General features: G+C 43.3%; 1 pseudogene; it reads left to right on the top strand.

The window, feature by feature from the left end:
• Positions 1-29,745: 29,745 nt before the first annotated feature.
• On the top strand, positions 29,746-71,776 carry LOC148542662 (uncharacterized; annotated as a pseudogene).
• Positions 71,777-72,089: the final 313 nt, after the last annotated feature.

The following is a 72,089-nucleotide window of genomic DNA, read 5'->3' as shown; positions in this document are numbered from 1 at the left end:
AGGGCCCTGATTCAGAGCCGGACGCAAGTCGCTGCTCGTTTGCTCCGAGCGATGTTTGCCCAACTGCGCATGCGTACGGATCGTAATACGCATGCGCGAACCACTCAGTGCGGCCGAAATTCATGTGCTCGCAAAATAGCGAATGTCTGATCATTTGAGTGACAGAAAGAGGCGTATGTGGGTGGTAACAGGGGAAGGTGCTTGAAAACGGGGAGTGGAGATCCGATCGCAGGCGTGCTTAAAGGTCAAAACGGGCGTTTTATGGGTGTGCATATTTAAAACAGTAGCGTCATTGACCACGTCACTGGGTTATTTTAGAGCCAGAACTGCTCGCAAAATTGTGGTAGCAAACACCAGCCCCAAGAATAGCGAGCAGTTCATACCCTGGTCGATGTACTCGATTAATCTAATAAATAGCCGACATGACGTAGGATGCGAGCGGTCAGGGGGCGTATTTTTTCAAAAAACGAACGCAAGTTTTGTTCGCTCGTTCAGACATAGAGGTGTGAACAGACCGCAAACAGCGAACGGTTCATTTGAATAGCCACCCCTTGTTTTAGAATGAACAACCGCAAATAGCGAGTGGCTCTGAATGAGGGCCTAGACTTTTTGGTGCCCTTTGCCAGAAAGAGCATTGGCGCCGCCCCCCTCTTTTTTTTTTAAATAGGGAATTAAGAGGCACACCGAAAAAAGGGCCATGGCCTCATGGGGAAGAGCCAGGGAAGAGATAAGAGAGGCCAGGAGATGCTGGGGATAAAAAAAGAGGAAGCTACAAGTGAGAATGAAAATAAACAGAAAATGTACAGGCCCAAACAGTGCCCCCTGCCCTGCAGTGCCCTGTGCCATGGCACAGGTCACACCACCCTAGTTACGGCCCTGGTATATACTAGGGGTGTACACCGGCCACTTTCATGTTTTGTGTTTGGATCTTTCTTCGTGTTTTGGATCTGGATTGGTTTTGCCAAAACCACCTTCCGTGTTTGGGATATATATTTTTTGTGAAAAAAGCATAAAAACAGCTAAAATCACAGAATTTTTTTTTTTTTGTTCCTACGCTATTATTAACCTCAATAACATTAATTTCCACTAATTTATAGTTTATTCTGAACACCTCACACTATTGTTTTTAGGCCAAAATGTTGCACCGAGGTACAGTAGCTGGATGACTATGCTAAGCGACACAAGTGGGTGGCACAAAGACGTGGCACATCTAGGAGTGGCACTGCAGTGGCGGACAGGATGTCAGTTTGAAAAACTAGGCCCCAAACAGTACATACTGCAAAGAAAAAAAAGAGGTGTAAGATGGAGTTGTCCTTGGGCCCTCCTACCCACCCTTATGTTGAATAAACAGGACATGCACACTTTAACAAACCAATCATTTCAGCGCCAGGGTCTGCCACACGACTGTGGCTGAAATGATTGGTTCCATTTGGGCCCCCACAAAACAAGATGGCAATTAATCTGTCCCTGCACAAACTGGCTCTACAGAGGCAAGGTGTCATCCTCATCCTTTTTTGATGCACATGCGGCTAATGCGCACACAAACACAGAAAAAGAAACACTTTTTAAATGTTAACATTTTTGGGGGGCACTATGGGGGTTACACCACTCTTCAACAGACCAGCCGGCCCTTGACTTATGACACAGGCGCACGCTTGGCATTACTTTGTTGATGCACATGCGGTTACAGTGCACACAAGTCACAAACACAGAATTATTTTTTTTCAGGCACTATGGGGGTTACACCACTCTTCAACAGATGAGCCAGCCGGCCCTTTACTTATGACACAGGCGCACGCTTGGCGCAACTTTGTTGATGCACGTGCAGCTACAGCGCACACAAACAGAAAAATATTTTTTTTGCACTTGGGGGGTGCACCCCTGATGGACAGAGCACCCCCTGGACAACACTACAGCACCCCTTTAGGACTACAGCCTTTAGGGACACTGCACAACACAGCCCAGCCAGCCCCTATGGACTTTGGAGTGGACACAGCCACTATGGACAACATACTGCACAACACAGCCCAGCCAGCCCCTATGGACTTTGGAGTGGACACAGCCCCTATGGACGACAACAGCACCACAACTCCCACCCTCCTGTTTCACTGTCCACTGCTCAGTGAAAAATGGCGCTGACACGTGAACCTTTTATTGCATCCAAAATCCCTGAGAATCCGACAGCGGGATGTTGACATTTTGCCTTGATTTCAGATCCGAGTCAGGCGGGGAAACTTGAATCTGACTTGGATCCGGCCCGGATCGGGTGGGCTCCGGGGGGTTTGGATTTCTGAAATCCGAACCCGCTCATCCCTAGTATATACCAATGCATATATGTGCATACATGATAATGTACCAGATTGATAACATCAAAGGACCTTAAATAATATACCATAGTCCTGGGAATGCAGTATAATGTAATATATGTATTACAAATAAGCACATGATGGTGATCATGTCTATATGGGTTTGATATGTATTACCGCCGGCCGGGTCAATTCCCGACAGCGGCTCCTCGACAAAGGAGGAAATTCTGATCGTCCTAAAGGTAAGTATTTACTAACCTAACCTAACCCCCTAACCCTCCTTAGGGGTGCCTAACCCTAACCTCCCCTGTAAGTGCCTAAACCTAACCCCCCTTCCCCGTTGCCTAAACCTAAGTCCCCCGGGGGGTGCCTTACCCTTACCTCTCCCCAGGTGTGCCTAACCCTTACCCTCCCTCCCCCTAGCCTAACCTTAACCTCCCGGGGGGGTGCCTAACCCAAAGTCCACCCCAGGAGCCCTAAACCTAACCCTCTCCCCCTGGCTGTCCGATGCGGCGCCCCCCAGCAATCCGCTCGATTGGGAAGCCGGGCGCCGGTCTCCAGACATCGGGGAAATGACAGGCGTCTAGACTTAGACGCCTGTCATACGTCCCTAGTCGGGATGAAGCGGTCTGGAAGCCGGCGGTCGGCATTTAGACTGTCGGGTTCCAGACTACATCCCGTCTATATATACCACATTAAAGTACTGTATACCCATGTTCATCCATATTACTGCTCCACCAGGTAACTGACAATCTAATAGAATAATAATGTATGATTCTAGTGAATGATCTAGAACCTGACATTAGAAAAGTGGGTGGGGCCCTCAGGTATTTCAGCCCTCTCTGTTGATTTATTCTTCCTATGAAAATGCCACACTTCTGGGTTCAAAGAAAAAAACTTTTCTGAAATTAAGAAATAATAATAATACTACAGTAATAATAATAATAATAATAATAACAACAACATAATAGGATTGCTGCAGAGATGTTATTTAGTTACATATGATGAATCAATTGGTATTATAATGAGGGATTATTACATATCAATAATGAATGTACAAGTCACACATGGGAACCTCATTTATGGTTGGGTTCATGTAAATTTTTGTGGCATACTGTACATATATGCATTTTCGTGTCTTTGCACACCAATGTGAGAATATCTGGAGGGCCTGGTCAGGAGAAATATATTGCAGACCCTGAAATGTGGGTGGGCAATGACAGATTACACTTCTGAGGCCACGATTTTGCTTCTTTGAGAGCAGACTGGAGGCCTCATGTAAGTAAGCTCACGTGAGGTGATTACTAGATCCACTTCTAGTCTGTCCTAGTAAATCAGCTCTTAAGCTGAATACACACACAACGATTTTGTTATGGACAATTTTCTGTCAGATTATCGGTCAGATTTTTTAAGTGTAATGAACGATTTTTTTGAACTACAAACGATTTTTGCATGTTCCCTTAATGAAAATCGTTGAGTTGACAAGTCTGACTAAACTACAAACGTGAACGCGCATGAACGATAATCGTTCATCGTTCGACTCAGAAAGTGAACAGTTTTTTCAAACGATTATCGTTAAATGATATCGTTTAACGATAATCGTTAAATCATTGGGCCTCATTCAGACCCGGTCGCAAGCGCTGAACACTCGCTACTGGGTCGATGTTTGCCCACTGGATATGTGCACGTCGACTCCGACGTGCGCATGCGCGAGACCCGGCTAGCGACGGCCGCTCCGTCACTCCGGATCTTGCACCAAAGGGGGCGAGCTTTCGATGTTGATTGACAGCTCGCCTCATTTGGAAGGCGGGCCGGGGGTGTGGCCGGCCAAACGGAGGCGTTCAAGACGGAACGCTTGCCGTTTGGGGGCGGCCCCACTGACATCAGCAATGATGTCAGTGGGGAGCTTCCTACTCGATCAGAGCAGGAAGCTCCCTGGGGCTTGCGAGTGCCGAGACCCAACTTTAGGGTCTCGTCGCAAGCCCCGATGGTCGCGATGGACCATCACCGTGGTCAGTCGCAAAGCTTTGGGTGGTAACCCACAGCTTAACTAGCGACCAGGAGGCCACACTTCAAGATGCAAGCGGCCGCCCTCATTCAGAGTGACCGCTTGCATCTAACGACCGGGTCTGAATGAGACCCATTGTGTGTGTATGCAGCTTTAATTATCATTTTACAACAGATTTTCAGAGTTATCTATTTGGATATGATTGTCTTGCAAATAGACTTGTTTTTTCTCATATAATGAACTTTGCCTCTCATATTTTCAGCTTCAGTATATATAACGTTATTTTTTGTTGTGATAATTTAAAGATCAAACTTGGAGTCCTTAGTTTACTCTAAATCAGCCCTCTCCCACTAATACTGTTCCAGAAAGAATTGTGGATCTTCTCGCTTAATTTCTCTCCCTCATAGACCTCACTTGCTATATGTCTACATGGTTGGTTAGAGCTCTGTTGCTTCTTTCTCTTAAATTTCACACTTTTCTTTTTCTCTTCTGGCCCCCGGGCAAGTCCCTCCCCTACCTTCCTTCCCTCCCCTCCCTTCCTTTCCTCACACGTCCCTTTTTTATTGACATTACCATTTTTCATCTATGTGTTTGTATTCATTTTCTGTTTTTACTCTTATGCTTATGTACTACTAATTTTAAAAATACAAATATATATATTTTTTCAAATGTTTTATCATCCAAAATTTAAATAGATAATACAACTGAGACATCTAGCACCCTGACTGCAGTGTATCCTTCATCATCAGCTACAACTACACAAGCCGTCCTCAGCACCAAATTACCATCGACAGTGAACAAGGGCCCTCATTCAGAGCCGCTCGCTATTTGCGGTTGTTCGTTCTAAAACAAGGGGTGGCTATTCAAATGAACCGTTCGCTAATTGCAGGCTGTTCACGCCTCTAAGTCTGAACGAGCGAGGAAAACTTGCGGTTGTAATTTTGAAAAATACGCCCCCTTGCCGCTCGCACCATACGTCAAGTCCGCTATTTATTAGATTAATCGAGTACATCGAACAGTGTATGAACTGCTCGCTATTCTTGTGGCTGTTTTTTTCAACCGCTATTTTGCGAGCAGTTCTGAGTAAAAAAAAAACAAGTGACGTGGTCAATGACGCTGCTGTATTAATTATGCACTCCCTTAAAACACCCATGTTGACCTTTAAGCACGCCTGCGTTCGAATTCCACACCCCCGTTTTCAAGCACCTTCCACTGTTATCACCCACATACGCCTCCTTCTGTCACTCAAAATAGCAGGCATTCGCTATATAGCGAACAAACGATTTTCGGCCACACTGACTGGTTCGCGCATGCATATTAAAATCCGTACGCATGCGCAGATGTGCAAACATCGGTCAGAACGAACGAGCGGCCGCTTACGAGCGGCTCTGAATGAGGGCCAATGTGATGACATCAGGACAGCAATATACAACATCTTATACTGTTACATCATCTGGAATAAACACTACTTAGCACTTGACTGTAACATTTGGTGAGTCCATTTTCCCTTTCCCTTGAGTTGCTTCTATTCAGTATGTGCACCCTTTCCTGCCCCAACAAGGCTGCTTCCCATCATAACTACACTCTAACATCCACCCTGGACTCAGGTACTTAGGTGGTTACGCTCACTCTCTGATGGTCCACACTCCAACCCTGCCACTCTAGACTGATCTGCTTATTCCAAAAATATCCTTGCACATTGCGGCAGATCCCGCTTACTCCGACTTCCTTTATTTTACATTCATGCTCTGCATTTACTGCTCTGTTCTTTATTTTTACAAGCACTTTTATTTAAAATCTCTCATCTCATCTGAATCCCCCTACCCTACACGACCTTCACGTCATACTTACCTACATTCATGGGCAGCATTCTGGGAGCAGTAGGAGGGGACCTGCTGCTCTCCTCTTCAGGGGGCGGGGCCAGATGATAGATGGCATGAGGCACCGCCCCCTTTACAGAAAATCCCCGTGATTCATGGGTGTCATGATTGGTGTCTGCGAGTTACCTGTCTCAGGTGGTGATCGGGTTTCAACGGAGGCTGGCATGACTGGAATCACAGATAATGTAAATAGCTCTATTTACAAGAGACTTGGGTAGCAGTGAAAACTGCCTTTGATGATAAATGACAGGAACTGGAGGGACCGGACTGGGACCGGCAGGAAGACTTGTTGAATTGAACTGATGAACTAAGAACTTGACTCTGGACTGGAACAACGTGGACTGAACTGATGAGCTTGGAACTTGACTCTGGACTGGAATGTGACAATGGCTGAAGGGAAGTCAGGTAATGCTGAGACGAGGGCTAAACAGGGTAATCTGAAATTACTATGACAAAGGCTAGAACTCAGGTGCAGGCTGGACAGGATAATTGGAAATAACAGGTTTCAGGAAGGATTGGGTAGGTTTGGGAATTTGCAGGCTGGACAGGATAATTGGAAATAACAGGTTTCAGGAAGGAATGGGTAGGTTTGGGAATTTGCAGGCTGGACAGGATAATTGGAAATAACAGGTTTCAGGAAGGAATGGGTAGGTTTGGGAATTTGCAGGCTGGACAGGATAATTGGAAATAACAGGTTTCAGGAAGGAATGGGTAGGTTTGGGAGTTTTAGGTTCAGGGAGTGAATAGGTAGGTAACAGGGGCAGGAGTTGATCCACAGCAGGAAGCAAGGCAGGGTGACACGATGCAGGTTTACAGAGTGCCAGGGACCAACCAGGAGTAGGACTAACAGCAGAGCACAGGCCAGGTATGCTGTAACAGGACGTCTGGATGCCAGGTATTACTGTAGCAGGTTTTCAGGATGCACCAGGGGTTGCTGTCAGCAGGCTTACTGGATTGCCAGGTTTGGCTGTAACAGGTTTTCTGGAAGCATCAGGGGTTGCTGCCAGCAGATTTACTGGATTGCCAGGTACAGTTGAAACAGGTTTTCTGGATAGCGCCAGGGATTGCTGTAGCAGGTTACAGGGATAGACTTGAATGCATGAACCATACACCACGGGAAGACGAGATGTTCAGGCCCAGAATGCTATCAGGAGAGGATATATATATCATGGGTCTGGCAGCAATTGGTGGATACGGACAGGTGGTCTGGTAGTAGCATTCTGAGTGGTGGAAGGCACAGCATGCAGAGGGAGTATTCATCTCTGCAGCTCTGAGAATCAGAACCACACCTGCGATTCCAATCAGGGCTAGCAGTGCACACAGACAGAGATGAGGCCAGGTGCAATAATCAGAGCAAATCCTCCAGGCAAATTACACACACAGATCCATGGGGGAGCTGACAGGGGTAAGTCTCAAGGCAAAAAAGGTGACAACTAGACAGGGTCGTGACAGTACCCCCCTCTTTATGGGTGGACTCCGGACACAAACAAAAACTTCCTTCAGACATCTTCCCAATTCTCAATTTCTTGGGATACTTGAAGTGGAAAGAAGATAGTTCAAGACCTTCGCCGATTCTTCTTTTTGCTGCGAGAACGTTTTGTGCCATCCAACGGACCAGGAATCTTTGGCAACTCCTGTGGAAATATGTGGCTGGGAAGGACAGGATCAGAATTTTGGGAGGAACAGTAGCAGAAAGGGGACAAGGAGGTGTGTGCACAAGTCATGTTCTGGGTTACAGATTCAAAAGTGCTGCTCTCTTGGGATGCCTGGAATTCGGCACGCTGGCCCTTGAAAACTTGACCTTGTTCAGATTTCAGAGGAGTGGAGGACGAATTCTTGGTAGCACAAACAGAGTGCTTGGACAATATTTTGGAACTGAGAACTTCGCTACAATTTTGGTTTACAGGGTAAGGACCAAATTCTTTGACAACAGCTTCACTGAAAGTCTTTATATTTTGAAGCATTGGATCTTTGGAGTTGTAAATAGGGGCAACCCAGTCCCAAGCTTTACCTTGAAAAGATGAGATAACAAACTCTACAATATTAGTAGACTTGACTCCACATGGCAGGGAAGAATTCATCATACTGAAGAATTGTTTCAATAAAGCATAGTATTGAGTTAAGTCCCCATCAAAATAAATGCATGGTGAAGTATCTGACGAATCCTGTGTGTTCAAGGATTGTGGAGCACTTTCAGGTGCCTGGCAGGAGGAAATTTGAGGATGCTCCGATTGATGAGGAGTCGAAATAACTGAAGCTGACCGATGTTCGGAATTCGGACCAATTGATGGAACTGGAAGGAGTCCTGGGGAGCTAGAGACAGTAGCATCAACAATCAAAGCTGAGAACAGACTACAGAGATTGTCATCTTCTGGAACAATATATACAGGAGACGGTGAACAGGAACCATAATCAGATTTTGTAGCACAAGACACTTCTCCTTGATAACAGGAACTTGAGACCCCCTCCTGAGGCATGAGACTTGAGACCCCCTCCTGGGGCGCAAGACTTGAAACCCCCTGCTGGGGCGCGAGACTTGAAACCCCCTCCTGGGGTACGAGACTTGAAACCCCCTCCTGGGGTACGAGACTTGAAACCCCCTCCTGGGGTACGAGACTAGAAACCCCCTCCTGGGGTACGAGACTAGAAACCCCTTGCTGGGGTACGAGACTTGAAACCCCCTCCTGGGGTACGAGACTTGAAGCCCCTTCCTGGGGTACGAGACTTGAAACCCCCTCCTGGGGTACGAGACTTGAAACCCCTCCAGGGGCTGCTGACTGGAGTCCCCTGCTGGGACGGGCAGAATCCGGGCAGGGACCGGAACGGGCAGAATCCGGGCAGGGACCGGAACTGGCAGAATCCGGGCTGGGACCGGAACGGGCAGAATCCGGGCTGGTTCCGGAACGGGCAGAATCCGGGCTGGGACCGGAACGGGCAGAATCCGGGCAGGGACCGGAACGGGCAGAATCCGGGCAGGGACCGGAACGGGCAGAATCCGGGCTGGGACCGGAACGGGCAGAATCCGGGCTGGGACCGGAACGGCCAGAATCCGGGCTGGGACCGGAACGGCCAGAATCCGGGCTGGAGCCGAAACGGGCACTGAGACGTTGACACTTGCAACCACTGCTGGAGCTGCAAAGGAAACAGTCTTTAATGAAGTGGTCAGAACTCCCACAATAGAGACAGAGCTGTAAATCTTTGCGCCGCTGGCGTTCGGCCACAGAGAGCTTGGGGCGTGGGTAACTACGATGTCTGACAGTACTTGGTTCAGAAGAATCCTTGTTTCTTAGGGATTCCAAGCCAGAGGTTTTAGTCGAGGCAGAGGCAGCTCTAAGAAATTCAGGAATGATCTGAAAAATTTTGGTGAGTAGAGCCTGAAGCTGTTCCAGCAGTCGATGGAAGGTAGTTAGGGGTTCAGGCAAGGTTTGGGTAACATCTAGCCGGTTATTCAGGATTTTCAAAAGCTGTAGCACTTGATGCTGTACGGCCTCCTGTGAATCCAAGCGGGTGACCAGGTTACGGAAAGCATCTAGTCCCTTAATAGGTGCTTGATCCACCACCATCGTTGGGCCTGAACATTCTGTCATGATTGGTGTCTGCGAGTTACCTGTCTCAGATGGTGATCGGGTTTCAACGGAGGCCGGCATGACTGGAATCACAGATAATGTAAATAGCTCTATTTACAAGACTTGGGTAGCAGTGAAAACTGCCTTTGATGATAAATGACAGTAACTGGAGGGACCGGACTGGGACCGGCAGGAAGACTTGTTGAATTGAACTGATGAACTAAGAACTTGACTCTGGACTGGAACAACGTGGACTGAACTGATGAGCTTGGAACTTGACTCTGGACTGGAATGTGACAATGGCTGAAGGGAAGTCAGGTAATGCTGAGACGAGGGCTAAACAGGGTAATCTGAAATTACTATGACAAAGGCTAGAACTCAGGTGCAGGCTGGACAGGATAATTGGAAATAACAGGTTTCAGGAAGGATTGGGTAGGTTTGGGAATTTGCAGGCTGGACAGGATAATTGGAAATAACAGGTTTCAGGAAGGAATGGGTAGGTTTGGGAATTTGCAGGCTGGACAGGATAATTGGAAATAACAGGTTTCAGGAAGGAATGGGTAGGTTTGGGAATTTGCAGGCTGGACAGGATAATTGGAAATAACAGGTTTCAGGAAGGAATGGGTAGGTTTGGGAATTTTAGGTTCAGGGAGGGAATAGGTAGGTAACAGGGGCAGGAGTTGATCCACAGCAGGAAGCAAGGCAGGGTGACACGATGCAGGTTTACAGAGTGCCAGGGACCAACCAGGAGTAGGACTAACAGCAGAGCACAGGCCAGGTATGCTGTAATAGGACGTCTGGATGCCAGGTATTACTGTAGCAGGTTTTCGGGATGCACCAGGGGTTGCTGTCAGCAGGCTTACTGGATTGCCAGGTTTGGCTGTAACAGGTTTTCTGGAAGCACCAGGGGATGCTGCCAGCAGATTTACTGGATTGCCAGGTACAGTTGAAACAGGTTTTCTGGATAGCGCCAGGGATTGCTGTAGCAGGTTACAGGGATAGACTTGAATGCAGGAACAGCATGAACCATACACCACGGGAAGACGAGATGTTCAGGCCCAGAATGCTATCAGGAGAGCATATATATATCATGGGTCTGGCAGCAATTGGTGGATACGGACAGGTGGTCTGGTAGTAGCATTCTGAGTGGTGGAAGGCACAGCATGCAGAGGGAGTATTCATCTCTGCAGCTCTGAGAATCAGAACCACACCTGCGATTCCAATCAGGGCTAGCAGTGCACACAGACAGAGGAGAGGCCAGGTGCAATAATCAGAGCAAATCCTCCAGGCAAATTACACACACAGATCCATGGGGGAGCTGACAGGGGTAAGTCTCAAGGCAAAAAAGGTGACAACTAGACAGGGTCGTGACAATGGGTCCGTGAGGAGGAGGCAGGGCAAAATGATGTGATTTGCCCCCTTTAGTCCCGCCCCTTCCTCACCGACCCGTAAATTTCAGCTAAAATCTCCCCATCCTGCCCACTTCACTAGGAAGTGGGCGGGATGCGGGAGATATGCCTACTCTTCCGGGATCACGGGGGGTTACCCAAAAAATCAGGAGCCTCCCGCGATTCCCAGTAGAGCAACAATGTATGTTTCACATCCATACTCTGCATTCCCCTTCCCCTCAGAGCCATTTACTTTGCTATTTACTTTTTCTCCAAAATTGCTTTTTTTGGCTAGTGCCTTTCAAAATCAACCAACTTTAATTTCTCGCCAAACCACCATTTAAAAGCACTATATACCCATGTTCATTCATGTTCCTGCTCCTCCAGGTAACTGACCCTCTAATAGAATAATAATGTATGATTCGAGTGAACAATCTAGCACCTGACATTAGAAAAGGATGTGGGGCCTTCAGGCAGTGGGGCCCACTGGGATTTTCCCCTGTTTCCCTGTGGGCCAGTAACACTCTATATGTACAGTATTATAAACATTTTCTGTATCTACTTTAACCACTTAACTGGGTAATATACAGTATATATAGATATAGGAAGCAATTTGGAGAAATGCAAAGTTAATGGACATAAACAGAACAATGAAGCAGACACATGGCTGTCAGGGCTATGTGGTAACATACCTCTGCTGCTATTCTACAGTCCTTCAACAGAGAACTTCCATCCTGCTCTATTACTGGGACAGCTGTTAGGGCCGGATTCTGACTCCGTCAATATGGTGATGATGTTGGACACAGTTGAGCATTTTAATTTTTTTTTACTGTGTATGCATTCAGTTACAGAATGGCATCAGTGATGTCAGATACAGAAAAAAGCAAATAATTAAACCTGGCGCTGATCTTATTATCAATATAATACTGAAACTGCAGCTCTCTATATAGACAATCTATTCAAACCGCCCTTTCAAACACAAGAAAATATAAATAAAATAAAGAAAGCCCTGGATCAGCTAATTAATTATAATATATTTAATACATCCCTATTGGTTCAATAAAACTATAATATTAATTCCATCCATATACCAGATATAAGCCGACAATATTATATAGTCATTAATCTAAAAATATATCACAAGATAATGGGCCCACAACACATAATAAAATATTATATTTAATTAAACTTTAGCATAAAACAAACAATGTACACATAACATTTCAATTTGTTTAAATACAAACCGTAAATGTTCTTTCAACAGAAAAACCTCTACTGTTTGTATAATTACACCAAAAAACAGAGAAAGGAAACCGCGCTGAAAAAATGCTACTATAATATTAACAATGATATATCTTCAGAAATTACCTATTCAAAGGACTAAATATACAAGTTCTCAATCAGTATCTATGGGCCTGATTCAGAGCCGGACGCTCTGACCAGAGCGCTCGCTCGGAATCAGGGCCCTCCTACCTAAAAATGGAGCGGCCTCTTGGACGCTCGCATAGCTGTGGGTTACCACCCACAGCTTATGCGAGCGTCCATGATGATGGTCGCGATGGTCAAGACCATCGCGACCATTGGGCTTGCGACGAGACCCTGCGGTAGGATCTCGTGGCCACAAGTCCTGGAGTGATTTTGGCTCTATCAGAGCCAAAATCACTCCCACTGACATCACTAGTGATGTCAGTGGGGCCGGACCCAGACGGTAGGCGTTCCCATGGGAACGCCTCCGTCTGGCAGCCACGCCCCCAGCACGCCCACGAAAGGGGGCGTGCTGTCAGTCACCATCGACAGCACGCCCCCTTTGGTGCGAGACCCGGAGCGACAGCTTGGCTGTCGCTATGCGGGTCTCGCGCATGCGCACGACGGAGCTCCCTCCGTCGTGCGCATGCGCATTAGGGCACTATCGACCAGCTTGCGAGCGTCCTACACTCACGAGCGGGTCTGAATTAGGCCCTATGTACCCAATAGATGATCATAAGACCTCAGTCCAGAAGATCTATATGTTGGTTAGTCCCTGGTGCTCCCCAGAGTCAAAATACAGCATGTAAACCAAAAGAAAAAAAGGTAAAGGGCTCCTTGTGGGGGCATACAATAGGTACAGAGATGTGGCTAGAATAGCCTATTAAAAATTTACTTTTAATTAATATATTAAAAAAGAGCAATTATTAAGAAAATAGACAAACTGGTATACATACAACATGAAACACATAAATCACTGGAGACTGTTGTCTCTCAGTACACAAATCTATGAAGACATATTTATCCTGGGGATTAAAGAGCCGGGCGAGATATTTGAAATAATCAATTTAGATGTGTAATGTGCTGAACCAGCAATCTGATATATCGCCAGTTAATCACAGACTAGGCATATAGTATGATAAATATTGTTCATCTATATCTCATAAATTACTATAGTACTACTGCCTGCATACACTCTAGTAAGTAGCTATATACATATGGGTACACAACAATCCAATATTGCTGTTCATATGTCCCAAACAACAGTTTGCAAACAACCAGCCAGAAAACGAGTAAATGGTTAATATAACACATAGATTGGCATGATGTCTGATGACACAATAACTGTTTGCATATCACCTATTGCTGAACAAGAAAAAAGTGTGTGACACTCAATAGTCTCTCTGGAATATAGTCGCATATACTGCAGTCAGATGTCAAAAAAATAGCTGATAGGAATCGTGGCCGTCTGCTCTGATGCGACAGGCAGTGCAGGGGGTATGCGACACTTACCTGATCAGCGAGCAGTCCAGCAGTACAGTCTGTGGTGATATCAATGGGACGAGTGCATGCCGCTGTGTCTGGAGTAGAACCCGGCGTCACGTGTGTGCATCACGTGACCCGGAAGTAGGACGCGCGTTTTGCCATTGTCAGGCTTGTTCACAGTCTCCACCCTAGATTCTCAAAATTAATGCACCATACTAATAGTTATGGCTATTCAATCACATTGCCCCTACATTGACTGACTGATTATAGAGCCAATACCTGTAAAAGATCTGTGGTCCAATAGTATGAAGTCAGAATTCAACAGACATGTATATTAGCGAATAGGAAGGCTCAAAAAATGGCAATGTATAAAATAGATGTAAGATTCGATAACCAAATAATATACTTCTGAAAATGAATGATGCTTTAGAGAAAAGAGTGATTGAGAGTATACAAAAAAATTGTGCTTAAGCATAATTGCAGATAATAAAAAATATATCAGTGTTGTATATAACATTCAATACCTATTAGTTTAACCCTGTGAGTACCTTGTATTTATCATAATTAGAGTATCACAAAAAGAAGAAAGTGGGAGTTGTAGAAAAATTCACTGGGCAAGAGGAGTATAATCATAGTACTAAGAAAAAACAAGCAGCTCCCTATCATAATGCTACAAAGAGCAGCTACTACACATCATTATATCATGTAGTGAATGATGCGTGAGCGTACTCAAAAGAGCATATAGGGATTGGAATAAGGAAGTACGGCATCTGCTGTTGCATTGTATCAGCTGAGGGGCACCTGATGAAAAACATTGCAGGCGTCTCTCCTGAAAATCTACAATGAGAGTACCTTGAATAGAAGAATTAGAAAGATTAGTTAAAAGTAATTATTGTAATACAAGGAAGAATTGAAATGGAAAAAAGCTACATCGGTATAATAGTATCAGAAACCCATGCAACCACTAATCATTTCCTTTTGGAATTGATGGTTAGAGAGCAATGTGGACCTGTATACCAATATGAAAAAAGATAGTACATATTGCACACACGGTGACCATGTTGGACAATATACTCTTCTTCTTTTTGTCATACTCTAATTATGATTAATACAAGGTATTCACAGGGTTAAAATAATAGGTATTGAACATTATATACAACACTGATATATTTTTTATTATCTGCAATTTTGCTTAAGCACAATTTTTTTGTATACTCTCAATCACTCTTTTCTCTAAAGCATCTTTCATTTTCAGAAGTATATTATTTGGTTATCAAATCTTACATCTATTTTATACATTGCCGTTTTTTGAGCCTTCCTATTCACTAATATACATGTCTGTTGAATTCTGACTTCATATTTGGACCACAGATCTTTTACAGGTATTGGCTCTATAATCAGTCAGTCAATGTAGGGGCAATGTGATTGGATAGACATAACTATTAGTATGGTGCATTACGTTTGAGAATCTAGGGTGGAGACTGTGAACAAGGTTGACAATGGCGAAACGCGCATCCTACTTCCGAGTCACGTGATGCTCACACGTGACACCGGGTTCTACTCCAGACACAGCGGCATGCACTCGTTGCATTGATATCACCACAGATTGTACAGCTGGACTTCTCGCTGATCAGGTAAGTGGCGCACACCCCCTGCACTGCCTAGCGCATCAGGGCAGACGGCCACGATTCCTATCAGCTATTTTTTTGACATCTGACTGCAGTATATGCGACTATATTCCAGAGAGACTATTGTGTCGCACACTTTTTTCTTGTTCAGCAATAGGTGATATGCAAACAGTTATTGTGTCATCAGACATCATGCCAATCTATGTGTTATATTAACCATTTACTCATTTTCTGGCTGGTTGTTTGCAAACTGTTATTTGGGACAGCAATATTGGATTGTTATTTGGAACAGCAATATTGGATTGTTGTGTACCCATATGTATATAGCTACTTTCTAGAGTGTATGCAGGCATTAGTACTATAGTAATATATGAGATATAGATGAACAATATTTATCATACTATATGTCTAGTCTGTGATTAACTGGCGATATATTAGATTGCTGGTTCAGCACATTACACATCTAAATTGATTATTTCAATTATCTCACCCGGCTCTTTAATCCCCAGGATAAATATGTCTTCATAGATTTGCATACTGAGAGACAACAGTCTCCAGTGATTTATGTGTTTCATGTTGTATGTATACCAGTTTGTCTATTTTCTTAATAATTGCTCTCTTTTTTAATATATTAATTAAAAGTTAATTTTTAATAGGCTACACTAGCCACATCTCTGTACCTATCGTGTGTCCCCACAAGGAGTCCTTTTCCTTTTTTTCTTTTGGTTTACATGTTTGTATAATTATACAGATACACTAGTATCAATATGAACAAATCCAAATTGATACACCTCAGACTGTCAGTAGTCTCAATTCAAACACATTTGTAACAATAATATACTTAGATACATATTGATACAAGACCTTTTACTGCCAAAGTGTGTTTATGAGCAGTATGTTGTTTCAGACTGTGAGCAGTCTTATTTAAAACATAGGCCCTCATTCAGAGCCGCTCGTTAACAGCAGTACGCTCGTTGCGTTCCGAATTTGAGAAAGCGCGCATGCGTCGGTGTAACACTGCGCATGTGCGTACGGCATATTGCGAGGTTTTTTTGTCTCGTTTGTCAAATAGTGTACAGGAAGTGACATGTCAAATGTGATTGACAGAACAGGGCATTTTTGGGCGTTGACGGGGGTGGAGATGGAAAAACGCAGGCGTGGCGAGGTGTTTTTTGGGCGTACATACATTATCAGAAGCGAACGTCAAATGTGTTCGTACAAACTCATACGTCACTGGATGATCCTCTTTCCGTTCAAAATGCTCGCACAGCTTACGGTCTAGATTACTCGACCACATTGGCGATGGCCTTCTCCTCCGTCCCGGCCCTCCACGATGTTTCATCGATTAATCACGGCTTGTCAGAAAAACAATTAGTGTTGTATTGAAAACCGGCTTGTAATGTGTTTTGAAATCAGTTTTTTGGGTTAGCACAAAACCGTACGCAGGTGGAAATCATAGCTGCTAATGTCAGGATTACACAATCAATTAGCGTACATTTGTTGGTGTTTTTTTTTGGGTTGATATTTTGTTTTTGGGCTATTGTAACAATAATGTCATCATGTTTGTGTGTATTTTTCCATTTTGCTTTTGTCTGGAGAATTTGCTTCCTTATGTAAATTTTAAAGTGTTCCTTAAAGAGCCCTTTTGTTTTTTATTTCGTTTACATTTTTGGGGAGCTCGTTTTTGCCTTGTGGGCCAGGATTAAATGTAAACCATTTCTAAAATAATGTCAGAATACAATGTCGAACATTTTTCAAAAATTTATTGGAAACTAAAAACATTTTCAGGCACATTTTTGGCCAAAACATTTTTGGCAGTGTTATTCCCAAAAAAAATTTTATTTGTGCAAACATAAAAGGTATGGAAACTTAAAGCTAAAAATTAAAAACAATTCACAAGAAAAGAGAGGGATGTTTTGGCCAGAAAGGAATATGGGGCAAGCACAGAAGGAGTGTGGGAAAAGTAGCCAGTGCTGTCAACGTTTTTTCCCCCGTTTGGCTGGGGGAGGGTGGGCGCCAAACCGGGTCCGGGATGTCATCGAGCTGGCCCGTCCAGAGGCAGATGTTGTGGCCTCTGGACTCGGCACAGGGCTAGGCACATTTGGAGGATTGGCTGATGTTGTGCAAGAGGTGGAGGATCCTGATGTTCCGGCAGGAAGGGAGGTCGGCTCCACCATGTGCTTGCGAACGAGCTGCTCCAGGGCATTGGCGATGCAGATGTTGGCCCTGGTATTTTCTGCCAGGGTCTGACCAATGGTCACGTTGGCCGCAGCATTTTGCTCCAGGGCCTCAGCCACCCGTACCAGACTGGCGTCCATCCTCTGCAGAATCTCCGTATGGAAATCCTATTTAAAATTGAGTTCTGTGAGGAGGGACACTGCCTGCAAGGGGGATTGCCCTGGACTGGCTTCTGCAGGGTCCTCAGCTGGATGTACTGGTTCCTCCCCTGCAGAGCTAGCAGAAATTCTGCGGCCAAGGCTCCCCTCTGGAGCAGACTCATCCGCCTGTGTCTCTGTTGGCAAAATGATAAAAGAGTCACATTAGAATCTACATATTGGCACAATAACATTTCAGAGTTGGTGACATCACAATATTTACCTGGGACAACATGAGGAGCCGCAAAGTCTGGCATGTCCTTATCCATGTTGGACACGCCAAACACCTCCACAGCCTGCACACACCCCTGTGCCAGCTCTTCTAAATCATTCAACTCCAATGACACAGGGGTGGAACCCCCACCTGTACCACTTGCATGCCTAGCCCTGTCCGCCAGTTTTTGCTTCAGGCGATATTTGAAGTCGGCCCATCTGTGGGAGAAAATGGAACCATTATCCTTTTTTTTGGGGGGGGGTTTTGGTTTTAGGGGGGTCAAGTTTTTACTTACCGCCGTTTGACATCCCGGGCTAGACGGACATAATCACCCACCCTATTGACAGCACTGGCTACCTCCTCCCACATTCTCCACCTCTGGCTTGCACTCATATTCCTGTCTGCCTGTGGCAGGATGTCCACACACTTCTGAACCAAAACCTCCATCTCCTTTCTTGTGAATTGTGGCTGCCTTTTCTTTTTCCCTGCTTTGGCCGGAATATTGGGCCCAGCAGCCTCTTCCATGTCATCCTCCTCACCTATTTGTTTAAATGTTGAGAAATTTAAGCTTGACAACTTGCACTATATTATGTTTCAAAATAATCATTGTTTGGAAATGCCTGAAATACTTACCGGCAGACTGTTGGCCATTGTTTCCCTGGTCTGTAGCCATTTCTTATCTCCAAACAAGAAATACACCGGAACGTTTTTTTTGGCTCGTGACGTATTTATACATGCGTCCTTATTTTTCGGCCGCATCATTGATTGTGCGTTCCTATGATCCCTCCTTAATTTGTGTGGGAAAATAAACACTATTTATGACTTGCGGCATCTCGAGTCGAGGTGGCGGTTGTTGGTTGTTGGAGGTTACATTGGTCGGAGTGGATTGTTGGCGGGATTTGGATTTGGCGTTGTTGGGAGTTGTTTTTGGTTTGTCTTTTTGTTTTATTCTTTTCCGTTCGCTTTTTTTGGTGTGGTTGTTTTTTTTTACGTGTATTTTTTGGTAAGTTTTTGGCCGTCTAATTTTTGTTCACTTTGTGTCTCCTTCTTTTTGTGAATTTTGGCTCGTTAATTTTTAAAAAATTCTCCTTTGTTAGGTTTCTTTTGGCTCTGCCCCAATGACCTTTTTATCCGGTGACTTATATATCCTCTATTGGTAAGTTTTTTTTTTTTTCACTTGTTTAGTAAATGTTCATGTTTTTTATAACGCAACTTTGTTTGACCTTACACTTTTAACCTTTGGTTTTGTGAGTCCGAAATGTATGAACTAATTCGTGTTTTTATTTCTGCGGATTTTTGGACTTGTATTTGCGAACTAATTAGCGCATTTTTATCTGTTTCTATTGTGACTTGTATTTACAAAGTAATTAGCGCATTTTTATCTGTTTCTATTGTGACTTGTATTTGCGAACTAATTAGCGCATTTTTAAATTCTTATTTCGACCCGTGAAATTGGTTGTGTTTTCCCTTTAGCATTTGTTTAATACATTTGGGCCCAAATTGAGGTAGTCTGCGCACTGTTGTTTTGCTCTTTGCCAAAATGTGTGTTTTTCCCCTTTTCTGTTTTGTCTTGCACCCAATTTAGATTCCTAAATGCCCACCCTAAATTGTTGCATTGTTTATTTGTTATTATTTATAGGTTTGGCCAATCATGACAATACCCCGGCATGTAAGCATCATTGGATTGTATCATCAAGCTAAGTAAATTTTCAAATATTTATGACCAAAAAAGCCTTACATTCAAATCTTGCCATTTCAGGTTGATCTTGGTCGGATTGTTCTGGCTATGCTCCCGGAAGCCGACCAACCTCAATCTCGTCCCAGGCGTAGGCATCGTAGGCGTGCAAGGCCCCAGATATATCGAACACGTGTCACCCTTTTTGGAATGCCCGATGATGAGGTGTTAAGACGCTACCGTTTTCCACCCAAAATCATCATAGACACTCTCTCATTAATAGAGAGTGATCTTGAGCGGCAAATTGACAGTCCTACAGCAATACCATCACTTACGCAATTTATGGCGGTGTTACATTTCTGTGCCTCAGGATCGTTTCAAACAATGGTGGGAATAGTGGCGGGAATCTCGCAATCCTCCTTTTCCCGGATCCTGAGGGCAGTGATGGAGGCCCTTTTCAAGCACCTCCATCATTTTATTAAAATGCCTTTGGATATGGGTGCCCTTAGTGGCCAATTTTTACCAAATAGCTGGCTTCCCACACATCATAGGGGTTGTGGATGGTACTCACATACCACTTCAGCCTCCAGCATGGCTGGAGGCCATATTTCACAACCGGAAACACTATCACTCCCTGAATGTAATGGTGGTATGTGATGCCTCCCTCCAGATCCTGTCCCTGAATGCAAAATTACCCGGAAGTGCACATGACTCATTCGTCATCCGGCAATCAGGGATATGGCACAAATTAAACAACCTTCAAGATGGTGATGCGTGGCTTCTGGGTAAGTGGAGACCTTTAGTACATAACAATGTTAAGCTTGATACACAGTGATCCTGATGTTGTCACTTATTTTTCACAGGAGACAGTGGCTACCCTTGCACGCCCTGGCTGCTCACTCCTTATTTGGCTCCTACACCAGGGCCACAAAGTAATTTTAATGCCACACGTACAGCCACCAGGCAAGTGGTGGAGCGCTGTATCGGCCTTTTAAAAGGCCGATTCAGATGCCTCCACCGCTCTGGTGGCGAGCTCATGTATTTGCCGGATAAGGTTTCGAAAATTGTGGTCCTGTGTGGGATATTTCACAACATCGCCATAAGGAGTGGTGTCCCAATGCAGCCAGAGGATGCCTTGCCTGAGGATGGCCCCCCTGAGGTTGGTCGGAGGTCAGTATGTGGGGGGGCCATACGCGATGATGTGGTGGCCCGATATTTTAGGTAATTATTTGCAACACAAAAGTGTTTAGACACAATGTGGTAAGGATTTTTGGAGAACATCTAATTCATTTGTTTTTTGATTCCCATCTTCTGTTTGATTTCATAATCTTTGGGACTCAATCGATGACTACTTCCTGCTACCCTAAAAAATCCTTCATGGGGACACATTGGATATATATTCTGGAACCCATATTGCAACGCCACATTTGTGGAATCATGTTGGCATGCTCCTTCGTCAACCAGTTCTTGATTTTTCATTTCTTTTTTCATATGGTGTTTTATGGGTTGTATTTTTGGTTTTCACTGTGTGTATTGTTTGTGAGTGAACACTTTGTTATTTTAGTTAAGTTGTGAATAAATGTTTTGAGAGTGTAATTTTGGTCATTTTTTTGCCCATTACAAGCAAGTGTAACCAGGTTCACCCACGTTAAAATTTAATAAGGGTTAATCCTGTAATGACGCAATTTGATCTACATTTAAAGATGCTTTCTGGGTCAAAACCAACACCAAAAGGAATCCTGTACAATCAGTTGGCTTTGTAATCTCGGCCTAAGCAGGTTGCCCCCCAAATTGGAACCTGTAAAATGTAGTAATATATAAATTGTCAAACACAAAAAAAGCCCAATCAGATTGTTACTGTTAGGTGTTTCTTGTGCCTGTTTTCCTAAAAAATACAACACACAATCTTAGTGACAATAATTGCAAATACTTGCTGGCAGAGTCTACTTATGTCAGTGAAAACAATCTCAGATTTGGAGACAAGGAATGAGACAGAACTTTAAGATTAAAATTTTATTGTAGACAACTATTTTTTAAGAACCAAAATAAATTAGGGACGCAGGATGACAGACATATGGTCAAGGACCACCAGCAGCCCGATGACGTAGCCCCGCATCCTTTCTACGCATCCGGATAAGTCCGCCAAACGCCTCTGTTCCTCTGTGGGTTAGAAAAGTGTGGGGCTTAATACATAATTAATGAAACCACATTAAAAAACAAGCCAAACAAAGCTAACCAAAAATGACAATATTGTGACCAAAAGCAGATTTAGCCCAAAAAAACCAAGGCCCCAAAAATGGACACCCCAAAAATTGCTACAAAAAACATCAGATTCTGACAGGTGTGATATGTGTATGGGGAAATCAGCAGTAAAAGGTAAAGACAAACAGAAATCTACAAAAAATTCCTACAAACCCCACAAAAAAAGGCACAGAAACAGGATTACATACAAACAGTTTTTTTTAAAAAGTAAAAAAAAAAAAAAACCATACCATTCAAAATAACGCCCGGGACAGAAGCAACTCCCTCGTCCTCCTCGGAGGTGCAAACATTCCCCAACGAGGTTGGAGGGGTGATTTGGGATTCAGGGGAGGGGGTAGTTATGAGAGGGGTGGTTGGAGGAGAGGGGGAATTGGGATGGAGGGGAAGGAGCCCCGAAACATCTTCCACAGGGTCTGTGCAGTCTGGGGAGGAGGGGGAAATAAGGGAATTTTTGGGTGTGGATGTTTGGCTGGGGGTTGGGGAGAGGGGCTGAGAGCGCCGTCTTTGACGGCGATGACGCCGTAGTCTTCACTCTGCCCCTAAAAGATGGGAAACAAATTGTGGTTATTTTCAACCCAGACCTAGTTAAACACTAATTTTTGACAACACAAATATGTAAACATGGCCATGCAGATATGAGTACAAAGAATAAATAGGACATATATGAAAACATGGCCATGCAGATATGAGTACAAAGAATAAATAGGACACACATGAAAACATGGCCATGCAGATATGAGTACAAAGAATAAATAGGACATACATGAAAACATGGCCATGCAGATATGAGTACAAAGAATAAATAGGACATACATGAAAACATGGCCTGCAGATATGAGTACAAAGAATAAATAGGACATGCATGAAAACATGGCCATGCAGATATGAGTACAAAGAATAAATAGGACATACATGAAACCATGGCCATACACATATGAGTACAAAGATAAACATGAAAACCACAGTCACAAAAACTTACTTTCCGCGATCTGCATGCGAAAGCATGCCAGCAAGCGGGGCGTCCGCCGTTGCAGGTCGGATCACCTGCGCTCCAGCTGGCCTATCTGGCGGCGTGAGCCGAAGGAACGCAGGCGGCCACGTACCTCCGCATATGCGGAACGCTTTTCCCTATTGGTGATGGGGGGAAGCTGGCTGGTGATCCGCCTGTCCATGACCTCGGTTAACACCATCAGCTCGCGCCTGGTGAATGCCGAGGCTCTCATGATGGCAATGGTGTATTTTCTAAAAATAATTTTTAATAAAGACCCGAAAATAAATTTGATTGGCTAATGTATTTGGGTAATTAACAGGACCAATTCTATTGGTTAGTGTATGAGTCATGTGTTCGACAGGGCCACAAATCTATTGAGAGTTATGATAGGCTTGATGCAGTGACATGCATAAGCAAATTTAAATAAAGAAATGAACCCAGTAAAATATGCTTGGTTAAAAACAAATAAAACAAATGTTTAATTGGCTCAAACATGTATTCTGACAAATAAAAGCGAATGTTTAAGCCGTACGTATTCTGCGGGTAAACACAAACATGGACAAGAGTAAAGTTTATTGCATTGTCCAAAAAAAAAAAAAAGCAATTAAGATAATTTGATATATTGATTGGAATGATACGATTGAGGGAGGTAGGCAGAATAAAGGAGCAGGTAATCGGAATCTGACAGGCCCACTTCCGGTTTGTACTTGTGCGTGCGTTCCCTGCAAGCCACATTGGGGATGTACGCTCGCTATTTGGCACGCTCGTTAGTTATAGGAGGGGTCGGAAGAGTTTGGGGAGGATGTTTAGATGCGTTCGAAATTACGAGCGAGTGCTTGAATTAACATATGTCTGTACGTACGCCGAACGTACGAACGGCCACTTGCGTCCGGGTCTGAATGAGGGCCATAGTCCTTAGTTGCAAAAAGAAACATGTATATTGTTTCAGACCATCAGCAGTCACAATTCAGATATAGGGCCTGATTCAGACCCACTCGCGAGCGGCTGTCCGCTCGCAAGTGGGTCGATGTTATGCACTGAGCATGCGCACGACGGAGGGAGCTCCGTCGTGCACATGCGCCAGATGCGACGAGCGAAGGAAATTCCTTCGCTCGTTGTGTCCGATCAAAGGGGGCGTGCAGTCAATGTTGATTGACAGCACGCCCCCTTTGGTGGGCGTGCCGGGGGCGTGCCTCCATGACGGGGGCGTTCCCACAGGAACGCCTCCCGTCAGAAGCCGGCCCACTGACATCACTAGTGATGTCAGTGGGAGTGATTTTGGCTCTGATAGAGCCAAAATCTCTCCGGAGCTTGCGGTTGAAAACCTCAACCGCAGGCTCCGGCTCGCAATTTCGATGTCGCGATGGTCTCAACCATCGCGGCCATCAAAAAGCACGCTCGTATAGCCTGTGGGTGGTGACCCACAGCTATACGAGCGTCCAGGAGGACGCTCCATGAAAATTGAGCCCGGCCCTCATTCAGAGCGTGCGCTCTGCTCAGAGCGTACGGCTCTGAATGAGGGCCATAGTCCTGAGTTTAAAAAGAAAAAAGCAAATATATATATATATTTTAAAACAATTTGTTTGTTCCCTTAAGCAGTATTATACCCTGCTATTAAAGGTACAATTAGTTCTCAGTCTCCTTCATGAGCCTTTAGGCTATGTTTACAGTCAATAAATTCCTCTCAATTGTATTAGATTTTGTATCCAACATGGCCATGTAATGTATTTAAATCAAAAAAGAAAGGATTCTGCATGTAATAAAGGGAGAGATAAAAAATATATAATAGAATCCTTTTACTGGGATTGTATGTCCACCTTATCTGGAGATCTTTCAAGCATTAAGCTTGCTGCGGCTGCACACCTTCATTGATTGTGCTGTTATACCTGTGAAATATTCAGGTGGCCATGTCCGAGCTCCGTGGGAATCCTCCGGGCAATTAGCCCGCTGTGGCTTACCTCGGTAATAGTCACTGATCTCTGTGGGTACCCTTCAGAGTGGTATTCAGTACATATGCATCCGTACTGCTGGCGTCTCTGGAAGATAAAACGCATTTCTCCACCTAACAGTCAGCGGCTTCCTCAGTTAGTATATCTGTCAGATAGAGAGTGGCATCAGTGATGTCAGATAGAGAGTGGCATCAGTGATGTCAGATAGAGAGTGGCATCAGTGATGTCAGATAGAGAGTGGCATCAGTGATGTCAGATAGAGAGTGGCATCAGTGATGTCAGATAGAGAGTGGCATCAGTGATGCCAGATAGAGAGTGGCATCAGTGATGTCAGATGCAGAGTCGCAGTAGTGATGTCAGATGCAGAGTGGCAGTAGTGATGTCAGATAGAGCGGCAGTGGTGACGTGAGATAAAGAGTCGCAGTAGTGACGTGAGATAAAGAGTCGCAGTAGTGATGTCCGATACAGAGTTGCAGTAGTGATGTCCAATACAGAGTGGCAGTAGTGATGTCTGATACAGAGTGGCAGTAGTGATGTCCGATACAGAGTGGCAGTGGTGATGTCAGATAGAGCGGCAGTGGTGATGTCAGATGCAGAGTCACAGTAGCGATGTCAGATGCAGAGTCACAGTAGTGATGTCAGATGCAGAGTCGCAGTAGTGATGTCAGATGCAGAGTCGCAGTGGTGATGTCAGATACAGAGTCGCAGTGGTGATGTCAGTTACAGAGTGGTAGCTGTGATGTCAGATACAGAGTGGCAGTAGTGATGTCAAATACAGAGTTGCAGTAGTGATGTCAGATGCAGAGTCACAGTAGTGATGTCAGATGCAGAGTCACAGTAGTGATATCAGATGCAGAGTCACAGTAGTGATGTCAGATACAGAATCGTAGTGATTTGAGATGCACGGATGCAGAAGTATACTGAAAATGGATTGGGCATTCTTAATATTATTAATAATAATAATTTTAATAATAATTAATAAAGGGTTCCTTGTCTAAGCTCATCCAGGGCTAGTGTAACCATAGAGGGAAAAACTGTAGTGTGGGGAGGCTTACCATCATTCCACCAGCCCTAGCCAGTTGGCACCAGGGCTGATTCTTCCAAGAGAGTGGTGGCCGTTGTTATTTTTATAATAGTAATATTGTTTTTTACTGGAAAATTACTGGTCCCAGAAAAGCCTACCACAAGTGCCAGCGTGCCTGTGCATCAAGGGCCTGCTGGCACCTGTAGTCCACCTTCAAAAAAATATTAAACAAATGAAAAGACACACATACACACACAGGCTGTAGAGAAAAAAATTAGTATTGAATAAACACTCTCCCACACACCCTTATTTACCCATTATTGACCTACGCAGTGTCCTGGGCTCGCAAACTGGCCACCCTGATTAAGTTGAGGCTTACTGGCTGGCGGTCCAGTGCCATCCACCATTGCGACCATCGACCACCTCCTGCTGCATTTGCATAATATCAAGGATGTAATTGCAAAGCTGATTGCGTGCAGCATTGCAATTGCGAACCTTGCTGAATCCAAAATTCAGAAATTGTTGCAGTAAATTGTCACAGGTCCCAAGTTCATTTTTCTGGAGCATGACTGTAGTGTGTTCAACCTTCACTCAAAGATTGTTGCACACTGCACATTTGCGTCTTGGTCGAGACTAAGTAGTGAGGAGCCTATTCAGGGGCGTCTTAAGAGAGGAAGGTGCCTGTGTGCATTCCCCGTCCGGGGCTACCTCCTCTCTCTCCTGGTGGTTGGCAGCCGACTGACGCAGCTGGCTAGCCAGCCGAGCATTAGTAGACTCCGGGCACTAGAGTGTGCCCGGAGTCTACTGCACATGCGCAGAGCAGGCGGCCATTCTTTCGGGGTTCTGAGCAGCGCTAACACCCAACGTGGGACCACGGACAGGTAAGTTTAAAAAAATATGGGTGCAGTGTGTGCGGTGCAGGGGCCCCATGGACCCGGGGGCCGTATGCCCTGCACACACTGTACCCATTATAGATACACCGCTGAGCCTATTTATGTTCTAGTACAGTACTGCATTTGTTAGGCCTGCTTTACAATATAGAAGTTGATGCACACCACTTAGAGACAATGGGATCTATGTACTAAGTGTTGGAGAGAGATAAAGTTGACTGAGATGAAGTACCAACCAATCAGTACCTATTTGTCACTTTACAGGCTGTGTTTGAAAAATGACAGTTAGGAGGTAATTGGTTGGTACTTCATCTCTGTCCAGGTCTTAGGGCATGATTTGCGAGCGCTCACTCAGAATAAGGGCGGGGTGGTTTTTTTAATTCTGGCCTCGTGGCCGCTTGCTAAGCTGTGGGTGACCACCCACAGCTTTAGTGGGTGGCCTGGCGATGGTTGCGATTATCATGACCATCGGGCTTGCGAGGAGACCCTGTGGTAGGGTTTCAGGTCTCGCAAGCCCGAGTGGACTTCCTGCTCTAATAGAGCAGGAAGTCCACTACTGACATCACGAGTGATGTCAGTAGGGCCGCCCACAAATGCCTTTGTTTGTGCAGCCACCCCCCCTACCCGCCTACAAAATGGGGCAAGCTATCGATCAACATCGACAGCCACACCATCTTGTAGTGAGCCCCGGGGCGAGTGAAGTTCTCACTCGGTACAGGGCTTGCGCATGCCGCGCATGCGCACTGGGCCACCATCAACACGCTTGCGAGCGGGTCTGAATCAGGCCCTTAGTACATAGACTCCAATGTCACAGATCATTGTGGAATTAATTGCACAGGTACAGGTATTTAGCAGCTTTTCTACAGTGTATGTAAGACAATAAATATCTAAAAGTAAATAATAATAATATAAAAAGACACATCCCCCCAAAAAAAGCTTAATCATAAATTATCATACATTGTATTGTCAATTGACGCAGGCCTCCCAATCATTTCTATTGAGAGTGTCCATAGGCAGTACTCCGATCATTGCTAAAATTGTCACAGACACAGTACATTTATTTAAAAACTACAAAGAAAACAAAATATTTAATAAAAATTCCCTCAGACACCCTCAATTATGTTGATATGTCCTATTGGTATAGAACCAACAACCAAGGAGCTTAATGATAGGTATCAGTGGATAATGGAGTTTAGTCCAAACAGTGGCCCTGATTCAGAGCCGGACGCTCTGACAGAGCGCTCGCTCTGAATCGGGGCCGGGCAGAACGGCCTCCTCGCCGCTCGCATATCTGTGGGTGACCATGATGATGGTCGCGATGGTCAAGACCATCGCGACCATTGGGCTTGCGATGAGACCCTTGTGGTAGGGTCTCGTTGCTGCAAGCCCCAGAGAGCTTTCGGCTCTAACAGAGCCGAAAGCTCTCCCACTGACCCTTTGGTATGAGACCCAGAGTGATGGAGTGCCCGTCTCTATCCGGGTCTCGCGCATGCGCACGACGGAGCCGGCTCTGTCGTGTGCATGCGCACTAGCCTACCATCGACCCGGTCGCAAGTGCTTAGCGCTTGCGACCGGGTCTGAATCGGGACCACTGATCCTTAACCGGGCTTGCAGGTATATTGAGGAAAATTGGTACGGTGATAACAGCGATAACATGCAGCAGTAGTGATATCAGTGAGAGAGGTAAAATGCATTCACATCCTTACGGAGTTCAGTCCATGCAGCACTGCGACAGTAAAGATGGCGTGTCCTTGTATGCAGTAACACATCTGGCGACCATCTTGGTGAAGGTGCCTAGCCACCTTCACTGCAAGGAGATAGGAGACAGCGCAGAAGCGCACTCCTCTCCAACAGTTTATCCATTTATTATCCAGGGTCTCGCACTTTTAGGGCTCGATTCAGATCCGCACACTAGATGTGTACGCTCGTTCCGAGTGTATGCAAATTCAGAACACACCCAGCAAGGCAGGTGATCGCACGCAAGGCATAAACATGCCCACTATGTCTTGGCGTGCATTCTCTTTGTGTATGTAGATGCCCACCAGCCTGTCTTAAGACGCCCACTTGCGCACGTCATCGCCAGGAAGTGTATGCAACCATTGGTACATCGGGTACAATCAGAAGCGAATGCAGCGCTTGAGGTAGACTATACCCTACCGCAAGTGCTGCAAGCGCTTCAGTGTAAAAACCAGCTAGGTGAAGTGTACAATGACGCTGGCTGTTAATTATGCACGCCTCTGAAACGGCATTAAGACACTCAGGCACGCCTGCGTTCACAGCTCCACTCCCCCGTTTCTAGAGGCCGGCCCCTGTCACCACTCACAAACGGCCTCTCCTGTCACTCATGCTGCTGGGCTGTCTATGCTGGGTTAGCGAACACTTCCCGATCTTTCGCAGTGGTTCGCGCACACGCACTGCGATGCATAAGCATGCGCACAATGCAAACCATCGCCAGCTACGAGTGAACGCTTCTTAGCGTCCGGGTCTGAATCAGGTCCTTAGGCCAATAGTGTATCTATAATGGGTGCAGGGTGTGCAATGCACACGGGGCCACACCACACATGTTGCACCCATATATAATTATACTTACCTCTTTGCAGTCTCCAGAGTGCTCTCCTGCAGTGCTGGGTTGGTGCTGCAGAGCACCAAAAATGACAGGGAAAAATGGGGGCGGACATTTTCCCAGTGATTTGCTCATCCCCAAGATTATGGCGCAGACGCCATTTTCTTGGAGACCCTTACATGCGCAGTAGATTCTAGCCTCAAGCATTAAGAATCGTCAGAAATGTGGTTTACTTCATGTTCTGCGACTGTTTACTGTCGACTTGTCAGGGCTTGCTATACTGTAGTGCCAACTCCATGGTGCAACTTGAGCCACAGAGTATGAAAGGTAACATAGGTGACTATTAGGCTGGTGACTGATAAACCCCCAGGTTGTGAGTGTACACCAGCATATTTTGTAATCTGTGGAGTGAATACTTAAATGTTAGTATTGCTGATGTATTGAATTTGCATTCAATTGGAAGTTAGTGGAAGAAAAACAAGGAGTTATTTAAATCCACACTCTGAGAGGCCTCCATCCCCTATCAGTGATCCCTTCAGAACAGAAATTGTGATCAGTTACAGTGTCACACTTAGTTGCCTTGACCAGGGAAAATTACTGCTGTAAAGGAGGCCACTGATCAGGATCCCACCGAGAGTAATGCTACTGAACGATGCCTCATGTACAGCCTTTTTTCGGATCCTGACCATTGGGCTTGCGACTTGCTGGCTGGAAGGTAATGCTGCCTATGAGCCTGGCAAGATCCGCAGAGTAATAGGCCCGCTCCAACCTTGGTGACACAGAATAATAAAAAGAGTTTCTGGTGCAGATACTTTTTATCCAGTCCAGTGGATCATTCGGGTGTATTTTGATCTGCAGGATGGTAATGTGTCCTGGACAGAATAGGAGAGGACCTGGGCCACCTGCTGTAGTAGCATCATCATGTCTGAGTTGTTAGTTCCTTGCGGCCCTTGTGTGTTGAAAGGCTTGGCATTCCAATGGTGGGGGAAGGTACAAGGAAGTAACAACTCTCCTCCAAATAGAACCCAAGGCAGTACCTAGTAACCAACATTGCAACCAGGGCCATCTCTTCCATTGGGCTTGTTGGGCAGTTGCCCAAGGGCCCGAAGCTTGTAGGAGCCTGCCAACCCGTCCCCCTGCAGCTGCGGCCAGTTGGTAAATTTGTGATATTTTTATAAGCCGGCCGCCAGTGCACTGTATTCTGATCTAACCTCCCCCACCCCATCTTCCCCCGGTGATGAGTACTAACCTCGGTCCCAGTTTCACTTCATCCGCTGGCGTCAGACCAGTCAGGCAGAGTCTCTCTGCATGTGTGGGAGGTCTGATGGGCATGCAGGAGGGTTTAATTTTATTGACAATTTAATTTTTTTCCCGTGAATGGGTGGGTAGGGGCCCCAGTGCATTGCTTTGTCCAGGGCCCTTACTGCTGTTAAGACAACCCTGATTGCAACATCATTACATAAGTTATTACATTGCAAACACAATACCCCACAGTTATAACAAGCAGTCATTACATTCACTGGTCATGCAGCTACTTCTCCCTGTACTTTAATACTAAAAATCAGAGGAATAGGTTGTAAAAAGTACAGTACAATGTCTAGGGCCGTAGAGAGCCCTGGCAGGCCCAGGTGCAGAGGCTTGACCATGCCCCCCTGACCAAAAAAAAAAAAAAGCACTTTTGCAGTGCCGGGGAGGGGGGCGCTTAAGCCCCTTAGCCCAGCGCAAAGCCAGGGGGGGGCGCGATCAGTGTGATCGCTCTCCCCCACAGGTAAAGGAGACTGCTATGGCTGCTGCTCAGCTGGGCTGCTGTGTTGTAGAGAGAAGGGTGGGGGGGCGGTGCCCGACCTGGGCCACCGCCGGGCCCCTCAGGAAGCCCGGGCCCAGGTAATTTGTACCCGCTCCCCCGCCCCCTCTCGGCGCCCCTGACAATGTCTGGGTCACTACCCTGAGATGAGCCAAGCTGCAGGCCTAGTAACAGGTTGAGGGGCCCTCCAGTCATCACATAGAGTGTGATCTCTTTTATTTGCCATTTGTGCCTCTGTATTTAAAGATGTTAGCGAATGACAAGTTATTAATGCAGAGTGGGGAGAAAAACAACCACTAGGTAACTTAATATTTCATTCATTATAGATCAGTCCATCCCCATGAAAATTGTTACACATAACAGCCCTTATTTGAAAACTCCAATTGAGAGAAATGTTCAAAAATATAAAACTAGTAATAATCTACTGTCAATATCACAAACATATAAATTATATTTTTACTTCATTTCCATACAGGATGTTCCACAGGCTCTAAACTCTGTTGCCCAGGCCGCGATGATTTCTGTTATAGAGGATGTTTCTGTGATGAATACTGCCTTTCAAGCCATGACTGTTGTTCAGACTACATTACTACTTGCAGTGTAGGTAACTAAATTGTAAAAATATTTCTTTGCTTGGCGTATCAATGTGTCTGATTTAGAGATGGATGGTATTGCACAGCCGCAGGGAAGCGGCAGGAGGTTTCTGGAGGAAATAGTCATCTTCTGTATGTATCTGTGATGTGACCGCATGCTGCTGTGGCCAGGCTGCATAAGCTGAAACTTACACAGCCTGCCCGATGAAGCTAGACTAGAAGAACTGCCCCCATTTTGTATGGTACTTGTGTCCACCTCCCAAATGCGCTGTGGCTAAAGGGGGATTGAGCGATCACGCATGGCCTGTTCTGTACATGTGCAAACAAAACCTTGGCCCTATTTATTAAACCATAAATGTCTATTTTTACAGGATTATGGCAAATTTAAGTCTTTACTGCTATATACTGTAAAACACAGGAGAATACATTGATATCTCTGGAGTTTACTTAAGTACTGCAGCTTTTACTAAACTACCACAGTCCCCATAGTTCTGTATGGAATGGCAAGATGGGGCTATTCAATGAGCTATGAAAAGATTTTAGCTTTTTAGAGCCTGTTACCATTAGCTTTCAGTCTGTCTATAGGTGATAGAGACCCAGCTGGAGTAGGAACTTCTGATCCCTCCTACTGTAGGGAGGCCAGATGCTCCTCTCCTTTGCCTATGACTCAGTTAGTACAGTATGCCCCAGAAATAAGCTGACTTTGGGCTGAGGATTTACCGCTCATAATAATATCTTAGCACAGAGGTTCCCAAACGCGGTCCTCAAAGCTCCCCAAGAGTTCAGGTTTTGGAGATATCCATGGTTGAACACAGGTGGTTAAATCAAATTAAGGACTGCGTTTGGGAACCTCTGTCTTAGCATAATAACAAATAACAGTTTTAACTAAAAAAAACTACATGGAGACTTGTGTTTGGCAACAAATAATTGTGTCAAATTATTTTGTGTAACAAATTTGAATAAAGAGGACTAGAGATAAAGTAAGGTAGAGACAAAAATTAGAGATGAGTGGGTCTGGTTCTCCTAGAACTGGACCCACCTGAACATTGCAATTCCGAGTCGGGTCCAAGACTGGCTCGGGTTTTCCCATCTGACTCGGATCTCAAAACGAAGCAAAACGTCATCCTCCCACTGTCAGATTCTCACAGGTTTTGTATTCTATAAAGGTACCGGTGATCGGCCCCATTTTCACTCTGGGTGTGGATGGTGAACTGAACAAATGTGTTGCTGTTACTGTCTGTGTCAGTGTGTTGTCCAACTTGTCCTGTCGGGGTCTGGGACTGAAGGCTGCTGCTGTGTTGTCCATAAAGGGGCTGGGACTGCAGTATATAAAGGGGGGCTGCAGCTGCTGTGTCACTTGTCCTGTCAATCAAGGGGCTGCTGCTGTGTTATGCATAAGGGCTGCTGCTGTGTTGTTGTCCTGTCCATCAATGGGCTAGGGCTGCAGTCCATAAAGGGGTGCTGTGTTGTCCAGGGGGGGTGCTCTGTCAATTAGAGGTGATCTTCGCCAGTGCAAAGTGCTTTTTTTTCCTTTCTTTTGTGTGTGTGCATTAGCAACTTAGCTGCGCTATTAATGTTTGGTGACACTGCTGGCCAGACTGCAGTTTATCGTCTACATATTTGTGACTCTGCACTGCATGTTGCCTGTCCACACTTGGCAGAGGTGCTTTGTTGTCCATAAAGAAGGGGTGCTGTCTGTGTTGTTCATCAAGGGGCTGCTGCCTTGTTCAGGGGTGCTAATTCCCAGTGTAAAAAAAAATTAAAGTGAAATAAGATTATCAGATTAGTGTACCTGAGCGCTACACCTATCAATGTCCTATATAGTAATTAATTGTTGCTTGTGTTCCAATCCGCTATCCGGATTAGCACCAAACACCTACGACACAGCACAGCCCGGAAGTACATCACCACTTGAGAAGCAACGAGGAGGAACAGACATGCCAAAAGAGAGAACAGCCGGCTAGGGGGAAAGGAGCGGAGACACTGATGAGAGCAAGGAAGGTAAGTCTCTTGGTAAGAGAGGGTGCATGGCAATCATCTCCGGTGGGAGTCTATGCTGAAACATCCCCTCCCCAGACAGCACCTGTCACAAGGTACATTGACGGCACTCATGCCCGGTTCCAGGACATCCTGTATTTAGAGCAATCCCAGGCAGTCTTTACTTGCCGTACTCCGCTCCCCAGAAGATACATCTTGGGCACCCCTTTTTTTCTTTCATATACTTATATGTGTCTCTTCATCTGATTAATATACACATATCCCATTCTACTCATTTACTCAGTAAGGATATTATAGTAATTTGTTATTGGCACACAAGCAACAATTAAATACTATATAGGACATTCCTAGGTGTAGTGCTCAGGTACACTAATCTATACAATACTACCATTAGGAGGAATTAGGACACCTCCAGTACCAGAGCAGCTCCTGACCACAAACATATTTGAGTGCAGGATCAAAACAATATATTCCAAATAAAATGATCAATCCATAAAAAAAAACAAAAAATATATATATATTCTTGTGTGTGTGTTCGTTAGCAAGGTAGCTGCGCTATTATTGTTTGGTGGCACTGCCGGCCAGACCGCAGTTTATCGTCCACGTATTTGTGACTCTGCACTGCAGGTGGTCTGTCTGCACTCAGCAGAGGTGCTTTGTTGTCCTAAAAGAAGGGGTGCTGTCTGTGTTTTTCATCAAGGGGCTGCTGCCTCGTTCAGGAGTGCTCTTCCCCAGTGTAAAAAAAATAAAAGTTAAATAAAATTAATATTATCAATCCACAAAAAAGAAAAAAAAAAGTCTTGGTCCCATTATCCGAAGCAAGTCTTTGTACTCAGGGAGGTTGTTAGGGATAATGGGACCAAGTAAATCTCTGTTTACAGTATGTTTTAGCAGCACCTCCACAAGCAAGGCCACCTCACTTCTATTAGGTGTATACAAATGTAGAATAATCCTCCAGATCAAAGATATCTTTTAGGAACTGAGGAGCTTGATCCTAGATCTTCCCTCATAATTTAAAAAAAAAATCAAAACATTAAAATAAATAAAATCAAATTAATCCTCTGGTCCTTTCCCTGTCTTTAGTCCATAAACATATCCAACCCCATCGGGCCTCTGATCTAGTTAAGGAAAACATTCTTGGTTTTAAAACTTCCTAGGGGTCGTATAGTTTATTAAACTGCCATCCTGTCTACCACTGCAATGCCTCTCTGTGCCATGTTGGAAGCTGAACTGCCACATGTTAGTGCCACCCTCTACTGTTGCTTAGCTTAGCCAGCCAGCTAGCTGGATGCAAACTTTTGGCCTAAACTAGATGAAATCAATACTGTGAGCTGTGGTATCCGGTCTTTAGGTCTACATTGTCTAGATAGACAGTGTTTAGGTAGACAATGGAAGATAGACAGGCAATAGGTCGACAGGGACTGAAGGTCGACAGGGTCTTAAGGTCGACACACTGGTAACAAGGTCAACAGGGACTGACGGTAGACAGGCAATAGGTTGACAGGGACTGACTGGTAACAAGGTCAACAGGGACTGATGGTAGACAGGCAATAGGTTGACAGGGACTGAAGGTTGACAGGTATGAAGGTAGACAGGCAGAAGGTTGACATGGTCATTAGGTCGACACACATATAATTGACATGTAAATGGTTGACTCTCATATAATAGACATGCAAATGGTCGACACATGTAGACACATGTGCGGCATGAAAATGGCCAATACACGTAGACACGGTGTCGACATGTGAATGGACAGCACATGTCAACACATGGTTGTCATTCAAATGGTCGACACATGTCGACATGTGGTCAACATGCAAATGGTCTACACTCCTTTTGTCATCATGCAAATGTCCGACATAGGTCGACACTCATGTAGTCTACATGCAAATGTCCATCACATGTCTACACTAATATAGTCGCCATGAAAATGGTCGACAGATGTTTTTGTTTGTTTTTTTGCCCTAATCTTTATTCCTAACCCTCCTCTTAGTGCCTAACCCAAAGTGCCTAACCCTAACCGTCGGGGTAAGTACCTAACCCTAACCGTCGGGATAAGTGCCTAACCCTGACACTGACCCTAAAAAAAAAGTGTCGTCCATTTGACTATATAAGTGTTGACCTACTGCCTGTCAACCTTCATACCTGTCAACCTTGTTACTAGTCAACCCGTCGGAGTCAGTGTCTAACCCAGACACTAACCATAAAAAAAAAAAAATTTGGTCGACCATTTGACTATATGAGTGTCGACCTACTGCCTGTCGACCTTGTTACCAGTTGACCTTTAGTGTGTCGACCTTTAGTGTGTAGACCTTCTGATCCTGTTGACCTATTGCCCATCGACCTTTAGTACCTGTCGACCTTGTTACCAGTCAACCTTTAGTGTGTCAACCTTCAGACCCTGTCGACCTTCAGTCCATGTCTATCTATTGCCTGTCTATCTTCCCTTGTCTACCTAATCACTGTCTATCTATGAATTGTAGATCCATTGAACCATACTCGTGAGCTGTGAGGTGGTCAAAATTGACTGTAAATAAATGTTATTGAGGTTAATAATACTGTAGGAACAAAAACAGGCCCAAATTATGTGATTTTAGCTGTTTTATGATTTTTTTTTGAAAATATACAGATCCAAAACACAAGTAGATACAGATACAAAAAACAAAACACGGGGTTCGGCGCACATCCCTAACAAAAATAATACATCCATCTGCTGCACATTCTTGTGATGCCAGACCACCATACACATACAGCAGCCACGGTGTCACAGCATGCCGGACACCGGCTGTCACTTACCAAGTCCGGTGGCGCTGTAGTTCCGGACGGCAGGCGGTATCCCCCCAGCGCCCACTGCTAGTGTGTGCAGAGTCCATGGACGATGGCTGCAGCTCCCCCTGCTGGGCGGCTGGTAAAACTACATGTGGCTGCGGCTCCAAGGAGCGTGCGTGCTGACCTGTATGGAAATTTAAAGGGCCATACACTTGAAGGGCCCATACACATGACTTCACAGTAGGCGCCAGTTTCAAACCTGCCTATTTAAGGAAGTCCCTTGGAGCACTCCTTTGCCAGAGTATAGGCTCCATTACCTTACTCCAGCATTCCAGTGTATATTCTCTAAACGTTCCCGACCTTTGGCTTGCCTGTGACTCTTGTTTTGCCTGTTCCTTGGTACTGCATTATATCTGGTTCTGACCTCGGCTAATCCCTGTGACCTGCTTTTTGTCTGCTCCCTGGTACTGTATTGTCTGTTTGGTCCTGACCTGGCTTGTGGACTACGCTGAATATTCCCTACGCTCCATCCAGAGTTTCCCAGCACCTGTAGAGCAGAACCTGTCCTGGGGGCCATGACCTGTGTGTTGGAGGCAGCCAAGTCCATACCTTCTTGTGAGGGTCCCTGGTGAAAACCACCGGCACATTAGACTCTGCGCCTCAGGAATAGTTCACGTCAATTCCCTAAATACGGGCCGCATCCATAATCTACTCAAGAGTTGTGACACACGGTTAGTGTCACTAACATTTCTCTTCAATGTGACACTAGCCTAGCCTAGTCAGCCGCAACCACCTCCTGCGCCAATGCATCTGCTGATAATTATGCTTTTCCACAGCAAACTAAAGATAAAACCAGAAAGAGTCACCAAAAAACACAGACCAAAAACAGACAAAAAAAAACACAGGACCAAAGAGAAAGCAAACAACTCCCAAAACCTAAATAAAATCTGATAATCCCTCCCCTTACAGTCCTATTGGACAAACACCAACCATGCAACAAGAGCTCCCAACATTTAGCCTTTTTGTTGAGCAGTTCCCCAAAATCTTCCCAACCATGAAAACAGCATTCCATACCTGTGGGTTGGATACAGTGCAGGTTACAGTGCTGGTTTCTATAAAGTGCAGGCTGGATACAGTGTGGGTCGCATACACAGCCTGATTCAGATTGGGAATAGATTAAGAAGTTGCAACTAAAGGTGCCCAAACACGGTGTGATTTTTTACATGATTTGGCCGTCTTTGATCATTCATAATGACCAATCGTGTAAATAGTGTTGTAATCCAGTACAATTACGATAGCAATGCTTGTCCCCGCATCGTGTATCGGCATCACAGATCAACTGAACCTGCAGTAAGTTTTCAACCTATCATGTAGGATTTAATCCTGAGAGAGGTATGAAGTGTGCCATCTTTGAAAACCTGTCGACTACAACCCATATGGTGGTAAATCCCTTGGAGACTGGAAGGTCGGTAATAAATTCCATGGATATATGGGTCCTTGGTTGTAGTGGAATGGGCAGAGGCTGTAATTGTCCAACAGGCAATTGGTGAGACATTTTATGCTGGGCACACTGAGTGCATGAGGTTACAAACTCTTGTACATCAGATGGCATAGAAGGCCACCAATAGGATCTTTTAAGAAGTTCCAGAGTCTTTTTAATTCCTGTATGGCTGGAGAATTGGAGGCATAAGCCCATAACAATGGTTGCTTGCAAAGTTCAGGGGAGACAAACATTTTCTCTAGAGGAGGTGTAACTACATCAGTCATACACATATAGTTCAGGAACTTCAGATTTGTCCTCGGGGTTCATGGACCAAGATAAGGCATCTGCCTTGCAGTTGCGAGAGCCAGGACAGAAAGAAATGTTTAAATGGAATCGGGAGAAGAACAATGCCCACCGGGGATTCCTGTGGTTGGTGGTTGGTGAATACCAATTTTGGGTAAACGGGCAAGTTCCAGCAGGTAATGCCATTCTTGGAAGGCTAGTTTGATGGCTAAAAGTTCTTTCTTGCCAATGGGGTAGTTTTTTTCAGCAGGCAATAATTTTTGGGAGAAAAATCCACATGGGTGTAGTTTTTCTTCAGATTTTCGTGATAACACTGCCCCTACTCCTTTAGAGGATGTGTCCACCTCAAGGATGAAAGGTTGAGTGACATCAGGTTGGCAGAGTATCGAAGCAGAAATGAATGACTGCTTTAATAACTGGAAGGCCGACTTTGCATCTGGAGACCATTGCATTGGGTTGTCACCCTTATGGGTTAATGCAGAGATTGGAGCTGCCAAGGTAGAAACTCCTTTAAATAATTTCCTGTAGTAGTTGGTGAAACCCAGGAATCTTTGAATGGCTTTTAAGGAATTGGGTTAAGCCCAGGAAAGTACTGCTTGAACCTTTTCGGGATCCATCTTGAGGCCGGTACCTGACATGTTGTACCCTAGAAAAGGAATGTCCGGTTCTTTAAACACACATTTCTCAATTTTACAATAAAGCTGGTTAGAACAAAGTCTTCTGAGGACTTGACTTTTTTCACTTGGTCATAATGAGTAACAAGATCACTGGAAAATATAAGGATATCATCCAGGTATACAACCACTGAGTGGTACAGGAAGTCACGAAAAAATGTTGTTCATGAAATGTTGAAAAACGGCTGGGGCATTGCTCAGACCAAAGGCCATATTGAGGTTTTCATAGTGCCCATCTCTAGTTTTGAATGCCTTTTTCCATTCACCACCCAAGCGAATATGGATTAAATGGTATGCTCCCCTTAGATCCAATTTCGTGAAGACCGTAGACCCTTTCACCTTATCAAAGAGCTCTGTGATCAGTGCTAATGGGTAGCTGTGATCAGTGCTAATAGGTAGCGATTCTTGATGGTGGTCTTCGCCCCTGTATTGATTATAGGGGACTCAATGAAATCACCATCTTTTTTCTTAATGAAGAAGAACCCTGCACCGGCAGTAGAAGATAAATGTTAAATGAAACTTTTCACAAGATTCTCGAACGTACAGTCATTGATGTTGTCTCTGGCACGGATAGTGGATAAGTCCGACCCCGGGGAGGCGTTTTTCCAGGTAGAAACTCTATTGGACAATACCACTCCCTGTAGGGAGGCAAAATGTCAGCCCCCTGTTTGCTGAAAATGGCCAGATAAGAATGGTATTGGGATATTAGTTTCTCAGCCAGAGAGGTATCAGAGAACCTGATGTGAACCACTTTCTCCAGACATGCTTTAGCACAGTTCTTACCCCAAGACAGGATATGCATGGTAGACCTATCGACCTGGGGTTTGTACTTCTGTAGCCAAGGAAGTCTGAGTACAATAGCATGGGTAGCCTTAGGACCGATGAGAAATTACATTTCTTCAGAGTGCAATGCTCCTACCTGGAGTTTAACAGTTGACGTGCAGTCAGTGATGGAGCCATGAGGAATCAGACTGCTGTCCACAGCCAACAGTGATATTGGATGGGACAAAGGAGCTCATTCAGACCTGCTCGCTACCAAGCGGTCACTCATTGCAGATGATGTTCACTAATGTGCACATGCATGTAGTTCGCAATGCGCGTGCGCAAACTAGTATGAGTGATTGGATTTTGCTCGCTCACCCTGCAAAGACAACAAAGTGGAATGAGTGACAGGAGTGGCCATTTATGGGTGGTAACAGGGGCAGGGCAGTAGTAACGGGGGAGTGGAGTTGCGGACGCAGGTGTGCCAGAGTGTTTCCATGCCATTTCTGGGGCGTGCATAATTAACTGGCAGTCATAGCACATGTCACCTGGTTGTAAAACACATTGAAGTGCTTGCAGTACTTTCAGTTGGGTACAGTCAGCTGCAAGCGCTGTGGTCAGATCCTATGTAACCAGATCTACCAATGGTTGAATATATTTTCTGGAGATGATGTACGCTAGTGTGCAGATAAAGACAGGCTGGTGGGTGTCTGTAAACACAAAGTGATTGCTCGCCAAGACATAGTGGGCATGCTTATGCCTTGCCGAACAAGCGGCTGCCTTGTTGTTACTTTACAAAATTTCCATACGCTGAGAGCGAGCGGCCACATCTAGTGAGCAGGTCTGAATGAGCTCCAAAGTCACAGTGGTAATAAGATGCTTGATGACATAGCTATGTTTTATAAAGTTCTCAGCAGAACCAGAATCCAGAAGAGCAGAAAGAGAGTAACATTTATTGGCAAGAATAATAGTCACAGGAATCAGAGTCAAGTGGTTGAGAAGAGGAATGTATTACTCCTAATCTTTTCCCTCTCTGAGAGATTAGTAGCGACCATTTCCTGGTCATTTGGTACAAGAAGAAATCATATGTCCAACTTCACCACAATATAAACATAAATTCAACTGACGTCATCATTGACGTTCTTCAGGCGAGAGACGGGACCTACCAATTTGCATAGGTTCTATATGAGGCATGGAATTTTTCACATGAGTAGAAGAAAAACCTTTGATTTTGCTTTTTATACAAAAAGGTTCTTGGAGACGTAAGTCAATTTTGATGCACAAGGAAATAAGGGCCTCCAATTTAGATGGGAGATCGCGGGTTGCCATTTCATCCTTAATTCTGTCAGAAACTCCATTCCAGAATGTGGCTATGAGAGCTTCCTCGTTCCATTGCAATTCTGATGCTAAAGTCTGAAATTGGATCTAACGAATCTAAAATTACGTTACTGAAGAGAGAGAGCGATTGGTTGTCTTCGAGGAACACATATATCGCCAATTTACTAACATAAATAACGTAGTCACACTCAAGAGTTTGTGTTTCCAACACACAAAAATATTATATTGTAAATAGGGGATAAATGCCTTAATCTAAACAATGAGCGCCAAAGTACAGTAAATAACAATAAATTATACAATTACCACACGATTCGCAAGCGCACTGGTCTGGGAATTACAGTCATCTCCAAGATGCTGCCACTCATTCAATGGGATTGTATGAGTAATCAACTCAACCAGGGCTCGGTATTTATTCACTTAGATTCAATTGTATAACAAACAAGCAGGCTCATTGGCCTTTATTATGAGTCACAGTAAATGCAGCACTTCAGTGGTTAGTATACATTAGGTGTCACTAGGGGCTGAACTATGTTAGAGAATCCCATTGTTTCTAATCTCCCGCCCTAGGTATGTTAATTCAAAGGGCCAATGCATACAATGTTGTACAGTAAATAATATGAATCCTCCAGATCTTCATAACTTGTCGGTGTTTCCTCTGATATTCATGCTGTTTGATCCATAATCCTGTGGAGACATAAGGAAATCGGAAGGTACCATACACGACCAGTTTATCTCATTCCTGGGGTCAGATATCATATATCTAGTGTTCAACATATATCATTCGGTCGACATCCTATTATAATATAATATTCTTTATATGGAACATTTGCTGTGTCAGTTTGTATATTATTGAAGTTTATGTATGCGCTATTTAGCACTATGCGCATTGGTAAATGTAAGTTATGTTTTGGTGTACTCAGCATTGGATTATTGTTAGAATGGGACACAGTTCATTTTGGTGAGGTGTCCGAAAGGATTATTAAAAAGCTTGCTGTGCGATTGATGTGCAATACATTATTTAGATATTGCCATATTAACTTATTTTATCTAAAATGGTGCCGAGCGCCCAGTCGCAGAGTAGCGTGGTGTGCCATTCACAATATGGTGTGGGGCAGCTGTATGGGGATGCGTGCACTACTAGATGATTGCATGCGCATTGGGATCGCGATCGTGCACGGGTGCATGCGCAAATGTGCCTCGGGAGTGTGAATGATTTTGATCAAATCGTCCGATGAATATCGTGAAGCGGGTTATGCGCAATTGTGCGATTGCTTACAATCTATTTGGCTTCGACAGATCACATATTGACCCATAGATTTACCGCCTCTAGAAGCTGACATAAATCTTCCAGGCTCATCAGATATCTTAAGGAAAGTGGCAATATAGTCAGTATAAGAAGACAGTAGTGGGTCAGCTCGTTCCCAATAATGGGGATACCCAATGCAGAGCTGGACCCAAGAGCAGGGATACAATGTAAGCAATCTTGGTTTAGTCTGATGGAAAATTGGCAGGTTGCAGGATAAAGTGCACATCACATTGGTTTAAGAACCTGCGACATTACTTATCCTATCCGGACTCGTACTGGTTGAGTCAATGAGGTCACAGTCCCACTAAGGATATGGCTGCCATCCACTGCGAATAAGGTGATGTTGCGTTCAAGTGTAGTGATGGGAACTGAGAGCTTCTGGACAAGTTCAGTGGTGATAAAGCTCTCTCCTGCTCCTGAATCAAGGAGAGAAAGCACTCATTTAGAATTTTGCTCAAATTCCAGAGAGAGACAAGGTAGACTTTTTTTCAGATGGAGACTGACACATTATGTGCCTAACCTGGTGTCCCCAATGCCAGTTAGGAGCGGGAGTTTCCCAGATGAATAGGGCAGGATGCCACCAGGTGGCCGGACCCTCCGCAATAAAGGCAGAGATTGTCTCGGTGGCATCTTTGCCGTTCTTCAGTAGATAAGCGAGCTCTACTGATGTGCATCGGCTCCTCATTGGATGGCTCAGGAACTGGAGTATTAGGAATGGTGGCTGGGCGGAACTGATAACGGTCTCCCTTAGTCTTCTCAGCTTGGCATTCCCAGTGTCTAAGGTCCACTTTGTTGCAAAGCGAGATGACCTCATTCAGTGAGGAAGGAAGATCCATAGTGGTGAGATAGTCCTTTACTCGGTCAGAAAGGCCACTCCAGAATGCAGCGATCAAGGCTTCCTCATTCCACTTCAGCTCTGAAGCCAACGTCTGGAACTGGACTACATACTGACTCATGAAGCAGTTGCCTTGGTGTAGTCGCAGAATCTCAGTGGCAGCTGACATCCTTCTTCCTGGCTCATCAAAGATTCTTCTAAAGGAGGCCAGAAAGTCAGGATAATTGTCCAGCAGAGGATCGGATCTTTCCCACAGTGGCGACACCCAGTCCAGGGCGGATCCAGAAAGGAAGGACACGATGTAAGTCACTTTAGCTTTGGGAGAGGGAAAGTTTGCTGGCTGAAGCGTGAAATGTACGTCACACTGGTTGAGAAAACCCCGACATGACTTGAGGTTCCCGTCGAACTTATTAGTTGTCTGCAGATGCAGATTAAGTGGAGCAGTAGTAGCGGTAGGATCGGGGACGACTCGTATGGGCTGTGGATTAGGAACATTTGGTAAATTTACAGTGACCAGAGAAGCCTGAAGGTTATCCTGGCAATGAGACATCTCCTGAAGAAACTGGGCCAGTTGTTGCTGCATCACTTCCGAATTGAGCCGATGGTGATATAATTTCTATTGTTCAAAGTGGCTGCATTTGCAGCATTAAACCACCTGATTTCAACCTGAAAAAATGAATAAATCAACCGACTTGATAGTAAATTCTTGATTTGCAAAAAAGTGATATTATCACCCGAAAATGCAAATCGGGACAAACACAGATCTTAATAAATTTACCCCTTAGTGTTGTTTTTGTGCTCTCATATGCCAGTTTTAAGGGGGACTCATTTAGACTCAGAGCGAGAAGGTATTGCATGCAAGGTTATAGAGGATGTCTGACTGAGGGCCTGATTCAGAGCCGCTCGTAAGCGGCCGCTCGTTCGCTCCGAGCGATGTTTGCCCAACTGCGCATGCGTACGGATCGTAATACGCATGCGCGAACCAGTCAGTGCGGCCGAAAATCGTTTGTTCGCTAAATAGCGAATGCCTGCTATTTTGAGTGACAGAATGAGGCACATGTGGGTGGTAATAGGGGAAGGTGCTTGAAAACGGGGAGTGGAGATCCGAACGCAGGCGTGCTTAAAGGTCAAAACGGGCGTTTTAAGGGTGTGCATAATTAATACAGCGGTGTCATTGACCACGTCACTGGGTTATTTTATAGCCAGAACTGCTCGCAAGATTGTGGTAGCAAAAACCAACCACAAGAATAGCGAGCAGTTCATACGCTTGTCGATGTACTCGATTAATCTAATAAATAGCGGATATGACGTAGGATGCGAGCGGCCAGGGGGCGTATTTTTTCAAAAAACGACAGCAAATTTTGTTCGCTCGTTCAGACATAGAGGCGTGAACAGACCGCAAAGAGCGAACGGTTCATTTGAATAGCCACCCCTATTTTCTGGACGAACGACCGCAAATAGCGTCCGGCTCTGAATCAGGCTCTGTGTTTGGCCCCGGCTTCCGCAATAGGCATTATATTGCATGAAACATCAATAGCAGGACCACATCTCGCAAAGAAAGGTCATGGTCTGAGCTTTCCCTTGCAACTGCGTGTGGTGTATGGCATTTTCGCAATTTTACATTTTTCAGCAGTAAATTTTCCTTTATTAGTTAGAGGTATTTTTTCTTTACGAATGGAAACATTGATTAGATGTAAGGTGCCCTTTAAACCTTCTTACCTGTTGAACACCTTTAGTAGATTTTGAAGAAGTACCATTACTGGCAGTAACCATGGCAGTAGTACTTGGTTGCTCCTGCTCTTCTATCGACTGATCCATGATTGGTTTTATTTTTTAAAACCAGGACAGGAATAAAGCTACTGTTGTTGAACTTAACTGCCACCAAACCAAGTGAACGTACAATGAGATAGGGAAAGCAGGGGCTGTTTTTTTCTACTTTTTTATTTTTGCAGTGCAGATGTTGGGGGGATAACACCGCATACAGTAGTTGCCCTGGAAAACACACTATGCCATTTTAAACTTCCTTTGCATAAAACTGCCAATTGTTTTCAAGCACAAGAAACAGATCCTGTCACCTTTGCAAGAATTGTTTAGGGGTGCAAATGTGGGGGGGATACACGCAAGATCTGACTCTGGGCAAATTATGATATTTTTTACAGTGTTACTGTGGTTGTATTTGTGATGCGCGTGCATAAATTACAAGGAGTCAGAGCAGGGGGCTTTGGTGGAAGTACTGTGGTAGAATATATGAGAGGCACCACACAAACAGAGCTGCAACACCCTTTACCTAGGACAGGGTGTAACATACTGTATCAGCTCTCACCTTTCTAAATTTTTGTTTACAGAAGCTTTTCTATCTATTAGTCCAACATGTTTGTCTTTCAAATACTTTTATATTTATTTAATGAATGGCAGTGCTCATATTTTCAAATATTCATTAAGTTATGTTTCTTTGTGATGATTTAAACTTCAGTTTTTATTAACTGTTTTGTCAATCATAACTACAACAGGTAATACATCTGGGACACCAAGCACACTGACTGCAATGCTTACATCAGCATCAGATATATCTACAGAAGCTGTACTCAGCACAACAAACAATTTGACAGTGAGCAAAGTGACAACATCAGGACAGCAATCTACAATATTTCATTCTGTTACACCATCAGGAAACAACACTACTCTGGCAACTCAGCAATCAGCTGTCACATCAGGTAGTATGGCATTTATTACAGAGATAACTACTTCAAAAATAGCATTGCAATCTGTAGAAACTACAATGACTGTAGATACAATCATGGAAGTGACAGGTAAGTCGTTATAGACCTACAATGTGTTTAGGGAGGATGCACCTGTTTACATGAACAATGTTATAAATAATGGAAAAAAATCATGAATACACAGTATAGCCCTAACCTGTTAATATTTCCAATACATATTGCCTATTTTAGGCACCTTTCTCATAGAAGACTCCAAAGCTCCAACCCAAGAGGCATATCCATGGTAAATTATGTGATAATGTGCTTCATGTCATTGTGGTCCCACCACCTGTGATATAGTGCCATGTTTTGTATTATAATGCGGCAAGATCAGGAACATGATGACGTATTTCACAGCAAACAACATTATTAGGATTCCTTACAATCTACGTCACTAGTAAATTTGCTGGGGTCCAGGAAGGTGGAGTCTCCAAGATATTCTAGGACAGAAGGAGTACAATATATACACTTATTAAACAGATGGATACATAAAGATTGTATAAGAAGCCAAGATAGGCGTTGATACTTTCGGACATTTACAGAGTTGCAAGCAGGCCTATTTTTGGATGGACCTTGTTATTTTTTGCACTCTACATTCTCTGTCCGTGAGCATACACAGTTTTGAATAGTTGAAAACAAGCACTAAAAAATGGTGTTCAAATGTATATAGGCACTAACAGATATACTAACAGATATGATTCATTCAACAAGCTGTGAACTCACTGTTTAACACAGTGCTGTTTTTTTTTTTTTTTGCTGTAGTGTCGGCCAAAGCACTTACTTATACATTATTATATGCAATGTTTACAAGCATTTGTCCACATGCCGGTTTGTTATATTGTAAATGAATTCCTAGCAGTGTTACCTGTAATTTATATATAGGGCACTGCTAGATTTCCAGCTTTGTATATAGACTCATACCTACATTTCCGCACTGATTATTGACATTGTGTATTTATTTTGCGAAAAACTTGATGCCCTGTATTACAGTGTCCATTTAGGCACCTGTGTCACGCTCATGGGCGATGGCCAGGCATAACACTTTCACCTAGTGGGGATTCGGCAATTCCTGCAAGGCTTCACTGAAGCCAGAAAGACTGTTGTTGGGTCCTCATTACCTGACAGGGGGACCGTATCACTCTCGCCATCTAAGGATTGTGTAAGTGATACAGTGACAAACAGCGGTAATCTTAGTATATTGCTATTTGTTAAAAACTGAAAGTAGGATATAACCTCTTCAGTGAGTGCTGAAGGAGCTTTGTCTTGTTCTTAAATGGGAACCTTATTCTCAAAATAAGCATTTTTTTTTTATTTCTACAGAAAATTTGCATATTAGTCATTTTCCTTTCTGTTCACATCACAATGTAGGGTTTGCAGTCAGAATGGTGTCAACTTGATTAAAATAAAAACATCACTAATGTCAACACCTGCAAAATTTTTACTGAAAGAATGTCTACATTGGAAATGTGGGCAATGTCGTAATGTCATCATTTTCGTTATTGTTACCGTTAGTATTAAGGTTAGTGTTAGGGTTTGTAATAGAGATAGAATGAGACCAAAACCACAGTGTAATCGTTTCTACAATGTCAACATTACATCAGTGTTGGAATGATGAATGTCATCATGGTTAATGTTATTAACATGTTCAATGCAGACATCACAACAATGTTGACATTTTCATGTTGACGTGATGAATGTCAACATTGTGAATGTCAACCAAATATACCACACCCCAATGCAGTGCCTGAGGATTTATACAGTTGTTTTTAGCTCAGTTTAGGTACAATAAAACCTCATCCATTATAATAAATACACCAGGTGATGTCACAATGTATTGACTGGCTATGTAACTAATTGCGTTAATGACAAAAACATAATTCTATCAGCCTTTGCACTAGTCATGGCATTGTAGAAAATATACAGGTTAATATTATAAAGTATTTACTAGGTATATGTAATTGTAAACCTATATAGCTAATAGCTAATGACACCAATGACAATAGCAGAAAGGTACTCAAAGAAATACAGGGGTTTATTTTTAAGATAGTATTGAAATAAGAATGGGTGGTGTAATGTGAAGGCATTTTGCACACTGAAAAAAAGATAATAACCCAATATATTGTACTTCTAATAAAATTAAACCACAAAAACTATATTAAAATATATTTTATTTCACTAAAAGGCTCTTCATTCCTTAAACATTTGTCACCTGTTAATTATTTTTTTTATTTCAAATCATATTTTTTTCTGAAAAAGAATGTCCCTTTCCCTACTTGGCACAATAAAATAACCTATTTTAAAGCCTCGAAGCTGAGAGAATCACATGACCAGTAAATGTTATTACAATTTCTCTCTGTTAAGGCAATGGAAAAAAAGTAAATCAGTAATATAAACAGCAGAAAACAAACAAAAAGTACAAGAACATGCAGTAAAAGTTAAAACTTATACATAGAAACAAAATGGATAACTAAGCACTGACTGATCAGGATATACAGTAGAGTCCAACAAAGAACAAATACATTATGTATAAATAAAATGTTCAACAGAGGCAGTGTGTGACAATCCCCCCCTACCCCGCCACAAATCAAAGCTGCCTCTGCTGAACATTTTATTTATACATAATGTATTTGTTCTTTGTTGGACAATCATTGGCTGGTTACTACGACAACTACATGACTTTATAGCAATCTTTAGCTTTTTTAAAAAAATGCAAATAATTATATGGCCCCTCACCCGGCTTTTGACACTTCGTAGAAAAGTACTAGATCCTTCCAATAGTCAATATTGTTTTCAACAAATTCCATTAATTTCCTGGAGAGGTTCAATTTGAAAACCTCATTAGAGTAAGATAGCCGGGAATGTGCCAAAGGCTGCTGGTAGCGGTTCAAAAAAAGGATCTGTAATAACGACTGACACGGGCATGGACGTAGATGAAAATTTCATGAAGCTCAGCTCCATAAAGGTGCTGGATCAGTTCATTGGCCACCAGAGTATAGGGCCTGATTCAGAGATGGTTACTAATGTGATCGCAACTGCGTTTCCGTACGCAACGCAGCTGCAAAATTATGCTAATGTTAGCAAAGATCACCTGAGCATAAAGACGCCCACTGCTGCCACAACGCATACCTACGTAAACATTGGTAACATTGAAGCACATCCGCAGCCATCTTACCCTTGCGGCAGGTCTGACCTGCCGCAGCCTTGGGTGCTCTTCTGACACGCAGAGCTGTGTATGCAATCTCAGTGGCTTGTTTATGCACGCCCATGTAACGGCATCAAAACTGACAGGCACACCTACGTTTTTGAGACCACTGCCCATTCCCATCCCCAAATCCTGGCAGTCTGTCACTCACTTAGCGATGGTTTCCTCTGTGCATGCGTAATCGCAATCGCAATGGGACTGCGGCACACACGCAATAGCAAACAATCGCTCGATTTGCATGAAAATTGCATTAGCGTCCATCCCTGAATCAGAGCCATAATCAATACTGGAAAATGAGCATTGAACTGATGATTAAAAAAAGACAGAATGGTCAAGTGCATCTTCTTCGCTCCCGCGATCCATAGGATTGCATGGTGCAGGTGCTGCCGTTGGCTGACGTACTGTATCGTATGTGTGTGCGGCAAGTCACATGCCATGATGCATGCACACAATTGCTGCATCGACCATCTTAATGATTTCTGGATATCTGTACTTATAATAAAGTTGTTATGGTTGTGTCTGTACATAGAAATGTACTTTTCAACAAAAAAATGTTTTTGTCTATTTGTTCCGGCATCATGCAAAGACTATGGGATGAATTTGAATTGCGGTTTCAATATTGTGTAGCTTAGTTGCATAAAGAAACTGAGGTATGTATTATCTCAATGTGACAGGGAGAGAAGCACTAAAGAAAAAGAAAGAGAAAAACCAGACACTTGATACTTGGTGTGTGTAGTGTGCAGGCTCCTCAAGCACACATCCATATATTGCACACCCCGAATGCAGTTATATATGTATGCATATAGAAATACATCTATATATACTAGGGGTGAGCGGGTTCGGATTCCTGAAATCCGAGCCCCCCCGATCCGAGGTCGATCCGACTCAGGCTCGACTTTTCCCGCCTGACTCGGATCTGAAATCGAGGCAAAATGTCATCATCCTGCCTTCCGGTTCTTGCGGGTTTTGGATCCTATATAAGGTACCCGCGTCGGCGCCATTTTATCACTCGGCTGTGGACAGTGAAGAGGGAGGGTGGGAGATAGGGCTGGCTGGGCTGTGTAGTGTAGTGTAGTGTAGTGCAGAGTAGTGTTGTGCTGTGCTGTGCTGCGCTGTGCTGCTGTTGTCCATAGGGGCTGTGTCCACTACAATAAAGTCCATAGGGGCTTGCTGGACTGTGTTGTGCAGTCAGTTGTCCATAGGGGCTGTGTGCACTCCAAAGTCCTGTGCAGTGTCCCAGTCCTAAAGGGGTGCTGTAGTGTTGTCCAGGGGGTGCTCTGTCCGTCAGGGGTGCTCCCCCCAAGTGCTAAAAAAATATATATTTTTTCTGTGTTTGTGAATTGTGTGCGCAGTAGCCACACGAGCATAAACAAAGTAGTGCCAAGCGTGCGCCTGTGTCATAAGTAAAGGGCTGGCTGGCTTGACCGTTAAAGGGTGCTGTATCCCCCAAAGTACACTCCAAACCAAATAAAAAAATATTTTCTGTGTTTGAGAATTGTGTGCGCAGTAGCCGCACGTGCATCAACAAAGTAGTGCCAAGCGTGCACCTGTGTCATAAGTAAAGGGCCGGCTGGCTTGACCGTTAAAGGGTGCTGTAACCCCCAAAGTACACTCCAAACCAAATAAAAAATTTTTTTCTGTGTTTGTGAATTGTGTGCGCAGTAGCCGCACGTGCATCAACAAAGTAGTGCCAAGCGTGCGCCTGTGTCATAAGTAAAGGGCCGGCTGGCTTGACCGTTAAAGGGTGCTGTAACCCCGAAAGTACACTCCAAACCAAATAAAAAAATATTTTCTGTGTTTGTGAATTGCGCAGTAGCCACACGTGCATCAACAAAGTAGTGCCAAGCGTGCGCCTGTGTCATAAGTAAAGGGCCGGCTGGCTTGACCATTAAAGGGTGCTGTAACCCCCAAAGTACACTCCAAACCAAATAAAAAAATATTTTCTGTGTTTGTGGATTGTGTGCGCAGTAGCCGCACGTGCATCAACAAAGTAGTGCCAAGCGTGCGCCTGTGTCTTAAGTGAAGGGCCGGCTGGCTTGACCGTTAAAGGGTGCTGTAACCCCCAAAGTACACTCCAAACCAAATAAAAAAATATTTTCTGTGTTTGTGAATTGTGTGCGCAGTAGCCGCACATGCATCAACAAAGTAGTGCCAAGCGTGCGCCTGTGTCATAAGTAAAGGGCCGGCTGGCTTGACCGTTAAAGGGTGCTGTAACCCCGAAAGTACACTCCAAACCAAATAAAAAAATATTTTCTGTGTTTGTGAATTGTGTGCGCAGTAGCCACATGTGCATCAACAAAGTAGTGCCAAGCGTGCGCCTGTGTCATAAGTAAAGGGCCGGCTGGCTTGACCATTAAAGGGTGCTGTAACCCCCAAAGTACACTCCAAACCAAATAACAAAACTATTTTCTGTGTTTGTGAATTGTGTGCGCAGTAGCCGCACGTGGATCAACAAAGTAGTGCCAAGCGTGCGCCTGTGTCATAAGTAAAGGGCCGGCTGGCTTGACCGTTAAAGGGTGCTGTAACCCCCAAAGTACACTCCAAACCAAATAAAAAAATATTTTCTGTGTTTGTGAATTGTGTGCGCAGTAGCCGCACGTGCATCAACAAAGTAGTGCCAAGCATGCGCCTGTATCATAAGTAAAGGGCCGGCTGGCTTGACCGTTAAAGGGTGCTGTAACCCCCAAAGTACACTCCAAACCAAATAAAAAAATATTTTCTGTGTTTGTGAATTGTGTGCGCAGTAGCTGCACATGCATCAACAAAGTAGTGCCAAGCGTGCGCCTGTGTCATAAGTAAAGGGCCGGCTGGCTTGACCGTTAAAGGGTGCTGTAACCCCCAAAGTACACTCCAAACCAAATAAAAAAATATTTTCTGTTTGTGAATTGTGTGCACTGTGGCTGCACGTGCATCAACAAAGGAGCAGCGCCAAGCGTGCGCCTGTGTCCCATAAGTAAAGAGCCGGCTGGCTCATTTCTTAAAGGGTGGTGTAACCCACAAAGTGCACTACTCTCCAGCAAAAATAAAAAAATATTTTCTGTGTTTGTGTGCTCCTTAGCCGCACGTATATATCAATATAACATAAATGGAGGACCAAACTTTCTCCGATAAAAATAAAATAGGGAAAGATCAAGAACCACTTCCTCCTAGTGCTGTTGCTGCTGTTGGGAGTTGTTCATCATCCCAGAGAGGAAGTAGGAACACCACTACTTTTACCAAACAATTGACCCTCCAACAGTCCCTAGCGATGAGGATGAAGTACGACAGCAGTCCTCCTGAAGCAAAATGTATAACTGAGGCCTTGACTGCTATGTTGGTGTTAGACGTGCGTCTGGTATCCGCCATTAGTGCAGTGGGATTTAGACAATTGATGAAGGTAGTGTGTCCCTGGTTCTAAATCCCATCTAGATTCCACCTGCATCGTCAAAGCAGCAGCGACAAGCATGCATCTGTCTGTTAAAGGGTGGTGTAACCCTCAAAGTGCGCTCCACAAACAATAAAAAAATTCTTCTTTTTTTTCTGTCTTTGTGAATTGTGTGGGCTGTAGCCGCACTTGCATCCTCAAAGCAGCAGCGACAAGCGTGCGTCTGTCTGTTAAAGGGTGGTGTAACCCTCAAAGTGCTCCAAAAAATAAAAAAACTATTTTTTTATGTGTTTGTGACTTGTGTGCGATGTAGCCGCACGTGCATCAACACAGTAGCAGCGCCAAGTGTGCGCCTGTGTCATAAGTCAAGGGCCGGTTTGGACATCTGGTCTGGACTGAAGGACGTGCCAACAATTTCTGACAAGTGTACTGTCACTGCATATGATACTGTCCTCAAAGCAGCAGCAACAAGCGTGCGTCTGTCTGTTAAAGGGTGGTGTAACCCTCAAAGTGCGCTCCACAAACAATAAAAAAATTCTTCTTTTTTTTCTGTCTTTGTGAATTGTGTGGGCTGTAGCCGCACTTGCATCCTCAAAGCAGCAGCGACAAGCATGCGTCTGTCTGTTAAAGGGTGGTGTAACCCTCAAAGTGCTCCAAAAAATAAAAAAACTATTTTTTAATGTGTTTGTGACTTGTGTGCGATGTAGCCGCACGTGCATCAACACAGTAGCAGCGCCAAGCGTGCGCCTGTGTCATAAGTCAAGAGCCGGTTTGGACATCTGGTCTGGACTGAAGGACGTGCCAACAATTTCTGAAAAGTGTACTGTCACTGCATATGATACTGTCCTCAAAGCAGCAGCAACAAGCGTGCATCTGTCTGTTAAAGGGTGGTGTAACCCTCAAAGTGCGCTCCACAAACAATAAAAATATTCTTCTTTTTTTTTCTGTCTTTGTGAAATGTGTGGGCTGTAGCCGCACCTGTATCCTTAAAGCAGCAGCGACAAGCGTGCATCTGTCTGTTAAAGGGTGGTGTAACCCTCAAAGTGTGCTCCACAAACAATAAAAAAATTCTTCTTTTTTTTTCTGTCTTTGTGAAATGTGTGGGCTGTAGCCGCACCTGCATCCTTAAAGCAGCAGCGACAAGTGTGCGTCTGTCTGTTAAAGGGTGGTGTAACCCTCAAAGTGCGCTCCATAAACAATAAAAAAATTATTCTTTTTTTTTCTGTCTTTGTGAAATGTGTGGGCTGTAGCCGCACCTGCATCCTTAAAGCAGCAGTGACAAGCATGCGTCTGTCTGTTAAAGGATTACATCGGTGACAGCATCCAAGTAGGCATGTCAGATAGTCCGTACCTGTACTGGCAGGAAAAATAAGCAATTTGGATGTCCCTGTACAAACTGGCTCTATTTTACCTGAGTTGCCCCCCCTCCAGTGTGTACTCCGAAAGAGTGTTTAGTGCAGCCGGGAACCTTGTCAGCGAAAGGCATAGGAGGTTGCTTCCACAAAATGTGGAGAAGATGATGTTCATAAAATGAATTATCATCTCTTCCAGGGAGACCAGCCTCCAGAACGTACAGAGGGACCTGTGGTTGTGGATTCCAGCGGGGACGAATTAATACTCTGTGAGGATGAGGATGTACACAACACTGAAGAGGGTGAGGAATCGGTGGATGAGGAGGATGAGGACGACATCTTGCCTCCGTAGAGCCAGTTTGTGCAGGGACAGATTAATTGCCAGCTTGTTTTGTGGGGGCCCAAACGAACCAATCATTTCAGCCACAGTCGTTTGGCAGACCCTGGCGCTGAAATGTTTGGTTTGTTAAAGTGTGCATGTCCTGTTTATACAACATAAGGGTGGGTGGGAGGGCCCAAGGACAATTCCATCTTGCACCTCTTTTTTTTCTTTGAATTATGTACTGTTTGGGGCCTAGTTTTTCAAACTTCCATCCTGTCTGCCACTGCAGTGTCACTCCTAGATGGACCACGTGTTTGTGCCGCCCCCTCGTATCTCTTAGCATAGTCATCCAGCTACCTCGGTGCAACCTTTTGGATATAAAAACACTATTGTGAGGTGTGAGGTGTTCAGAATAGACTGGAAATTAGTGGAAATTAAGGTTATTGAGGTTAATAATAGCATAGGAGAAGAAAAACACTCAAATTCTGTGATTTTAGCTGTTTTTATGCTTTTTTTAAAAAAAAATACAGATCCAAAACACAAAACACAAAACACAAAACACGGAAGGGTGGTTTTGGCAAAACCAATCCAGATCCAAAACACGAAGAAAGATCCAGATCCAAAACCAAAACACAAAACACGAAAAGTGGCCGGTGCACACCCCTAATATATGCTGTATCTCCTTCTCCCCATCAGACTCTCTACCTCTCTGCAATCCATCAATCGGGCTCTCAAGACCAACTGCTTCATCAAAGCCTTCCTGCTCTCATCCTAACTTTCTGCTGCCTGCTCCTTCCTCGCCGTCTACTCTATCTGTGTCATGCCGGAATCGGTATGAAATACCGGCTGACGCATGGCCGGGAGTTAGTTTCCCGGCAGCGTCAGTCCAATAGATGCAGAGATCCCAGCAGCGGCAGCCCGACAGCGCTGGAAATCCCGATAGTCCCTAGGTAAGTACAAACTGACACAACCCCCCTAAACCTAACCCTCCTTAGGGGTGCCTAACCCTAACCACTCCCCGGGAGTTCCTAACCATAACCCCCCCTTCCCCTAGCCTAACCCTAACCCTCCCGGGGGGGTGCCTAACCCTAAGTCCCCGCCGGGTGCCCTAAACCTAACCCTCCCCCCCTGCGGCTGTCCGCTTGCAGTGCCCGGCATACCTTCGATCGGGATGCCGGGCGCCAGCTCCCAGCGTCAGAAAAATTACAGGCGTCTAGATTTAGACGCCTGTCATTTAACCCTTGTCGGGATAAAGCAATCGGGAAGCCTGCTGTCGGGTTTACGTCAGCAGGTTTCCCGATTGAATAACGTCATGCCTGTTTGTCTGCTTCTTCCCTTTAGAATGTAAGCTCTTACAAGCAGGGCCCTCTATCCTCTTGTGTTTCTCCTTACTTTACTTTCATCTACTTCTTACTCCCCACTAGGGCACCTAACACTTGGTTGATTATGATCTGTTGCTTATTTGGGTGTTATGGTCGCTAATGTAGCAATATATATTATCCATGTCCTTGTCTTGCATTGTATTGTATTGTACTGTAAGTCACTGGTCACTTATTTGTTTATGTACTTTGTAAGGCATGGTGGAACAAGTGGCACCATATAAATAATAACAGTATTATTATTATTATTATTATTATTATTATTATTATTATTATTATTATTATTATTATTGTGTGTGTTTATGCTTTGTTTCTATCTAGGGAGGCTTGGTTTATACATGATGAACATTGGGCCTGATTCAGACCCGCCTGCAACCGCTATGCGCTCGCAAGCGGGTTGATGGTGGGGCACTGCGCACGCGAGGCGTGCGTAATGCCCACGCGCAAGCCCCAGAGCGAGAGAGAAAATCACTTGCTCCAGGGCTCTCTACAAACTGTGTGGCTGTCGATATTGATCGACAGCTCACCCCATTTTGTAGGTGGGGAGGGGGGGTGGCTGGCCAAACGTTCATTCCCGAAGGAATGCCTGCCATTTGAGGGTGTCCCTACTGACATCACTCGTGATGTCAGTAGTGAGCTTCCTGCTCTATTAGAGCAGGAAGCTCACTGGGGCTTGCGGTAGACGAGATCCTACCACAAGGATCACGTCGCAAGCCTGATGGTCGCGATGGTCGCGACCATCACCTGGCCGCTCGCAAAAGCTGTTGGTGGTCACCCACAGCTTAGCGAGCGGCCAGGAGGCTGGATTTAAAAAAATAACCGGCCACCGTGATTCAGAGCGAGCACTCGCTTTTTGCGAGCAGCTCTGAATCAGGCCCACTGTTCATAGCTTTACTGGTTTGCTTGCCTTAACAGTGCAACAAGTCTACTGTTGGAATAGAAAATGGCAGATATGTGAGTGGTTAAGGTGACATCTTCAGAGACCAGATCAGGATGAAATATTGTAAGGTTGCCCAGTTGGGCGTACACATTTCACAATTTGATCAAAATCGTTAAAGATATCTTCTCAGCTGCCATGCAGTATAGCAGATGGGAAGATGCGAGGAACGATGAACGGGAGCATGCAAAACTGTGTACACACTAGACGATGTGGACAATATGTTGTTCCAATTCAGCTCAAAACAACAAATTGTCATATATATCTTCTACTGTGTACCCAGCTTTAATTATTTATTTATTTACTTCTATAATATGCAAATTCAGAGTATTTTTTATTTGTATTTTTTTTGCTTATAAAATATACAGTAATAAAAATACTTAACAATATAGATTGGCACTGCAAATTATTTAAATCAGAACATACATAAGATATCTGCTGGAATAAACAGAACTACTGTACAGTTTATAGCATAGCATGCAGTACTCGGCACTGTGGGCCTGGTTCAGACCCGGTCGCTAAAATGCATACTCTCGCTGCTGCTGATGGTATGCAGTGTGTATGCATTGTGCGCATGCGTATGAATTGCAGTGCCCGTGCGCATACCTTAGCGAAAACGGGGGGAGTGGAGGTGCAAACGCAGGCGTGCCTGAGCATCTCAAGGCGTTTTAGAGGTGTGCATAATTAAAAGACAGCATCATAGTACACGTCACCTGGCTTGTTTTTACACAAGTGCTCGCAATGCTTGCGGCAGGGTATGGTCAACCTCAAGCGCTGTAATAGCATCCGATGTACCGATGGTTGCATACACTTCCTTGACATGACATGTACAAGTGGGCATCTTAAAACAGGCTGATGGGTGTCTGCATACACTATGTGATTGCTCTCTAAGAAATACAGTGCTAATGCATTGCAGTGCGATAGCACTTCCTTAGCAATTTGCATACACATCATGCGAGCGATCACATTTAGCGAGCGGATCTGAATCAGGCCCTGTGTCCTTAGGAGGCTGACTGAATGGACTCGTATGCTTGGAGAAATTAATGACTCGTGACAATCTAGTTCAATCAGCTTAACACAGTGCACATGTCTGAATGCACCTGTCCTCCTGTAGTAGTTTAGAGGTACTGACTCATGATGAATGCCTGGGAGAGCTGAATAACAGTGCAGCTGCAGTAGCACCCACAAATCCAGTAGCATATTTAGCACAACAGGAGGTCAAGAAGCAAGAGTTTGTACCTTTGGACTAACAGAGCAGTGATTTTATCACAAAAAGGGTGAGTATCATGAACATATACATAAACATACACACACTCATGGGATTTTTCTAGGCAGAGCAATTTCAGAGGTTATTATTATTATAAATTATTACATCTGTATTTGCTGGTCTGTGTTGTACTTTCTGCTTTCCTTTTCAAGAATCAGTAGCTAAAAGCCAGTGGGATTGAGACAGTGAGTGAGCATTCAGTGCTCTTTCGCACTTGTCTAACTCTTCCCACTTGCTGTAGTTCCAGTAATCTTTGACAGATCTGTGAACTAAATGAACTAATTCATTTTAAAGATTAGTTCATTTTGAACTGATCATTTATGAACTACCCATCACTAGCCCACGTCAGTAGGACTGCCCTGAGTTGTAGAGTCTCCTGGTGTAGGTAAAGTCTGATATTTGTACATGGCACACATTAGGGATTTGATATGTGTTGTGTAAATTTTATTGCATACATACATGTATTTTCCAATTGAACATACGTACTAAAATGTTCTAATATTTAGAGAGTTACTGTATGTTTCTTTGTGATAATTTAAAGATTTTTAAATGCTTTATCTATCAAATCTAAAACAGGCAATGCAACTGAGACACTTAGCACACTGACTGCAGTATATCCTTTTTTCATCAACTATACTGAGCACAATAACAACATTAACTAAGGACAATGTTACAACATCAGGACAGCAACCTACACATTCTACAGTATATCATTATGTTACATCATCTGGAAGCAACACTACTCAGACAAGTCAGCAATCAGCTGTCACATCAAGAAACCTTCCTCAATCCAGTCCTTCTACATTGGAAAAAACGACATTAATTACTCAGAAACCTAGTTCAAGAACAACATTACTGTCGGTGGAATTGGACACAACAACTACTTCAAACACTAACACAGAAGCTATAGGTGAGTTTGTATACACCTAACACCTTATAATATTTTGACACAAATAGTAGACCCAGAAGGGCGATATATAATATTAGATGATGAAATGTATAATATTAAGTACACTTTGGTTAATATACTGTATATGCCCCAAACAGGGATTCCCAAGCTTTATTTTTTACACGTTTAAATTAGGGATGTGCAGGCTCGGTTCTACTCGGTTCCGTTCGGTTCTTTTTACCGGATCTTATTGGCTATCCAAAACTCGTGACAGCTGAAACCCAATAAGATCCGGTAAAAAGAACCGAACGGAACCGAGTAGAACCGAGCCTGCACATCCCTAGTTTAAATCAAATTATTTTTCAATACACGAATTATCACTTGGTAATAGCAGGAGATTTTAACACTTGATGATCCGATAATAGATAAATCACCTCCAGCACAAATCTTCCGATATGGAAACATATACACACAATAAAAACAAACCATCAAGTTACAGACCCTTGGCAGCTTTTTCATTCAACAAATAGATCATATATATATCATTGAGCAGTACATCACTCTTTTTCACACATTGAATACACACTCATAGATAATGCTTTAGTATCCACAGTGCAACAAGCAGAAATTCATGAAATTGTGCAGATTCAGCACACTCACAGAGTGAGATTACTGTCACTCACAAAATGGTGGAGCTGCTAAGTCACAGAATTGTGTGCTCATTGGAAAACACACACATGCAGTCTATGCAACTGAGGTCTGAGCAGAAGATTGAGCTGCACAGATGGGATAAGAGTAGAGGGGATTGGGGAAGAGACAAAGCAGTGTGGATGGGGATATATAGGCATGTTGAGCGGGGGGTAGATTAAGCAGCACTGATGGGAAGGAGCCAAAGTGATGCAGATGGGCGGAAAACAGTGGTGCGAATGGGGGGTACAAAGTGATGCAGATGGGTGGAAAACAGTAGTGCAGATGCAGGGGACACAGTGTGGCATGGTTTGGGAGAACAGAGCGACGTGGATGGGGGTACAGAGTGGCATGGATGCGGGAAGACTGAGCAGCACAGATGGGTGAAGACAAATTGGTACGGATGAGGGAATACAGACTATCACAATGTCCCAGCCACAGCTAATGTTATCTTTATACAATAAAGAAATTAGCTGTCAGCATATCTTCCCCTATTCCACTAAATTTTAAGCCAACCCCATAACTAGACAGAATTAGCTGGTTTAAAGTAAAAAGAAAGAACGCATGTGAGGTGCACTTGCAATAATTAAAACAAAGAAGATTCCAATACTAGGGTACTCAAGGTTAATAGATATCATATTATAGATATTATGTTATATTAAAATCACGTACATTATTAGATATGTATTAAAAATAATTAGCACTGTTGTTGCTCCCTTTAGTTTACATTCAATTCAAACAGTGAAAACTTCAAAGTGCAAGAGTTAAATTAATAGAAATAAAAATCACCTATGGTATAATACTTAGGTATAGTCAGATAATATATTGGTGATATGACACTCATATGAGGGTAAAATTGATAATATGATTTCCTAATATATTGTTGTGTCACCATCCTGCCAAATTCAAAATATATAAATAGAGGATCATGTGTGGCTGGGCTGCACTGGTGTGGCACACATTAACACCTTATTTAGCACTTTCACACCTTCAAATGATATTTTTTTCTATTATTGTGTATGTATATTTATTTTTCTTAGCATTTTAATTACACCTTTCACCTATTAACACATAGTTTTTGCTTTAATATTACATACTAACACTTTAGTCTCTCACTGGTGTGCTTCACTGGGGTGGCTGGCCATCGCCGGCATTTTTGGGGTTCTGCACCCCAGATTCTGACCAAGTGATAGGGACCTCCGGTATCAGAGACACCGTGATGTGGCCTGGAGGCTTAGCCATATCTTTGCAAATATATGCAACTGAGATCTCTGAATTATCTACCACCGTGTAGTTTTTCAAATCTTATTGCTGATGTCATTCAGTGTGCTGGTGGATTACTTTCTGTTGTTTCTAGGAGATTATACTCAGAAGACGTTCTAAGTACACACACCGTGGATAACACTAGGAACAAGTCACTAGAAGGAATGGAGTTTGGAACCTGGAAGTTATTGATTCTATATTTTGTCCAAGAGATATTTTTATATAATGCTTATTACTTTCACATTGAACTGATTAGGAACTTATAAACAAAGGATTTCTACTTTAATTAGGTAGTTGTAAAACTCCATAAAGATATTTAGCAAGTGCCCCCATGTCAGTATTGTGCTCATGAATTGAGGGTCTATATTATGGAAAACAGCAATTATAAACTGGAAGTAATGTCGTTGTACAGGCAGCTTCCTGTTGTTCAAAGCCCGGTTATATACCCTAAAGTAGCAGCCCATTGGAGGATACTGTCGGCTGACAGCAACCAATACTACCATTGGGTAAAGGGTCAGTTAGGTGATATAGACTGTCATGACTGTGTCCATGATGGGAACTGCATAAACCACATCACGGAGCGAGCACATGGATGTCCTAACAGACCCCAGGTATAAGCTGACCGCTCTAGAGTTCAAAGGAAGCCTCCACTGACGTGAGTCACAGCCGATCCTAGGCCGCAACCTGACACAAGTTTCAATTGTATAATTAAAGCATCTCAATAAATCAGTAGGTCAGGGAAGGTCAGAATGTTCTTAATCCCAGAGGTTACTGGTGCCCTGCTGAATTAGATAGAGATTCCTTGAGTGATACTGTACCTGATGTTCCTGTTTATTAAAATCAAAATATTTATTTAAATGAAATTACAAAAAACACACAATGTAAAATAAATTATATTTCAATAAAAGGCTTCACATTCCTTAAACCCTCATTCACCAGTTAATTACCTTTTTTTCTTTTAATATTTATTTTCTTTGAAAAAGAATGGCCCTTCCCTACTATACATAATAAAAGTAGACAGCTATTAAATTGTTAAAGTCTGGAGCCTCATCTGAAAATTAAGGACATTTTTAAGGGAGAACACTTTTAAACTGGAGACTAAAGACATTTCCAGGGACAACACTTTAAACCCTATGCAGTACTGTATGTGTATGTTTTCTACTTTGTGTGCAAACTGATCCCAGAAAAAACATCAACATCACTGCTCAATAACAACCACAATAATACCGAGCATCCTACATTCTGTTATGTTATTAATCACACTGAGAAGACTGTCTCCAATCCCTATACGTATAAGAGCAGATTACTGTATATACACGATGCATTACTCACCCTATCGGCTGGAATATAGCGGTGGTTAAGCCTTAATTGTATGATCTATTACATTGAGACTGCTGTTCTGAAATTCTATAAAACAGGACGCATGAGTTATTTGAATTGTTAAAAATGACTTATGAACATGTATTCTGCATAACTGCTGAATAAAGGGGCTTGCTGTATATATACATGGATATAAAATTCCTTGAATTTACATTTAGGAATTGCTAATGAATTTATTCATATGTATTGCTGTACAAAAGACTAACCAGGAAGCTCAACACTAATAATTACAGAGCCTATAAATGGATACAATTGAAGCTACAGGTTGTAATATTTGGCAATCCTTGTAATGCATGCAGAACCTTGTGAAGTAACCTGTTGGGAATAAGAAACTGCATTGCAATACTGTTTAGGATTGTAATTAGAGATCCCAGATAAATAATAATCTTCTACTAAACTATTCATACACACAAACTGACAGAAATGTGCCACAAATAATATATTTAGAATAAAAATAAGTCTATATTTGAACACATTATATAGAGGGATTATCCCCAGTGTTTTCCATAATATAGACCCCTCAGTTCATGAGCACAATACTCACATGGGGGCACTTGCTAAATATATTTATGGAGTTTTACAACTACCTAATTAAAGTAGAAATCCTTTGTTTATGAGTTTCTAATCAGTTCAACGTGAAAGTAATAATCATTATATATAAATATCTCTTGGACAAAATATAGAATCAATAACTTGATTTAGGACAGCCCTGTCTATCGTTACATGTGTAGCTGGGTCATAACAGCATTAGATAAATAAAATTACATTTTTCCTGTACAACATACACAAAATATACAGTTGAAAATATACACAAAAGGAATATATATATTAAAATAACCAATAAAGTATATACAGTATGTAAAATTCTGATGATCACTATAAACAGTCTAAATATCAAACAGCTGCTCCCTAGAAAACACAATTCTGAATTGTGCTAAAAAAACAATATAAATAAAATGTGAAAAATCATTCATGAGATCGCATAGAATTACATAAAAAAATAATATTAAATTTATTATCTTCTAGCAGAATATGTGTGGACTTAAAAATGTATATAAAAACACAGTTGCATAAATATGTATAAATATCCTCTTTGTGGACTTAGGGCCTGATTCAGAGCCGGACGCAATTAGCGTTCGCTCGTCCAGAAAATAGGGGTGGATATTCAAATGAACCGTTTGCTGTTTGCGGTCTGTTCACGCCTCTAGGTCTGAACGAGCGAACAAAACTTGCGGATGTTTTTTAGGAAACTACGCCCCCTGGCCGCTCGCATCCTACGTCATGTCCGCTATTTATTAGATTAATCGAGTACATCGACCAGGGTATGAGCTGCTCGCTATTCTTGTGGTTGGTTTTTGCTACCACAATTTTGTGAGCAGTTCTGGCTATAAAATAACCCAGTGACGTGGTCAATGACGCTGCTGTTTTAATTATGCACACCCATAAAACGCCCGTTTTGACCTTTAAGCACGCCTGCGATCGGATCTCCACTCCCCGTTTTCAAGCACCTTCCCCTGTTACCATCCACATACGCCTCATTCTGTCACTCAAATTGTCAGGCATTCGCTATTTTGCGAGCACATGAATTTCGTGCCGCACTGACTGCTTCGCGCATGCGTATAACGATCCGTACGCATGCGCAGTTGGGCAAACATCGCTCGGAGCGAACGAACGGCCGCTTACGAGTGGCTCTGAATCAGGCCCTTAAGTCCCAACTAACATCCAATATCAGAATGTCTTTTTAATCCAATGTCTTTAATTGTAATTTGCACAGTTCTCTGTTCAGAGTTATATGCAGTGTATTAAAAAATTAAGGGTCAGGAGTAAATTCTTTTCATATTGTCCATTATTTAAATTTGCCTATACAGTATATCTGCCTGTTAATAAGTGCAAAGTTCTTAGGGGTAACTTGACTAAGAATCATGTCTGGTCGAGATTGCCCAAGTAGAAACTCGATTTGCATCGCTGAAGCTCTGATGATTTTTGCCTTGTGAATTTCTCAAATTTACCAAGTATCGGGATTTGCTGAAATCAAATTTTCTAAAGATGTATGTGATCGAGATTTCTCTGCCCAGTTCCCTGAGTCTGACCTGAACAAGCAGCCTGCACCTATCCATGAGATAAGTGCAGGCTCCTTGTGTGTTTAAAATTAGAAATAAAGGGTTAATTTAAAAAAAAATTACGTAGGGTTCCCCTCCAATAAGCCTAACCAGCCCCAGGCTCCAGGGAAAAACATTAGTAGGGTTCCCCCATATTTTATGAACCAGCACTAGGCTCACAAAGAAAGTCCTGGTTTTAAAAATAAGTAAAAAAATGGCATGGGGTTCCCACTATACTTAAAACCAGCACCAAACTCAAATCTAGCCAGGGCGTAATGCCACAGTCAGGGGACCCTTTCACCGGGTCCAAAGCATTAACACCCCAAGCTAGTCAGCCCAAGCAGGGAATATCAGGGGAGATGGGGACCCCCCCAAAAAAGGGGTTTGCCTTCTCCTGAGCACCCCAGGCTTACGCTGAAACCCGGGGCTCTTCCCTGGACCCCTGGCCAGTGGGGTGCATGGGTAATAGTGGGAAAATTAGAATGATATTATTGTTTTTTACAGTAGAACTACAGTTGCCAGTGTGCCTGTCCTTTGGCACTTATGGATCTACAAGTGCAAGCAGGTGTCCGGCACACGTACCACCACTAAAAAAAAAATAGTAAAAAAAAGACAGTAAACACACCGTAGAATTTAAAAGTTTATTACATACCTTACACACTCACACATACTTACCTTTTATTAGATGTTCACATAACCTTCTCCAGTAGAATTCCCACGGGTTTACCTGTGAAAAAAAATGCAATACACAACTACCTCCTGGAGTAACTTTGGTCCCCTTCTCCTGTAGGCTCCACTGGTCTTGGCAAAAAAATAAATTAAAAAAAGAGTACCTGATCCATATCGGACATGTAGAGATTTAGTACAAATTCTGGATAAATCACTGCGCATATGGCGAGGTCCTAATGGACGGGGTGTGCTGCATCTATGAAGAAGGGTGTCTGACCTTCTGATATTAAATTAAATAATGATGGTATAGATGCACTCAAAAAAATCCTTTTGTTCTGGTGTTCAAATGAAAATGATAAAAAAACAAGGTATCTAAAGGTTTAAACTAATCTTTACTATTCGAAACTGAAAGTGAACATGCAAAGAATGGTAGACAATAACAAAACGTAGCTCTGATCAATGTTAATGATGCAACTAAAAAATGTCCATACTAAGTAGCAAAGACAGCTAAAACAGTAACAATGATGGCAAACACCTGAATAAGGTGTGGGGGAGTTAGATCCTCCACAATGTTAAAGAGGAAAAAAAAAGTGGGGAAGAAAAAAATGGGAAACTTAAATAACTTGTTGCAGAATTTAGAATGTAGAGATTTATGTGTTAACACATACATCTCTACCGCACTACATGACAGAGACCGGGTGGTTTCTGTCATTCTCCAGGGCCGCCAGCCAATCAGAGGCCGCTCTACAATTAGCAGCCACTGATTGGCTGTGACCCACGTGCTGTTGACTGTCATATAATATGACTGAACTGTTGTCTCCTCTTCTGCAGGTTGATTTAATATGTTCTATAACCTGGATTTTTAACACTTTAATAACTCCATTATTTTTATATTTGGCATGCTGTGTGATCTAACACCTTTTAATATATTTTGCCTGTGTTCCAAAAACCTCTTCTTCAGTGATCACGTGGTTCTGCTCACGTACTGCAGCTCATAGACACAAGTTATTAGGTATATAATGAAATTTGTTTTGCAATTTATCATGCTTTAAATCTCAAAAGTGGTCATTAGATTAAATTACCTAAATTACGTACTTCTATGCATCATAAAATTGCAAGTGATACAGCCTTGTCTGCCTCATTTAAAACAACCTATTAGATTGTGCAATGCTGAACGCAGATGTGAATGTGCAGAACGGGTCCTGTGTGATCGCACACAGCCCCTTCTATGCCTCTGCCTGATTGACAGGCAGAGGCATTGAAGGGGTGGTGCGTGGGGCCGGGAGGGCTGGGAGTGCCAGGATACCCAGAAAAGGGGGCATGTGTTCCCCATTTTCCAGGAGTGGCAAAGCCAGGGGCTGCGTCCATGAATGCATTTCCTGGCCTCACAAGCCAGCCAGCCTGAGAAAGCTTACTCAGCTGGCCGGTAGCCCGGCAGTGTTCACCGTGTTCGCAGTGCTGGAATCGCATAATGCAGCAAATGCAGGTGGTCATATACCTCCTGCTGCATTTGCATATTAGCAAGGATGGAATTGCAAAACTGCCTGCTAAAATAAATCACCCCCTAGGAACTGTGTGCTTATTAACCAGCAGATATATTGGCAAATTTAAATAATGGGCAATAATAAGTGGGTTTACTACTGTCTCCAACTTTTTTAATATACTGCATATAACTCTGAATAGAGGATTGTGTAAATTACAATTAAAAGACATTAGATTATAAAGATATTCTGATACTGGATGTCAGTTGTGACTCAAGTCCACTAAGAATGTATTTATACATATTTATACAACTGTGTTTTTATATACGTTTTTATGTCCATACATATTCTGCTAGAAGATAATAAAGTGAATATTGCTTTTTAATGTGATTCTATGCGCTCTCTTATAAAGGATTTTTCAAATTTTATTTAACATACACAAAAGCTAGAAAATAATAATTAATAAAATAATAAAAGAAGTCACAAGATAGGCACAGAGTTGGGAAATATTTTATTATCACTGATTTCTTTCTATACAATCTTTACTATTTTTCAACACAAATATTTTGCTGCTTGGTTTTAAACATGCTTGACATAAAACTGTCAATTATTTTAATATTTCCTAATAAAAGTTATATTGCAATCATCAATTCACCATTTACAGACACATTTTTGTTTGTTGTACGTAGGAAATGATTGTTTCTTTACAGCAAGCTTTGGTGTTTTTAACTGAAATATCTTCATCATTCTATAAAATTTGTCTATTCCATACCAGAAGATTTTAAGAATCTGTCTGTACTTAACGTCACCACCACTTCTATAACACTTGGCTGGCAGAAACAAGATGGAAATACAAGTTCTTATCTGATCCAGATCTTGGGAGAGCCAACTTCTAATAGAACTGTGACAACTACATTTAATACAATTGAAGGCCTGACACCTGGCAATCATTACACAATCCTGATCTCTGCTTTTGTTAATAATGTGAAAGTGAAAAATAGTTCTATTTCCACATATACAAGTAATTACCTGGAGTGATCATAAGAAAGCAGTTGTATTTGTGTAGGGCAGTTTGTAATTTTTTTCTTAACAATTTGGAGCCCTTATTAGTCAATATAATTTAAGAATAGTGAGTAATAAAATATATATATTTAATGTACACTATGTAGACAAAAGTGATTGGACACTGACAGCAAATAGATCAACAAGATTTTATTGACGTCAGTACTTTGTAGGTCCATCATGTGCAGTGATTACTGCAGACACTCTTGGCAAACTGTCCACAAGTTCCAGGACAAAAGCAGGTGGTATGTTTTGCCATTCTGCCTTAAGTACAGTGACCAACTGTGACACTGAAGGAGGTCAAGTCAACCTAGAATGCACCTGTTGCTCTAATTCATCCCAGAGGTTCTCAGTGGGGTTAAAATTTGGACTCTGAGCTGTCCAGTCCATCCAGGTTACCGAATTTTCTGCATACCAGTTCAGCGTCACCCTGGAAACATGATAGGCGGCATTGTTGTCCTGATAAAAACATGTGTTGTTTCCGTAGAACTGCAAGTGCATGGGACTCCCTACCAAGTGTCTTGTAGAAACCACCACATTAGTGGCCATATGAAACTTGTGTGCAATGGTATGCATTTCGCTTGCACGGGAGTGTCCAATCACTTTTGTCTATAAGTGTACTATGTAAATTTAAACATGGTAATTTACCATTTGAAACAAAAATATACATTTGGGTTAATGTATTTCTACTTCCCACAAATTGATTTAATTGATTAATTAATTAACTTTACAACAACTTACCAGAAAAGTAAAAATATAAATAAAAAATAAAACATGTACCATTAGACCCTATGAAACTTTGCCTAATATGAACCAATTTGTATTACTATACTCAGAAGAACTTTTTGATTTACATTTGGGATTATTTACATTTATTGTCTAAAAGTAACCAGGGATAAACTCATAGAAAATTAGACTATGTGATATTTTTCATGTAAAATAAAATATATTTAATTCAATGTGTTACAAAAAGAAAGACTTATATATTTTTTTTGCGGGGGAGGGGGATAATGTAAAATGTTATTAATTAATTTAATTTAGACTAATAAAGAATGTGATCTTCAACATTAGTTTGGCTAATGCAGGAGACATCAATGATATCTCTGATGTAAGGCATTTCTTATAATGCCACAATACTTAAAACCATACATAAATGGTCTTTTTCTTATAGATATTATCCTTTATTAACTTTATTTATAAGTTGCCAGAAGGATTTCAAAGTACCATACAATGTGCAGGAACATTGCAACATTACTAAGTACAAGGGTCTTCAGATAGCGTTGTCTAGCAATAGTTTTAGCCTTTGGAGAGGAAAACCGGACACGTATTTTAAGGGGATTTAGTTAAATTGCCGGTGGACGGGATTCCGGGTGCCAAAATACCATCACAGGAATCCCGCTGCCTGGCAAAATGCCAACGCTGATATCCCAAAGGAGATCAGGATATACCGCCCGCTGAAATACCGATGCCAGAATCCTGCCTCCCGGAAAAATTACAATATCCCGAAGGAGATCAGGATACCGTCGGCGTCTCAAACATTGGAATCCCAAAGTCTGGACCCCAATTGGTATAACAATTTCCCCGGGGATGGGGGCATAGTTTTAGGCACCCCCGGGGGAGGGTAAGAGTTAGGCTATGGGGGTTTGGGTTCGGCACCTCCTGTGGGGGAGGTTAGGGTTAGGAACTAGGGGGGAGGTTAGGGTTAGGCACCAAAGAGGGAGGGTTAGGGAGGGGTGAGAGGGGAAGGGATAGTATACTTACCACCCTTGTCGGGATCTTCAGCGTTCGGGCTTCCAGCGTTAGGATTTGAACCGCTGCTATTTCATACCGATTCCATTTTAAGAGATTAAATAAAGTCTGGTCAGTAAAATGTAAAATTCCTCTGGTTGTGACAGGGCTAATAGCACTATGAAACCTTCAAAAAATTATTTTCTTTTGAATACTTTAACAAAAAGTTGAAGTCTATCAAATCTATTATTCCGTGATATGCTAAATTTCCTATGCTGTGTTTCTGACTTTTCTTTCACAACTCATATATTTAAAAATCTGTGGATTATCCTGAACTTGAAAGTGGTGAAATAGAGTTGTCCAAACAGCTACACTGACAAAACAAACACATGCGATTTGAAATATCATAAAAATTCTTAAAACACAGATGCACCAAAATTATTTGTCATTACTGTATGTCATGTTTGCTCAGAATAGCTCTATGCAGTTTTAACTATTAAATTGTTCACATAAAACTGTATATTTTGCACAGAACCAATCTAGGCTTGTGTTGTCAGCAAAGCACATACAGTATGTGTATTTCTTTACTTCTCCTTTGAAATAACCTAAATAATGTATATCTGTTCTTTTCAGAACCAGAAAGTGTTATAAACGTAAGATCCAGCAATATTAGTATCGATTCAGTCAGTCTGAGCTGGGATGCACCAATAGGAAATAAAAGCTCCTATATCATTAATGTTGTAGGAGATTTATTATTTATTAAAAACACAGTCCATGAATCATTTACCATTGGGAACCTGACTGGAGGAAAGATATACCTGTTCACAGTCTCTGTGCTAGCGGGAGAAGATACTGTGCAAGGGGGTAGCAAGGAGATCTCAGTAACTACATGTAAGTCTTTTCATTGTCATTGAAAGATGTCTATAAAATGACACGTGAATATTTCTTTTTTGTACACATTGTGTTTAGATAACATTGCAGTGCTAAATATTTATGGTATGCTTCAAAAAATGTTTAAGCCTAACTATATTTCAAATGCCGCTGCGCCACTGCTCATTGTCCCTGCCAGTGCCTACTGCCTGTGCATTCATTTTCTGAAGAAACCAGGTATGCTAACCCTGCCTTGTGCCCCCCTATTCCAGCCAGCCTTTCATGCACTGTCCCCCCAGTCCAGCCAGCCTTCCCTGCACTGTCTCCCCAGTCCAGCCAGCCTTTCCTGCACCCCCCAAGTTCAGCCAGCCTGCCTTCTTTGCCCTGCCCCTCCCCAAGTCCAGCCAGCCATCCCAGTAACCCCCCTATAGTCCAGCCAGCTTGTCTTCCCTGTCCCTTCCTCAGTTCAGCTGGCCTTCCCTGCGCCTCCCTAGTCCAGCCAGCCTCCTGCTCTTCCCCTCGCCCAGTCAGGCCAAATTTCCCTGCCCTTTGCCCCCCTAGTCCAACCAGCCTTCTGTAACAACTGCCCCCACAGTCCAAACTTTGAGAATTTTTAAACTAGTTCACGCACCAATTGATGCCCCACCCCAAAGTAGCTCAACCCACATTTTCCCCACCTCTGCCGCATACCTCCGGAGGAAAAGGGAGGTGCCTACCTATTTTGTCAGTACCGGGCCCCACAATTTCTGATGGCAGCCTTAGTTGCAAGTCATTGTGGTGATTTTTAACCGGTTGGGTTTGGGATGCCGGCACTCATGATCTCGGCGGTCAGAATCCCGATGCCAGCATCCTAACAGAGTTAGCATATAAACACTCTCTCTACCCTAACCCTTACTTCTTTGTGCCTGACCCTAAACTCCACCTAGTGCCTAAATCTAAATCCCTTAGTAACAAACCCTTACCCTCCCCCTAGTGCCTAACCCTAACCCCTAAACCTAACTCTCCCCCCAACCCCGCTACTTACTTTCAGTATCCCGACGTTTGGGATGCCGCTACTGGGATTTTGACCGGCATCGGGATTTCAGCACCGGTAATGTAAGTGCCAGCATCCTGACCGCCGAGATGCCAAATGTATCCTAATTTTTAAAGTCGCCAAAAATGTAATAAGAAAAATTGTGTAATAATAAATGTGCTTCTGGCTGATGAGATATTTACCAGCCTAGCCTGTCATCGCTAGTGTTGGTTACATTTTGGGTAGTCACGCTTTAAAAAAATATATTTATTTTAAACGCGAATACACTGGAATGGGCGGACCCATTGGCTAGGCGTGGCTTTGAAAATCAACTCGCATCCCTGGCAGCTTGGTGTCACAGACTTCAAATCTCCAGCTTTAGTTCATCACACTATCAACATCTAGGTTGACATTTTTTAAGGGACAATTTTATTTACGAATTACAAATCAACGCACCTTGGATGTGGCTTTAACTTCCAAATAACAGGATGTATCAAATTTGGGACTAACTGTATGGTCAAACCACATATTCTGAACCACAGTGTTCCCCAACTATATGTACCAGACATCTCTGTTCAGATTGTTTCTCAAAAATTTATTTTCTTTTCCCTACAGACCAAGCAAGTTTGTATATATCTTTTCGTATGTCCACATTATTGAGTAAATCAGAAAGGGAACAGCAAATGATATACCAGGTAATATTTAGATGTAAGACAGAGTACAGTATTTGCATAACTTAATTCTTCACTTTTATTCCCCCCTCTCTCCACCTCCGCGTACATAAACAACAAAATAAACATAATTATGTACAGTTTGTTTGATATAAGAAAATTGTTACAGAAAGTATTATGTGAAACAGTTAGATAATCTAATGCAAATAAAAAAGGGTGTCATTTCTATAGCGACCAATCAGATGCCAGCTATTATATTTCCATACACCCCAACATTTCACTTGATGTAACAAAAAATTGAGTGTGGACTCACCATATTGGTAACATGCAACATCCCCTTGTCTTTAAGAACAGCACTTCAAAGAGCTACTGTAGGTCGACC

The sequence above is a fragment of the Taudactylus pleione genome, unplaced genomic scaffold (genome assembly GCF_031769625.1).
Source record: "Taudactylus pleione unplaced genomic scaffold, aTauple2 ptg000010l, whole genome shotgun sequence".
Lineage (NCBI taxonomy): Eukaryota > Metazoa > Chordata > Amphibia > Anura > Myobatrachidae > Taudactylus > Taudactylus pleione.
Note: the sequence above shows the minus strand (reverse complement) of the source record. Positions and strands in the feature narration are given on the sequence as shown.